Genomic DNA, 55,133 nt, shown 5'->3' on the forward strand with positions numbered 1-55,133 from the left:
ACGCACTTGTTCCACCGCTGGAGGCTGCTTGGCCAACCATTGTTGGTAGAGTTCAGCTTCCCACTTGAGTAGCGTCTTGTCTCGTGCGGCAGCGTATGCGAGTATCTGCCACTCCTTGTACTTTGCGGAATCTAGCCGCACGTAGCCTTCAGTCTTCGGCAACGACCCAATCGGAACCCAGACTATCACCGGGAAGTGTACCGGACAACTCGCCAGCCTATCCGTGGCGTTGGTAAGTCGAATCCTGACCGGACGTCCCTTGTAGAACCTGGTGACAGTCGGGATGAACGTCTCAGTTCGGCGGATCCACGGCACGTGAGTCGTCGGCTCGGGTTGTCGCCGCTGTAGTTTGTCCCATTCATGGCCCGGTATTTGCATTGGTTTCGTCGGACCGTACGCGACGTGGCTTCCTTCGGCCTCGTCCATCATGTTTTGAGTCTTGATCAGCGGGATCATTACCTCGTCGGGAAGCTTGGCCGTTGCGTTTAGGAGGTCCAGTCGGATACCGGCCGGGATCATAAAGTCGGTGCCAAGCACCACTTCTACCCCAGCGCAGTGATCCATTATCCAGACTTCAAAAACATAAACGCGCTCCCATTCAAGGGTGACTCTCACTTTCGCTCGGCGAGTCGTCATCATCTTGCCCTTGGTGATGCGTTGTACATCCATGCAACGTCCATGCCCCACTACTTCGCGGAGTTTCAGTCGCTTGGCAATTTTCTCCGAGATGACACTGACGTTTGCCCCAGTGTCCAGCAATATCCTCGTGCGCGAGTCGTTCACGGCTCCGTTCACCAGTGTCCGCATCCTTACGCGGTTGTCAAATTTCTGCGCCGACCACCATCCCATCCGTTCTCCAGCTAAGAGTCGCACTTCTGGAACGAGTCGTCGGCGCGAGTCTTCTTGTATTGCGCTTGTCAGCCAGTCTTCGGCGGTATCTCCCACCTCTTCGTTATCGTCTTCTTCACACCATACACCTCCACCGAGGCAATCGCCTCTCTCCTTTTCCAATTCCGTCGTTTTCATGTCGTTGTCTTGTTCAGTCTTCGTCCATTCGCACTCGCCCACAAATGCAAAGATGCACTCGGCTTCAATTGCGGGCTCGGCTAACTGTGGCAGCCCGATTGGGACCAACCCAGTCGTAGTTGGCGGACTGCCTAGTTTAAATGCTCCGAAAACAGGAGTTCTTGGAGCTCGGGTGTGAGGTCTTTCTTGTCCACCTTGGCCTTGATGATCTTGGTGATTTCTTGGAACACTTCACATTTTCCAGCGTCGTGCACTTGTTTGCACAGCTTGCACCGACGTCGGCAGTAGTGCGCCGAGTGATAAATGCCCCCGCAGGCTGCGCACGGCCCATACTGGCGAGGTTTCTCGTCGCGGTAACCGCGGTTCTGGAGCCGATTGTCCCGGCCTTGGCTGCGCCCCGCTGAGTCACCCCAGGGTTGTCGGTTGGCGGACCGGGCGTACGTGCCTTCGGCGGCAACTCGTCGTTCGTTGTCATTGGCTGCCGCAAGGTAGTGGTCGCTTCCGTCTGACGAATAGCTATCACCCCAGTCTTCGCCTCAACGTTGTGAGTCGTCGCTGCCGTGTTCACTTCCATCTTCGCTGTTGCTGTCGCCATCATATCTGTGGCGTTGTTGCTGCAGCTCGCTCCGTGTGTCCCGCGTGTCCCGTCCATGAAGTTCGGCGACGATGTCGGCGACAGATGCTTCAGCTAAGCTCACGCGAGGCATATTGCGTGAGTCGTCGCGACGACGCTCATAATCTCATTCGCGTCGGTCGCGACGGTTGTAAGCATCCCGCGAGTCGTCGCGGCGGCGGTCATCACGTCGGCGAGCGTCTTCCGAGCGCTCGTGGCGGCGCGAGTCATCGCGACGTCTGTCATCACGTCGTCGGGAGGCATCCCGAGCTCGAGAGTGAGGCAGCGACGACTCGCGGGACGAATTGCGCTCGTCAATCTTCAATATCTCTTGGATCATCTCTTCCAACTCATGTATGTCTGAGATGCGCAGGTGGCACAGGCGCCGTTCGAGTTCTCGGTCGCCGCAAGTCTCGAGGAACCGCTTGACGTGGTCGCGTGCTTTGCGGCCATTGCTCTCAAACCGAATCCCGGCGTTCCTGGCATAGCCATTGAGCCGGTTTAGGTAGTCGCAAACATGTTCCTTGTCTTCGCGCTTGGCTGAGTAGTAGCGAGTCTCTGCTGACTGGCTGAACTGGGAGCAATAGTATTTGATGAAAGCTTCGCTTAAGAGGCTCCACGTCCGCTTGGGCTTCTTGGGCAGTTGTCGGTACCAATGTAGAGCACCGTCTCGAAGACTCAGCTCGAAAGGCATGCACCATTCGTTGGGCGATGCTCGCGTCCCTTTCATCTCGTAGACAAAGGCGCGAAGCCATTGCATCGAGTTCTCGCTCTTGTTCCTGGTGCCCGAGAACGCCTTGATCTGCCCCAGTGGGCGATGCGCTGCCACCTCGATCCTCGGAGTTGCGTTAAGCAACTCGGATTCGGTCACCTCACGGATTTGGCGCAGGTATTCGCCCATCTGCGCTCCTCCATCGCCGGTAAAGTCCGCTTCTTCGTCCGACGAGTCGTCGGTGGGCCCGCTGCGGCGGATCCTGCTCCGCCCTGAGCTGCTTTTCGTGCCCCTGGCCGATTTTGACTCATCGGTGGTGCGCCCAGCGCGGTCTGAGTAGCCCGTAGTTGGTGGAGTCACCATGTGGGAGTCTTGAAAGTACGGGGATCGCTCTCCTGACGCGCTAAACACCCCTCCGGTGGGTTTTCGGCTGGCGTTTTCGCGGATTGCCCTCTTCGGAGTCGTCGGCAGCGGCACGCTAGCCGGGTCGACCACTTCGCGAGCCGCACGAGTCTTCCGCGAGTCGTCCAGAGTGAACGAGTTCACGCCGAAGGCTGTGCGGAGTCGTTTCTTCCATTTCCAGAGCTCCGCGCCCGCTTCGGCCGGCACCCAACACTCCAGAGTCGACGGCGAGGGGTGCTCCAGAGGCCGAAGCCCCAATGCTTTCAGAAATCGTTCGGTTTCCTTCACCACTTGTTCGATTGTTACGGAACTCACTGGGCGAGCCAACTCGTGACACAAATCTGCCCAAACCGCTTGGCGAGTCATCGTTGGCTCGAATAGCTCGCCCCAGTCGCTCTTCTTCATCTCTTCGTAAAGTCGACCGAGAACCTTGTTGGCCGCCGGCGTGTCACCGTTGAGTGGAGGCCGGTTACCGGAGGTTTGCTCGGTCACTTGAGTCGTCAGGACCGGTGACCTCGAGTCGTCGGCGGCGTCTTCAAAGTCTTCCAAGTCTTCCAAGTCGTCATACGCTGGCCCTGGGCCATCCACATCATCCAGTTCATCCGCGAGGTTGCGCGTCACGGAGCGCGTGTCATCGTCACGCTCAACCGCGAGGTTTCGCGACAACGAACGCGTGCCCGCGCTGCGTCCCACAAACAGCACTGCATCTTCCGGAGTTTCGGGTGTCACCACCGCTGGCGCAGGCGCCTTCTCCTCCAGGTAATCGTCGTAGTCTTCATCCTTGGCGTCGGATCCAGTCATCGAGTCGTCGAAGCTGACGGTCCGCTCAGCAATCGGGTCGAGGTGCGGAGTGATCAGGGCCGCAGTCGAGTCGTCGCCACGCGTTCCGCCAGTCTTCATTGGAGTTGCTGGTACCGCTGAACGTGATCCTTTCGCCATTTTCTTCTTTCTTCGTTTTTTTCTTCTTTCTTCGTTTTTTTTCTTCTTTTGCTTGTTCTTGTTCTTCTTCTTGGTTGCTCGTAAAGTCGATCGACCTGCAGTAGCACGAAACACAGAAGGTCACACCAATCCCGGGTCGCGGCACCAGTTGTCGTGTAGGAACACGCGCTAAATTATATATGGCACACTTTCCCCACCAACAACACCCACCGAGTCACCGAAGACTCAATGGGCTTGTTAGGGTTAGAACCTGAAGGCCCAGGAACTTTCCCTTGCACCGGGTTGATGTTTCCCCCGTGTACCGAGCTTCCGCTAGTCGACCGACGGAAGACTCAGCGTCACTAGCCACGAGCAAAGGCTAGCGCGCTCTCACACACAAAATATACCTCGCAGGCCCTCAGAAGGAAGGGTCCTGGCCTTTTACGGCGTGATACGAGGGTGCCGGAGCTATACTCCGGCGGGAAAAATAAATGGAGTGCGCTCTCGCTCCTCCAGTTCCTGGCGACGACTCGTCGCTACCAATACACCGGCCACTAACTCTTGGCCATGCCAGGGATGAACACACGCTACACTAGTAGATGTGCCCACCGACAGTCATAATCCTACCTACCAGGCTTACCTTGAGCTGCAGGTCGTTCACTGCAGGCACTGGTGTCGCCCTTGCGTGGTTGGGAGGAAAAGCTGTTCTGTTATTGTTGCCCGAAGGCTTATCTTGTCTTCTCTTAAGTTTCCTATCAATCAATACAAATATCAAGTATAAACGCGTCCGTTTTGGACCGCCAGTTGTAACTCACGACTCTTCGGCGCTTTCTCTGCGACGTGGCGGCATTACCGACGACTCAAACGGCCGCTGAAACGCCACCGACGACTCGGGACAGGCGCCGATGACTCATAAGTTCGGATCTTGCCAGTAGGTTCTCCCCGCACTTAGCGAGCTGCAACCGCCCGCTCTTGGCCTCGGTGGCGGGAATCCAAGCACCTTCATCGAAGACTTGGTGGAGTAGTCGAGTCCGGTACGGGCGAGTCGGGAGTGGCTGGTGTAGCCATGTCCAGCAGAGGCGAGCTTGGAGCGGCTGGTGTAGCCATGTCCAGCGGAGGCGAGTTCGGGGTGACGAGTGTAGCCATGCCCCCTCCCGGAGTGCATGGGGCACTTGGAGCAACTCCGCCTTGGCCGCTAGTGTCCACAACCTTGTGGTATCGGGAAATGAAGCCGAAGCCAAAACCCAAAGGCGGGACGAGGGACGAAGAAGACTCCCAAAGGCGGGATGAGGGACGAAGAAGACTCCCTCGTCCCGCCTTTGGGTTTTGGCTTCGGCTTCATTTCCCGATACCACAAGGTTGTGGACACTGGCGGCCAAGGCGGAGTTGCTCCAAGTGCCCCATGCACTCCGGGAGGGGGCATGGCTACACTCGCCATCCCGAACTCGCCTCCGCTGGACATGGCTACACCAGCCACTCCCGACTCGCCCGTACCGGACTCGACTACTCCACCAAGTCTTCGATGAAGTGCTTGGATTCCCGCCACCGAGGCCAAGAGCTTCCTGATTCAAGTCACAGGGGTCTACCTCTTCGTCTTCACGGATGAAACCGGTGTTGAACCCCCGATCGGACGCCATCACAAGCGCCATCTCGACAATGATGAAGCCAACCGCCACCGCAAGCATCCACGCGGCGACGAACAAAACAACACAAGCAACATGGCACCAGCACACGACTAAGTTTTGGCAAAAAGGATCAAGGCACTTCGATCAAGTGTCTTCACGTCAAGCCCGACTTATCATCGGAAGTACTTCGGCAACTCGACCATGAGTAATTAGTTTATAAATAGGTGGGCTAGCAGTGCACATTGCACACTCAAACTCCTAAGTGTAATGTAATTTGTTGATCTATTACAACCTCGACCTCTAGTGCTGACGAGAGCCAGAATCCCTCGTAGACGCTACCTCGCCCTGCCTGTGCCCCCCCCCCCCCCGCTTGCCGTTGTTGCCCGCATGCGGAGGCTGCTCGCGCGGCGGCGAGCAGTCGAACCGAAGTTCACAAGTGCTGACCAAAAATGTACTACCCAGAACGTAATTCACTACGCACAAAGTTGTATAAATGCCAAACAGTTTCTTCCGGATCCAGAAAGATCTATGCCGCGAGCCTGTTTGGAAAAAGACTCGTCGAGTTAATTTCGGGGATGGGTTATTCCCGGCCTAATTTCGGATTTCGGATTTTCGGGAATATAGATTTCGAGTTTCGAAACCGAGCAATTTGCTAATTCCTAATTTCGGTCACCTGATGCGGTTTGTCCGACTATCGATTTTCAAAGCCGAGCCATTTTCCCATAGAATAATTTCGGTGCTAATTTCTGAAGATTCGATTCGACGAGGTATCGATTCTTGCAGGGGTTGTTTCCGGCCTAATTTCGGGCGCCGGTATCGTGTACTGATTTATGGAGAATCCTCTCCTGGCAAACGTCAAAATGCTGGAGCCGCTGCGGCTGGCGCTGCACGTGGGCGCGGCGCTGCTGCTGAGCGCGCGCTGCTCGCAGCTGGGGGCGGCGCTGCACCCGTTCCAGCGCGCTGTCGCCAACGACTGGGTGCGCTTGCTGTTCTACGTGGATGCCAGCAGATCGGGCGGGGCGGCGGTGGTCACGCTGCCGCACTTCCTGCTCGAGGTGGAGGAGGAGATCGCGGCCAACGTGGACGACGAGTTCTTCAGCGGGGGCTTCGCGGCGCGGGCGTCGGCCATGCCCGTGGGGCGCTCTTCACCATCAACGAGACGCGCGAGCACCTGCACGGCGCGGCGGCCAACTACTTCCGACTGGCGGACGTGGCGCTGGACTCGTACCTGGTGTTCGGCAACGACTCGGAGCTGCTGCTGCCGCCCCGTTGCTCACAGTGCGGGCCGACGTGGGGGGAGGAGACGTGGGACAAGGAGTACAAAATCACGAACGCCTCAGCCAGCGAGCAGTGGCCGGTGCCGCTGCGGATGGGCGAATCGGCTGCGCGACAGCCGGAGACGCGCGAGTTCTTCGACAGGTTGGACGCCATGGAGCTCAAGCTGGTGGTAGGCATGAAGAGGAAGGAGCGGCAGGGCGGAACAGAGGTTGCTGGCTCCGAGAAGCTCTACGAGTGGACGGTGGTGATGCGCTACGACTTGCTGAACCAAGGCCACTTGGAAGTGACGATGAACTATGACCTCGTTCACGTGCCGCTGCTTGCGGGCAAGCGGGCGGCGAGTGAAGGGGAGAGGATATGCCGCCGGTGCTGGTGGACACGAGCGTGACGTTACACTGGGTCACGCTAATGGTGATTTGTATGTACCAGGTGAGAATACTGCGGCGTGCTCACTGCAGCCTCAGCGTAGCTAACACCTTGCTTCTGCATGTTCATCTACAGATAGTCGAGTTCTCTCTGAAATGGGCTGCTGTGAAGTCGATAGCCGCCCGGCAGGCGCTTGGTCATGCACCCTGCTTTGACAGACACCTCCTTGCACTCGTCTGGCGCAAGGGCGCTGCCAAAGACTTCTGGTTCTGGTTCGTTCTGGCTGTTAATTTCGTGACTGTGGTGTGCCTACTAGCGACGTGGCGCCACGCCTACAGACTTTCGCTGGACGACGCGCTATGCTTTACGTTCGCGTCTTGTTGTGCGCTGCAGTGGGGCAGCCTCGTGCGGTATCTGCAAGTGAATACGCGGTTCCACATCCTCGGCTTGACTCTGCGGCGCGGCTTACCGCGTGTGATGCAGTTCCTGGCTGGCGTTCTTCCTATCTTTGTGGGATTCGTGCTGTTCGGAACAGTGATGTTCGGCGCCAAAGTACCTCGATTCCAGAGCGCGAGTGCTACAGCCACCACGCTGTTTTCTGTCGCAAACGGTGACGAGATCCACGACACGTTCAACGACGTCGCGTACACGCCGTGGATCGGCCAAATCTACGTCTACAGTTACATGATCCTGTTCAGCTACGTCGTGCTGATGGTGTGCATCGGTATAATCGAGGACGCTTTTTTCTCGGCTGTGTTCCCAGCGTCGTGGCCCACGCTCGACAGGTCGCAGGACGAGGTGCAGCAGAATCCGGCAGCAGGGCGGCACCTCCACTAGGAGATGCACTAAATGGATGCACTGTGCGTGCCACAACTATTATAACCTTCTAGTGGATTGGAGCTTTCTTCAGAAACAGCACGTCTACTATAGCACGTGAAGCGAATTAAATGTGGCGATGCGCAACGTGTTGTGACGGCTAAGTACTTGAAAGTGCTCTTGCACTACTTGTGCCTAGTGTATCGGGGAATCGAAGACAGCCAGCACGAGCTTGCCGTAGTCGCCGCTAACCTCGCCCTGGATTCGGTCGCGCAGCTCCTTGCCGTACGCCTTCTTGTACGCGGGTCGGATGTCGTGCTGCACCAGGTGGTAGCGCACGAGCGCCGCGCTCAGCCCGTTCTCGTCCGTGCCGAAGCCCTTCATCGTGCTCTCGAAGAGCTCCGAGAGCAGCACGAGCGGATCCAGCACCATGCGCACCAGGAACAGCAGCGCGTCCTCGGCGTCCCCGCTGAACTCCTTCTTGACGGCGTGGGCGATGTCGTGCTTGTGCTTCTTGACGTAGGCGGCGTTGACGGCGCGCAGGTGCTGGGGCGGGCTGGTGACCAGGATGTTGATGAACTCGTGCTCCTTGGTGCCCATGCGGCCTTCCCCGGCCTTATAGAGCGCGTCGGCGTCGGCTTCGGCCTTCTGCGGGGTGTGGAAGTCCGGGCTGAACGGTTCCAGAGGCGCCTGCAGCGAGGCCAGCACGGCCTTCTTCAGGTCGCCGCTGAGCTCGCTGTCCATGACGGAGCCCAGGTCCTTGCCGTACTTGTCGTAGTACGTCTTCTTGAGGATGTTGATCTCCACGTTGGTGCGGCCCATGACGATGGGGTAGATGAGCTTCTCCTTGGTGCCCAGGCCCTTGGTGGCCCTGCGCAGGATGGCGGCCTCCGCCTCGGGCAGCGGCCGCGCGATGAGCTGCAGCAGGTGGCCGAAGTCGCCCGACGTCTCGGACTTGAGCAGCTTCTTGAGGTCCTTGCCGAAGAGCTCCTTGTAGCGCACCGAAATGAGGTAGCGCTGGTCCGCCGACTTGGTGCCCAGGGCGGCGATGAGGCCCTTCTCGTCCGTGCCGAGGCCCTTGCAGGCGTCGTGGATGGCCTGGCACGCGTGGTCGATCTCGGGCGCGAAGTTGAGGTTGGCGCCGTTGTACACAGCGTGGTTGGCGGGCGGGTACAGGTTCAGCATGGCGTGGGCTTAAGAGTTCGGGGGAGGTCTGCGCTCAATGGAGGGAGTTCGGGAGTGACCACCGGGCGGTCGACGAAAGTTGCCTTTTTGCCAGTCAAAGATACTTCTGGAGAAAAATGATATATACCGCGCGATAGCGATTGGCTGCTCGGATTCACCCACTTCTGCGACACTCCAACGCGAGATTTCGAATCCAGGCCTGGATAATACAAATCGCTCCGAGCAGTACAATATAAAGGAAATCGCAGTCAATTTCGCAGCTTTCTCGCCAGGTGTAATCGATGTACTCTTCCGTCCTACGAGCACGATTCTTTCACACCTGAGAACTGCGACCCCCCCCCGGGCCGCTCGGTCCGGGTGTGTTGGTCTTATTTAGCTAAGAAAGATGATCGATGCTCTACGAGCGGACACGGAATACTAGTACTCAGTCTATATTGGCTTAGACTTAATGACTGTGCTGTATCTCATCAACAACTAAAACTTGAGTCTAGTGCTGGTGATAAAGACATATTCAGGCTTATGCCGATAGCGAATCCGTTTGAAGATGCTTGACGTAGTTTCCCAGCACTGCTCTCTATGTCCTGCGAGTACTTCTTCCCCAACAGATGCCTGCATGAATTGATTTCCATTCGCGAAAACGCCGACCGTTTCGAGCTCTACCAATCTAGTTTGCTGGTCTGTGCCGTTCGCAGGTGCTATGGCTATATAGCAAAGATATAGGCAAATTTATCCTAAAGCAAACTAAGAAGTGGAACATGAGTTAAAGTAAAACGAAGCTATGATAAATGGTATTGCGCGCCAAAAAAATCGATGCAATTGAGAATTTGGAATTCTGTATTGATGTAGTCGGGCATTTCCGCCAGATCATTTTTATCAACCTCTGTTTGCAGTTGCGCTGATATGTTATTGCTGTAATGGGATGCTGCCCAGAGAACGCAACGCGCCTTCACTTCTGACTCCAGTGATGCAGTCATCAGTGTACAGTAAAGATTTTATGAAGGCATGTGTGTACTACAAAACTTGTTTTCTCATCAATCTACTAGGCTAGCAGCATCTCTTGGCTATACTGACGTTCACTCCCGGCAGATGAAGCTCTTGATAGTTTGCTTTGTTGACACTTGTAAACGCCGTAAAGAACGACCTAGGAGTTGGATCACTGGAGTGCTCTCGTCTCACATCACACTTAACGATGGTTCCATCCATTCCTACACGGCTAGAAGTCTGGACATTTCCACCATTTATCCACCTTTTTATTGGACCCCCCCCCCCCCCAACATACACACACGCACATGAATCTAGCCGCTGCTCAAGCCTGCACCTTGAGGTCGATGGCAGCACTGTCGCTGTCGCTGTCGCTGCCGCTGCCGCTGCCGCTGCCGCTGCCGCTCTCGCTCTCGCTCTGTTTCCTAGCCGCCTTTGTCTTCGACTTGGACGCCAGTGACGAGCTGCTGATGCTGGTAGTCGCAGGAACCATGAACAGCAGAAAGAGTGGCACAAGCTTGGCCACGCTACGGATGGTGACGGCCACAGCGAGGCCTGTGAAGTTGGTCTTGGAGATCTGCAGGTAGCTGCACAGCCACGAACCACCGTAGGAGGCCACCGACCAGGAGAAGTTGTAGATGGACATGAGCAGCGCGAACATGGTGCCTTCGATACCAGGCGGACAGATCTTGGCGCAGAGCACCAGCGACGGCATGTGCTTGAGGCGGGCAACAACGTCCGAGAGGATCTCGTCGCCGAAGATGAAGAACCGGTCGCCGATATTCAGTGATATTGTTCAGCTACGTCGTGCTGATGGTGTGCATCGGTAACCCGCCGGTGGCGTAAGCAATCTCTCGAAATGCTCGTCGCTGCACGCGAGACTCAATGAATCCAAACTTGCGCACAAAAAGACTCGGCGACTTCCTTATAGCCGACTGTGCTTGCATAACACTTAGTGCATACTTCTTAACAAGTCAATCAATCAAACTGTGTGCACTCCAAGAAATTGCTACTACTTTGACGAGCACGACTTACTCACAAACTGGTCCGAAGATCGAATGTTTTTTTTACCCTGATAATTACAGAGTCTACATAATGGCGAGTCCGTTTTAGATGAAGTCGTTCACGCAACCTTCCCGTTGTTGCGCGAATGTCGACCCAGTGGCTTTTATCTGAACCTAACTCATTATTCAGTGCTTGGCCTGATGGCGGACTTGGCGGACGTGGCGGGCGACGGCATCCGCGGACGCAGCAGCAAGAAGGCGGCGGCGGCGGACGTGGAGAGCGGCGTGGCCAGTCCCAGCGTGGCCAGCACCTGCGACGCCGACGCGGACGACGGCTGCTCCGTGTCCTCAACGGCCACGGGGGCGGAGGACGCGGAGGGGAAGAGGAAGTCGAGGCAGACGGCGCCCCCGAGCGCGCGGGCGGTGCTCCACTGGTGGCAGTCCATGCGCCTGCAGTTCGGCGACGGCCTGCTGCTGCAGATCTTCTTCGTGTACTTCACGCAGGGCATCCGCAGCACGCTCTGCTCGCTGGGCACGAGCTACTACCTGAACGAGACGCTGGCGCTGGCCCCAGCCCAGTCCGAGTCGCTGCGCGCCACGGCGGCCATCCCGTGGATCGTCAAGCCGCTGTATGGCATGCTGTCGGACAGTGTCCCCATCTGGGGCACGCGCCGCAAGTCCTACCTGCTCATCTTCAGCGCGATTTCGGCCGCCGCGTACTTCGCGCTTTCCGCGCCCGGACTCATCACGACCTACGAGGGCGCGCTCGTGGCCCTCGTGGTCGCCAGCCTCGGCATTGCCTTCTGCGACGTCGTCATCGACGGCAAGGTCGTGGAGGCCGCGCGCAGCGAGCGCGAGGACATGGCCGGCAACCTGCAGACGCTGTCGTGGATCTCGCTCTCGGTCGGCTCCGTGCTGGGCTCGATGGTCTCCGGCTACGCGCTCAACACGTTCGGCCCGCTGGGTGTGTTCTTCCTCTCGGCCGTGGGCCCCATGTGCGTGGTGCTGATTTCCATCAAGATCCCGGAGGAGCCGTACGTGCCGCAGGGAAACCTCGGGTTCTTGCGGACCGTGCAGGACCAGTGCCGAGCGTTGGCCTCCGTAGTGGTGGACCCCATTTGCTGGCGCCCCATGCTGTGGATCTTCCTGTCCAACGCGCTGCCCCCCAGTGTGGGGGAGGCCATGTTCAGCTTCAAGACCGCCGAGCTGGGCTTCTCTAAGTCCTTCCTGGGCTTCATCTCGACAGTCGGCAGCTTCACGCTGTTGGGCACCACCGCGCTCTACAACGCCTACTTCCGCGACATGCCCTTCCGCCGCATGTTCTTCCGAATCCAATTAGCGTCGGCCTGCGTGTCCTTCGCGGAATTCGTGCTGGTCTCGCGCCTGAATGTGGCATTCGGTATCGGCGACCGGTTCTTCATCTTCGGCGACGAGATCCTCTCGGACGTTGTTGCCCGCCTCAAGCACATGCCGTCGCTGGTGCTCTGCGCCAAGATCTGTCCGCCTGGTATCGAAGGCACCATGTTCGCGCTGCTCATGTCCATCTACAACTTCTCCTGGTCGGTGGCCTCCTACGGCGGTTCGTGGCTGTGCAGCTACCTGCAGATCTCCAAGACCAACTTCGCAGGCCTCGCTGTGGCCGTCACCATCCGTAGCGTGGCCAAGCTTGTGCCACTCTTTCTGCTGTTCATGGTTCCTGCGACTACCAGCATCAGCAGCTCGTCACTGGCGTCCAAGTCGAAGACAAAGGCGGCTAGGAAACAGAGCGAGAGCGGCAGCGGCAGCGGCAGCGACAGCGACAGTGCTGCCATCGACCTCAAGGTGCAGGCTTGAGCAGCGGCTAGATTCATGTGCGTGTGTGTATGTTGGGGGGGGGTCCAATAAAAAGGTGGATAAATGGTGGAAATGTCCAGACTTCTAGCCGTGTAGGAATGGATGGAACCATCGTTAAGTGTGATGTGAGACGAGAGCACTCCAGTGATCCAACTCCTAGGTCGTTCTTTACGGCGTTTACAAGTGTCAACAAAGCAAACTATCAAGAGCTTCATCTGCCGGGAGTGAACGTCAGTATAGCCAAGAGATGCTGCTAGCCTAGTAGATTGATGAGAAAACAAGTTTTGTAGTACACACATGCCTTCATAAAATCTTTACTGTACACTGATGACTGCATCACTGGAGTCAGAAGTGAAGGCGCGTTGCGTTCTCTGGGCAGCATCCCATTACAGCAATAACATATCAGCGCAACTGCAAACAGAGGTTGATAAAAATGATCTGGCGGAAATGCCCGACTACATCAATACAGAATTCCAAATTCTCAATTGCATCGATTTTTTTTGGCGCGCAATACCATTTATCATAGCTTCGTTTTACTTTAACTCATGTTCCACTTCTTAGTTTGCTTTAGGATAAATTTGCCTATATCTTTGCTATATAGCCATAGCACCTGCGAACGGCACAGACCAGCAAACTAGATTGGTAGAGCTCGAAACGGTCGGCGTTTTCGCGAATGGAAATCAATTCATGCAGGCATCTGTTGGGGAAGAAGTACTCGCAGGACATAGAGAGCAGTGCTGGGAAACTACGTCAAGCATCTTCAAACGGATTCGCTATCGGCATAAGCCTGAATATGTCTTTATCACCAGCACTAGACTCAAGTTTTAGTTGTTGATGAGATACAGCACAGTCATTAAGTCTAAGCCAATATAGACTGAGTACTAGTATTCCGTGTCCGCTCGTAGAGCATCGATCATCTTTCTTAGCTAAATAAGACCAACACACCCGGACCGAGCGGCCCGGGGGGGGGGGGGGTCGCAGTTCTCAGGTGTGAAAGAATCGTGCTCGTAGGACGGAAGAGTACATCGATTACACCTGGCGAGAAAGCTGCGAAATTGACTGCGATTTCCTTTATATTGTACTGCTCGGAGCGATTTGTATTATCCAGGCCTGGATTCGAAATCTCGCGTTGGAGTGTCGCAGAAGTGGGTGAATCCGAGCAGCCAATCGCTATCGCGCGGTATATATCATTTTCTCCAGAAGTATCTTTGACTGGCAAAAGGCAACTTTCGTCGACCGCCCGGTGGTCACTCCCGAACTCCCTCCATTGAGCGCAGACCTCCCCGAACTCTTAAGCCCACGCCATGCTGAACCTGTACCCGCCCGCCAACCACGCTGTGTACAACGGCGCCAACCTCAACTTCGCGCCCGAGATCGACCACGCGTGCCAGGCCATCCACGACGCCTGCAAGGGCCTCGGCACGGACGAGAAGGGCCTCATCGCCGCCCTGGGCACCAAGTCGGCGGACCAGCGCTACCTCATTTCGGTGCGCTACAAGGAGCTCTTCGGCAAGGACCTCAAGAAGCTGCTCAAGTCCGAGACGTCGGGCGACTTCGGCCACCTGCTGCAGCTCATCGCGCGGCCGCTGCCCGAGGCGGAGGCCGCCATCCTGCGCAGGGCCACCAAGGGCCTGGGCACCAAGGAGAAGCTCATCTACCCCATCGTCATGGGCCGCACCAACGTGGAGATCAACATCCTCAAGAAGACGTACTACGACAAGTACGGCAAGGACCTGGGCTCCGTCATGGACAGCGAGCTCAGCGGCGACCTGAAGAAGGCCGTGCTGGCCTCGCTGCAGGCGCCTCTGGAACCGTTCAGCCCGGACTTCCACACCCCGCAGAAGGCCGAAGCCGACGCCGACGCGCTCTATAAGGCCGGGGAAGGCCGCATGGGCACCAAGGAGCACGAGTTCATCAACATCCTGGTCACCAGCCCGCCCCAGCACCTGCGCGCCGTCAACGCCGCCTACGTCAAGAAGCACAAGCACGACATCGCCCACGCCGTCAAGAAGGAGTTCAGCGGGGACGCCGAGGACGCGCTGCTGTTCCTGGTGCGCATGGTGCTGGATCCGCTCGTGCTGCTCTCGGAGCTCTTCGAGAGCACGATGAAGGGCTTCGGCACGGACGAGAACGGGCTGAGCGCGGCGCTCGTGCGCTACCACCTGGTGCAGCACGACATCCGACCCGCGTACAAGAAGGCGTACGGCAAGGAGCTGCGCGACCGAATCCAGGGCGAGGTTAGCGGCGACTACGGCAAGCTCGTGCTGGCTGTCTTCGATTCCCCGATACACTAGGCACAAGTAGTGCAAGAGCACTTTCAAGTACTTAGCCGTCACAACACGTTGCGCATCGCCACATTTAATTCGCTTCACGTGCTATAGTAGACGTGCTGTTTCTGAAGAAAGCTCCAATCAACTAGAAGGTTATAATAGTTGTGGCACGCACAGTGCATCCATTTAGTGCATCTCCTAGTGGAGGTGCCGCCCTGCTGCCGGATTCTGCTGCACCTCGTCCTGCGACCTGTCGAGCGTGGGCCACGACGCTGGGAACACAGCCGAGAAAAAAGCGTCCTCGATTATACCGATGCACACCATCAGCACGACGTAGCTGAACAGGATCATGTAACTGTAGACGTAGATTTGGCCGATCCACGGCGTGTACGCGACGTCGTTGAACGTGTCGTGGATCTCGTCACCGTTTGCGACAGAAAACAGCGTGGTGGCTGTAGCACTCGCGCTCTGGAATCGAGGTACTTTGGCGCCGAACATCACTGTTCCGAACAGCACGAATCCCACAAAGATAGGAAGAACGCCAGCCAGGAACTGCATCACACGCGGTAAGCCGCGCCGCAGAGTCAAGCCGAGGATGTGGAACCGCGTATTCACTTGCAGATACCGCACGAGGCTGCCCCACTGCAGCGCACAACAAGACGCGAACGTAAAGCATAGCGCGTCGTCCAGCGAAAGTCTGTAGGCGTGGCGCCACGTCGCTAGTAGGCACACCACAGTCACGAAATTAACAGCCAGAACGAACCAGAACCAGAAGTCTTTGGCAGCGCCCTTGCGCCAGACGAGTGCAAGGAGGTGTCTGTCAAAGCAGGGTGCATGACCAAGCGCCTGCCGGGCGGCTATCGACTTCACAGCAGCCCATTTCAGAGAGAACTCGACTATCTGTAGATGAACATGCAGAAGCAAGGTGTTAGCTACGCTGAGGCTGCAGTGAGCACGCCGCAGTATTCTCACCTGGTACATACAAATCACCATTAGCGTGACCCAGTGTAACGTCACGCTCGTGTCCACCAGCACCGGCGGCATATCCTCCTCCCCTTCACTCGCCGCCCGCTTGCCCGCAAGCAGCGGCACGTGAACGAGGTCATAGTTCATCGTCACTTCCAAGTGGCCTTGGTTCAGCAAGTCGTAGCGCATCACCACCGTCCACTCGTAGAGCTTCTCGGAGCCAGCAACCTCTGTTCCGCCCTGCCGCTCCTTCCTCTTCATGCCTACCACCAGCTTGAGCTCCATGGCGTCCAACCTGTCGAAGAACTCGCGCGTCTCCGGCTGTCGCGCAGCCGATTCGCCCATCCGCAGCGGCACCGGCCACTGCTCGCTGGCTGAGGCGTTCGTGATGTTGTACTCCTTGTCCCACGTCTCCTCCCCCACGTCGGCCCGCACTGTGAGCAACGGGGGCGGCAGCAGCAGCTCCGAGTCGTTGCCGAACACCAGGTACGAGTCCAGCGCCACGTCCGCCAGTCGGAAGTAGTTGGCCGCCGCGCCGTGCAGGTGCTCGCGCGTCTCGTTGATGGTGAAGAGCGCCCCCACGGGCATGGCCGACGCCCGCGCCGCGAAGCCCCCGCTGAAGAACTCGTCGTCCACGTTGGCCGCGATCTCCTCCTCCACCTCGAGCAGGAAGTGCGGCAGCGTGACCACCGCCGCCCCGCCCGATCTGCTGGCATCCACGTAGAACAGCAAGCGCACCCAGTCGTTGGCGACAGCGCGCTGGAACGGGTGCAGCGCCGCCCCCAGCTGCGAGCAGCGCGCGCTCAGCAGCAGCGCCGCGCCCACGTGCAGCGCCAGCCGCAGCGGCTCCAGCATTTTGACGTTTGCCAGGAGAGGATTCTCCATAAATCAGTACACGATACCGGCGCCCGAAATTAGGCCGGAAACAACCCCTGCAAGAATCGATACCTCGTCGAATCGAATCTTCAGAAATTAGCACCGAAATTATTCTATGGGAAAATGGCTCGGCTTTGAAAATCGATAGTCGGACAAACCGCATCAGGTGACCGAAATTAGGAATTAGCAAATTGCTCGGTTTCGAAACTCGAAACCTATATTCCCGAAAATCAGAAATCCGAAATTAGGCCGGGAATAACCCATCCCCGAAATTAACTCGACGAGTCTTTTTCCAAACAGGCTCGCGGCATAGATCTTTCTGGATCCGGAAGAAACTGTTTGGCATTTATACAACTTTGTGCGTAGTGAATTACGTTCTGGGTAGTACATTTTTGGTCAGCACTTGTGAACTTCGGTTCGACTGCTCGCCGCCGCGCGAGCAGCCTCCGCATGCGGGCAACAACGGCAAGCGGGGGGGGGGGGGGGGGGGGCACAGGCAGGGCGACGTAGCGTCTACGAGGGATTCTGGCTCTCGTCAGCACTAGAGGTCGAGGTTGTAATAGAGCGTGGCGAGAACACTCGTGTGGGAGGATGAAAGTTCAAAGGTGAGCAGTGTTAGGACAAGGGCGGCACATGACCCATCCCGGAAAACTCCGCGGAGTATTTCCTGGGTCTGCCCTTCTCCCTCATAGTCACAACCACACACAACTTTCACTTCTTATTCTTATCGATTTCTTACTGGAATGACTAGCCTCAACGGCTTCACTTCAACTCTCTGTCCGTGTGCCACTTCACCGGTAGCGTCCACAGCAGTGCGACGCTTGCAGCATCGTCGAGCACGCCCATGTCCACGAACGAGCCAACAGTAACGTGTCAGCGGCAACTCGAGCTGGAATTATCGCTTGCAAGCGCTTCCATCGTGCCGCTTTGTGTCTGCACCAGTAGCTCGGAATCGAATGGAAGCTCGCACTGTTCGGGTAGTGCACACACACGATCAGTCGGACCAAGCGGTCCGCCTGATCGTGTTAGCTTGGCTGGACAAGCCGTGCAACGATATTGCATGAAGCATGACTTTTCAACGAAGAGCACTCTTCCTTAAAAAAAAAAGCATAACTTGACAAAGAGAGGTTCTCTTTTGTAAAACAAAGAGCCTCTATTTAGCGAGGATTGGAACAGTAAGCCGCGCCTGTGGTGCCGTGTAACATGGTCATCCAGACGCTGAAGCCCGTACTCTAATCGCAAACTCGTGTTTTGCGACGCTATCGGATATGCAAATTGCGTTGGTATGCGAGTGAAACACGAAGCTTCCAATGAAGCTTCAATGAAGCCCACGACATGCGCATACTTCGTGTTTCCTGTCTGCAAAAGCGCATTCCCAGTCTTCCGACCAAGCGGACACAAGAAGAGGGCCATAGCCCTCTTCTTGTAAATCTTTCTGGATCCGGAAGAAGCTGTTTGTCGAACTTCCGCCCTTATACAAGTTAGTGCGCAGCGCGTGAAGTTAGCGCGCAGAGCGTGAGAGCGCGGCTTTAGGAGAAAATTAGGTCAAGTTTCCGAATGTTCCCGTAAAGTTATCGAATTCGCCCTCCTAAAAAGCATGTCCTTTCCTAAAGCATGCTGTGGTGTAGTTCACACCAATATTCGGTGACAGGTATGTGATCCGACACCGACTTCCGGTGGCAGCAGCCTGGGCGAGCGAAGGCGTTGCAGATTGAGAGCGGTCATGTGTTTCACAGCAGAGAGTGTAGTGGGTCTAACTTGACTCACTACTTTTGCTTACACGTTGCGCTGCGTGTATGAGGAAGCGTAAGTACTTAATAATTACTTAGGTTAATTATATTTGAATACACAAATATAATTTAAATCAGATAAGACTCCAAGTGACTTAGATTAGGTAAAATGAGAACTGTATTGCTTGTAAATTGATCTTCCTCTAAAAATCTGCTAAAACTGTTTATCATCTATGAAAGGGGTTGGCAGCGGCTGGCTGTCAGAGCCCCGCCAATATGCACGTCTCTAATTGGTAGAAAGATGCCGCTTTCTACCAATAGGATCTTTGGGTAGGTGTGGACCACTAATTGTGGTGGCCCACTTCAATGTATCCATTGGTGTGACTTACACCAAGGTGAGGAAGTATCTAAAACTTTTAACAGATATTTTATCTGTTAAAATCACAAGTGGCTTGCAGCCACTTGTGCGTGTAATGTGGTGTTGTAGCACGCACAAAATCGTCAAATGTGGATACTAGCACAAACCACAACAATAGCCGAGCTAGTCGGCTCTTGTTGGCCTGCGCTTAGTTGCCCCAAGCGGTTCGGCCCTTCCAGGACAGAAGTGGCTCGCCTCCGCCGAGACCAAGAACCCCAAGCCAGTCAAATCACGGAGGTCAGCTGAGCTACCTGCCTCCGGGTTCAGAAATCCTGTGCCCTCCACCAAAGGATGGACGACGGCGCGCGAGCGCTTTTACAGGTCGCCGGGGCAGAAGCAACCCGACTTGAAGAGTAACGGCACCCGGGCTGTCCGGCGTACCGGCTCGCCGACCTGGCGAGACTTGTTCCTTTCGCGCTTGGCGAGATTTGCCCAACCCGGGCCGACTTATCTCTTGGCGCTGCCAGTCGAGTACCCTCCAAGCTATGCCTCTCGGGTACCGACGGCAGGCATAATCCGACCCCGTGCAGTGACTTACGGAGAAGTGTCCACGTGTGGTGGGCCTAGAAAATTCTGCTCTGTTTGTTCTTAAGTCTCCTGGGCGCCCTGAAAGGGCGCTTCCACTATCCCTAAGGTCCTATACAAATATCAAGTGAAATGGAGTGGTTTCGGATCTCGACCGACCCTTCACCCTCTTAGCGACGCTTCGAACTCGGCGGAGCCGGATAAGTTGTCCGGATAACCCGGCGAGCTCGACGGGGAGGTCTCGCCGACTCGGCTGAGTGCTGCTGGGCCCGCCGGGTTCACGCTTGGTCCTCTTGTGCGCCTTCTGGCTGTGCACCGCGTCGTCTGGGCGGTCGGCGGCTCTGTTTAGCCGAGCTCAAGGCCTGGAAACTGCCTTGAACTCGGCTGAGCGTCTCCTAGCGTTCCCGCACTCGGCCCGCCGTACGTGCGTCTTCTCCTTGTGTGGCGCCACCCGTCCTTGGTCTCCGGTGCTCTTGATTCCCATTCAGTCGGCCGCAGTGCGCTCGTGAAGCCTGCGAGCTCGGCGAGCTCGGCGAGCTCGGCGGACTGGCACAGTGTACCATCCAGCCGAGTAGTACCGTCCATTCCGCTATTAGGCGGATTTGGTACACTGTTCCACTTGGGTGCTCCACAAAACTGATGTTTCCTACACCACAGTAACCCCGTTACACCATCCCCCCTTAAGATTAGACGCGCGGGGTCTCCGCACGTCAATCTTTGGAATTGACCACTCGTCAATTCTCCGCGTTTGGAGAAGAAATCCGCGCTCATTCAACGATGAGCGCGCCTCAGAAGAAGTCCACAAAGTCGGTGGGGAGTCATCTCTCCATCGACGACTACTTCGAACGCCAGAAGGCGAAGTACGGCGACGTCGTCGACTTCGACGACGACGATGAAGACATGGAGGGCGAGGAGGGCTCGCCCTCAAAGCGCAAAGACTCAGTATCGAGCGAATCGCTCGACCCTCATGCTAAGAACATTCGCCCGCGTGAAGGGGACGAATCGGACGCTTCGAGTTCGAACCGTTCGCGAACTGAGAGTGATACCCCACTCGCTTCCGCTGGGGCTCTCAGTACTCCGCGCGCTGCGCCTGCAGCGCGCGATTCGTGGATGCCGTCTGCGTCCGAGATCGCGGACCGGTATGGGAACTCGGTACCTCCGAATGAGGTACCGCTGTACGTATGCAGCGCCATCAAAGATGACGCCGTGGCTGCCGAGCTGCACTTTGATGCGGAAAGGCATCAAAGGCGCGATTACTACATCGGACTCTTCCATCAGCTCCGATGGTTCCAAAGCAAGAAGACATCTTATCGCAGCAAAGTGCCCGAGTGGCAGGCACTGTGTCAAAGTTGGAACGCCTTTGTTGAGAACTTCAACAAGAAGCCGAATGCTTACCGTGATTGGATTAACGGATTAAGCAAGCGCGTGATCGCTTCGAGACGTACTCGAAGCGTGGAACGCTGGAGCAACTCCACGTTGCTGCGGAGGAGGCAAATGTGCCGTGCGCTGTGCCCGAGGGCTTTCAGTGCACGAAGTGCTTCCCAGGCGCGGTCCGCTTGAGCGACCGCGACCTGAACGGGTACACGTCGCTCCGTGTGCCCGAGAGTCTCAAAGAGCTCCGTGCTAAGTTCTTAGCACGTGAGGGTTCGGGCGCTAGCGATGGTCGCAGCGCTCGTGTTACTTCCGCTGCGCCAGCGCGTACTGCTCTTCGTACGCCATCACCATTTCCGGAACGTCCTCCAGCAGGACGTTCCGCGGCTCCCATGTATCTCGATGGGGAGGAAATCCTCTCCAACAAATACGAAAACGAGCCCCTTGAGGGTTCGTTTTCGGGATACTATGGTCAACAATCCGCTCAACTGTAACGGGGTTACGCGCACAAGTGGCTATAAACCACTTGTGATTTTAACAGATAAGATATCTGTTAAAAGTTTTAGATACTTCCTCACCTTGGTGTAAGTCACACCAATGGATACATTGAAGTGGGCCACCACAATTAGTGGTCCACACCTACCCAAAGATCCTAATGGTAGAAAGCAGCACCTTTCTACAAATCAGAGCCATGCATATTAGCGTGGCTCTAACAACCAGCCGCTGTCAACCCTTTCATAGATGATAAACAGATTTTAGCAGATTTTTAGAGGAAGATCAATTTACAAGCAATACAGTTCTCATTTTACCTTAAACTAGCTACTTGGAGTCTTGTCTAAGTTAACTTATATTTGTGTATTCAAATAAAATTAACCTAAGTAATTACTAAGTACTTACGCTTCCTCATACACGCAGCGCAACGTGTAAGCTAAAGTAGTGAGTCAAGTTAGACCCACTACACCTGGTAGCACTTTGTAGTCCGTCCAACGACCGACTGCTTGACGTTCGTACGCGGTGTACGAACGCGGAGCCGAGAACCATTTGACCACGGAGGTGCCCATGGAGAGCTCCAACACGCCTGCAACGCATGTTGCACGCGCTGACTGCCCCCACCTGTCTGACCCAGAGTGGGAGGCCCTCCAACGACTGTCAACAGTCATTGGAGAAGCGGCGATAGCTACGATGCTGCGTACGCTATCGCCGACAGAGAAACATGGTGTTGCTCTCGGGTTTCATCATGAAGGAGCAGCGTGATGCTACTTCCTCAGCGACGGCGTCGGCGGGGACGACAACGCGTGCTCAATCATTAAAATTGAGCGTAAGCAATTACGTGGGAAGAGAGGGCGAACCTCTCCTCCGATGGCTTGTCGAGCTCGACACAGCCATTGCGGCTCGACGTATCGTCGACCCGTTGTCAAAGGTCGCGTTTGCCATGTCATGTCTTGGCGGACGAGCGAGGAGTTGGGCGTATGGACGCCGACGCTCAGATCCTACGTGCTTTAGCACGTACGAAACATTCAAAGAGGAGCTCAGACAAGCGTTTGAGCTCCCGCAAAACGAGTTCCGGTCGAGGGCGGAATTCCTCGACCTGCAGCAGGGTAAGCATGACGTCCATGCTTACGCGCAGCGTGCACGGTACTTGGTCTCGAACATCGTGACCAACCCGATAGACGAGGCGGCTAAAGTCGTCACGTTCATGAAGGGGCTTAGAGATGGGCCTGTGAAGACCTATCTCTTCCGAGAGTACCCGAGTACTCTCGAAGCTGCGATTACTCTTGCCATGCAAGAAGAGTTTAGCCTGCGGCAGGCTAAACTGCACGTGAACGTGCCGAGGCCGCAACCACGCCCGGTAGCGAGGACGGGAGGTCCGGAACCAATGGACCTCTCGAACGCAACAACTGCTGGTTACCAGCAGCAGGGAGGTAACGTGCGATGCTTCCGTTGCGGAAGGATCGGTCACTTTGCACGAGAGTGTACAGCTCCCATGCCCCCTGGAGGTGGCCGTCGTGGCGATGCTAGGCATCGCCGCGGACCAACAAAAAACGCGAACATCCAGTAGGCGCGGGGCGCCCTACTGGTAATGCAGTCGCGCGTGCCGACATCGGGCACGCGACACTGAGGACTGCAGCCCCCAGTGAGACTTGCTCTCGCTGCAAGAAACAAGATGACAGGCCGAACCTAGTCATCTTGAAGGTTTACTCGAAGAGAGCGAGTGACTCTCTTCGAGCTTTGGTAGATTCAGGCGCGTCGAACAACTTTGCTCGACTGCGGAGTTTACCGAGCCTTGACTTCGAGGAGGTAAATGTACCTCGAAGTCTTCTGGAGGTACGACTGGCAACAGGTGCCATCGTAAAGACCGAGAAGCGCGTCGTGAACGTGCGCTTCTCGTACAAACAACGAGTGTTTGTCGAACACTTTATCGTCCTGGACCTGGACGATAAGCTCGACGTGGTAATGGGCATGCCGTGCAAGCCACGGCATGATCCAGTAATTGACTGGAAGAAGCGCACGCTCGTGCGCTTCGGTCGCGACTGCGGAACATAGAGCGATGGCCCTGTTACCGCAGCGCACGCACCAGCAGGTGCGCACGACTCGCCAGTCGAGACGGCACTCAATGTTGCTGTCCCGGAGTGCCCAAGGGGTGCGCGAGGATGCGCACAAGAAGAATCCATGTCGGCAAGGCTGCCGACGTCAGAAGAAAAAGATGTACTGGTTCCGGGAACCAATACCCACGTTCAAGCGTGTAAGGGACAGTCCCTGACCCGAAGAGGTCAGGTCGACAACGACACGTCGGCTCCGGGAGCCGACGCACCCTCGATCATGAGGGGCTCCGCCAATGAATGGCGTCGAGGTGACGAAGGCGTGTCAACTCCGGGTATTGACGCTGCAAACAGTGCGGACGATTGCAAACGTACCGCACTGACGCAATTTGCATGCTGTCGTGCAGCCGGGCTGCACGACGAAGCGCCATGCGATCAAGCCGGGCTTGATATCGCGCGCCCGCAGACAGGGTCTGCCGGCGAAGGGACACATTACCGTGCAGCCGGGCTGCACGAAGGAAAATGCGGTCAAGCCGGGCTTGATACCGCGCGCCCGCGGACAGGGTCCGCCGGCGAATACCCGTCCATGGCCGGGCCTGGACCAGAAGAACCACCGTGCGGAGCCGGGATCCGCACAACAAGAAGACGGCGCAAGCGGAAAACGCTGCGCAAGTCTCGGTCCGGGACCGAGACGCCACGAGAACAGTCTGCTGAGCAGACTGAGGCGGTGACGCCGGACGTTGAGACGCTAAGCGTCTTCACGCGCACCGATACTGGATTCCAGTATCGTGAAATGGAACTCGCTAATCCTCCGACGACGGCGTCGGAGTTGACTTCGCTTCCAGTCATGAGCTGGAAGCGCTTCACGCGCGACTTGCACGATGGACGCATCGAGCAGGTCTGCGTTCTTTCGGACAGCGAAAGAACGGAGAGCGAGAGCGAAGAGCTGAGGCAGCTCTTCATGGGAAGTACCACTGAGAGTGAAGACACTCTCAGTGCGAAGACGAAGCGAGAGCGCTTCGAGGAACAAGGCTGGGACTCGCTGAAGTCGAGTCCCTATTACGAATTGTTGAGGGAGTACGAAGACGTACTCCCGGAAGAGATTCCTGCGGAGCTTCCGCAGGATAAGGGCATTCAGCACGAGATTGATCTCGTGCCGGGCACGAAGTACTGTGTCACGCGGCAGTGGCCACTGCCGCGAGAGCAAGTGAAAGCGATCGACGACTTCTTTGAAAGTCGTCGCAAAGCAGGACAAGTGCGGGAATCAAAGTCCCCGCACAGTGCTCCGACGTTCTGTGTCAAAACGCCACAGGGCGGATGGCGCATCGTTCATGCCTACAACAAGCTGAACGATGCGACGGTACCGGCACAGACGCCTATACCGCGAAAAGATGTTATCATCGATTCGATGGCCGGGAGCATCGTTTACAGTGCTCTGGACTTGCGAGATGGATTTTATCAAATCCTAATGCGTGAGAGCGATATCCCTCTCACGGCAGTGAGCACGCCAAGCGGCATGCTTTGGGAATGGCTAGTAATGCCACAGGGGCTTAAGAACGCCCCAGCGACTTTCAACAGGTGCGTGACGCACTTGTTGCGCTCGGTGCGCGACTTCGCACCGAGCTACTTCGATGATGTGTTCATCCACAGCCGGGCTGTGGACGGGAAGACCGACGTAGAGATGCACAGGGTGCATCTCCGGAAGCTACTTGAGCTTATGCGAAAGCATAAGCTCTACGCGAACCTGAAGAAGTGTATCTTCGGGGCGAGCGAGATACCCGTCCTCGGGTGTCTCGTAGGGAAGAATGGTGTTCGCCCTGACCCGGAAAAGGTCAGAGTGATCAATGAATGGCCAACGCCTTCAAGTGTCAAGGAACTGAGGCAGTTCCTTGGCTTGGCCACGTACTTGTGCAAGTACGTGGAGGATTATGCGGGCAAGATCCGCCCGCTGTCACAGCTTCTTAAGAAAGAAGCTGTGTGGAATTGGACACCCGATTGCCAAAAGGCATTTGATGCAGTCAAGCGGGGCTTGACTGAGGCGCCGATCTTGGCAGTGGCTGACCAAGATCGCCCATTTCACGTAGTGTGTGACGCATCCGATTTCGCGATCGGATGCGCGTTGATGCAGCACGATCACGAGGGCCGTGATCGTGTCGTCTACCACCAATCGCGTCAGCTGAAGCCAGCTGAGCGCAACTATCCGGTGCATGACAAGGAACTCCTTGCCATGAAATATGCACTCGCAAAGTTCCGAGTGTATTTGCTTGGAAGTAGACCGTTTGTGGTCTACACCGACCATGCATCACTACGCACTGCAGTGAAGTCACCACCCATTTCACAGAGAATGGCGAGATGGCTCTCATTGTAACGGGGTACACGTACAAGTGGCTGCAAGCCACTTGTGAATTTAACAGATAGGTTATCTGTTAAACGTTTTGGATACTTCCTCACATTGGTGTAAGACACACCGATGGGTACATTGAAGTGGACCACCACAATTAGTGGTCCACACATACCCAAAGATCCTATTGGTAGAAAGCAGCATCTTTCTACCAATCAGAGTCATGCATATTAGCGGGGCTCTGACAGCCAGCCGCTGTCAACCCTTTCATAGATGATAAACCGTTTTAGCAGACTTTAGAGGAAAATCAATTTACAAACAATACAGTTCTCATTTTACCTTAAACTAGCTACTTGGAGTCTTGTCTAAGTTAACTTATATTTGTGTATTCAAATAAAATTAACCTAAGTAATTACTAAGTACTTACGCTTCCTCATACACGCAGCGCAACGTGTAAGCTAAAGTAGTGAGTCAAGTTAGACCCACTACACCGAGGGCTTTCAGTGTACGCAACGTGTAAGCTAAAGTAGTGAGTCAAGTTAGACCCACTACACCGAGGGCTTTCAGTGTACGCAATGCTTCCCAGGCGCGGTCCGCTTGAGCGACCGCGACCTGAACGGGTACAAGTCGTTCCGTGTGCCCGAGAGTCTCAAAGAGCTCCGTGCCAAGTTCTTAGCACATGAGGGTTCGGGCGCTGGCGATGATCGCAGCCCTCGTGTTACTTCCGCTGCGCCAGCGCGTACTGCTCCTCATACGCCCTCACCATTTCCGGAACGTCCTCCAGCAAGACGTTCCGCGGCTCCCATGTATCTCGATGGGGAGGAAATCCTCTCCAACGAATACGAAAACGAGCCCCTTGAGGGTTCGTTTTCGGGATACTATGGTCAACAATCCGCTCAACAATCCAGCGGGTTGAGCCGCGGGCGTCACGGATCGGCGGTGGCGGGGGTGGGAACACGCCCCGGGTATGATCAGCCCCGGGCTGATCAATATGCGCCTCTACACGACCGGGTGACCGCCGTGGTGCGTCTTCAGGGAGCTGAGTTTGCCGCCCTGAAACAGGAGCTGGCGAACCAGAAGGCCCAAGTCGCGGCGGTCTCGCAGACCGCCTCGAATATCCAGGTCGAGCTGGGGACCCAGATGAAGGGGTTGCTCCAGCGCGTCCGCGCGCTGGAGGAGAGGCTGCTCGTCGCCGAGGCCAAGTCCTCCGCTTCTGCCTCGGCTCCTGCCGAGGCTTCGGGTCAGCCGAGCTAGATGGCTCGTGCTGCAGGTATGGCTTCAGCCGTCCGACGTAAAAGGTCGGATGGAGGCGCATGCTAGACGGTATGTCTAGCGTGTAAGCGTTGCCGTGCCGTGCCAACACAGTGAACGGCCCGATGAAGCGCGGAGCAAGCTTGCTTGCTCCGAAATCCGAAACTGCATGTTTAGGAAGGTTTTGAGTAGTTACAAAACTAATGAACCAACTTTAAATTCATTTGTGTTGCCTCTGCCCGCATTGGACAAACCGAATCACGGCTTGTCTTTTGGTGATGAAACTGATTGCATCCGAGCTGAAGTCATTCAGCTCGTTCTCCGCTAGAGGCCCTGCCTCTGCGTGGTTCTTTGCGGTGTCTGCGCCCTGCGCAGACCCGTGGTCGTTGCCCTTGGCGTTGGAGGAGTCTGCACCCTGCGCAGACTCATGTGGTTTGTCCATTGTTGCAGCAGACACTGTGCAAGTGTCAGCGGTATTCTGCGGCTGCTGTATTGCAGTCGTAGATCCTCCCCCACTTAAAGTGGGAGCCATCACTCCGAGTAAACTCGGTAGACGTGGATGCCGCATGGCATTCACGTAGAACGGTGTATGCCCGGTCGAGGCATGCACCGAGTTATTGATGGCAAACTCTGCCATCGATAAGCACTCGCTCCAGTATTGGAACGAGTGAGCGTAGCTCTTCAACATATCGACGAGCACGCGATTCACGCGCTCGGTTTGGCCGTCCGTCTGCGGATGATCCGCAGTCGACATGGAAAGCTGGCTCCCAAGAAGTGTAAACACTTCTTGCCACAGGTGCGCTGTGAAGCGCGGGTCTCTGCCCGACACGATGTCGGACAGCATGCCATGGTGTTTGAACACCATGTCAACGAACAGACGGGCCGTCTGCTTCGCGGTCACCTCTGCTGGCACCGCAGCAAGATGTACCATCTTGCTGAGGCGGTCGACGAAGACCACAACACCGGTGTTCCCTCCGCTATCCGGGGGAATACCAAAGATGAAGTCCAAAGACATGGACTTCCAACACTCCGACGGAGTCGGTAGTGATTGTAACGGAGCCTGCGCGAATGGCGCAGGCTTTACGCGTTGGCATACCTCGCAAGCACGGATGTACTTGCGCACCCATTTATACTGGTGGTGCCAGTAGAAGTCGCGCGTGAGAAGGACGTATGTCTTCTCACGTCCGAGATGTCCCGCAGTCGGGGCATCGTGAAACTCGTACATGATCCTGAGTCGCAGGTCATGGCCATTTGGCACGACAACGCGATCCGCGTTGTCGTCGACTGCATTATAAAGAAGCAGTCCGTCGTGCACCCGATATCGGTGTGCACGCGCACGAAGTTGTTTGGGCAACTTCTGACGATCCTTGTCAGAAGGTGTTGTGCCATAGGCCAGCAAGAGTTTCGTGTCCGCGTCGTGCGCGTACGCGGCCTTCACATCGTCCAACAGAGACGATGTGGGTTTACTCGATCGCATGACGTCAATGGCATTGATGTCAGCAGCTTCTGCGTAGTCCGGCCGACGTGATAACGCGTCGGCCACCACGTTCAATCTTCCGGGTTTGTATTCGACCCGGAAGTTATTCTCCGCAAAGAATGAGTGTAGTGGGTCTAACTTGACTCACTACTTTAGCTTACACGTTGCGCTGCGTGTATGAGGAAGCGTAAGTACTTAGTAATTACTTAGGTTAATTGTATTTGAATACACAAATATAAGTTAACTTAGACAAGACTCCAAGTAGCTAGTTTAAGGTAAAATGAGAACTGTATTGTTTGTAAATTGATTTTCCTCTAAAGTCTGCTAAAACGGTTTATCATCTATGAAAGGGTTGACAGCGGCTGGCTGTCAGAGCCCCGCTAATATGCATGACTCTGATTGGTAGAAAGATGCTGCTTTCTACCAATAGGATCTTTGGGTATGTGTGGACCACTAATTGTGGTGGTCCACTTCAATGTACCCATCGGTGTGTCTTACACCAATGTGAGGAAGTATCCAAAACGTTTAACAGATAACCTATCTGTTAAATTCACAAGTGGCTTGCAGCCACTTGTACGTGTAACCCCGTTACAATGAGAGCCATCTCGCCATTCTCTGTGAAATGGGTGGTGACTTCACTGCAGTGCGTAGTGATGCATGGTCGGTGTAGACCACAAACGGTCTACTTCCAAGCAAATACACTCGGAACTTTGCGAGTGCATATTTCATGGCAAGGAGTTCCTTGTCATGCACCGGATAGTTGCGCTCAGCTGGCTTCAGCTGACGCGATTGGTGGTAGACGACACGATCACGGCCCTCGTGATCGTGCTGCATCAACGCGCATCCGATCGCGAAATCGGATGCGTCACACACTACGTGAAATGGGCGATCTTGGTCAGCCACTGCCAAGATCGGCGCCTCAGTCAAGCCCCGCTTGACTGCATCAAATGCCTTTGGCAATCGGGTGTCCAATTCCACACAGCTTCTTTCTTAAGAAGCTGTGACAGCGGGCGGATCTTGCCCGCATAATCCTCCACGTACTTGCACAAGTACGTGGCCAAGGAACTGCCTCAGTTCCTTGACACTTGAAGGCGTTGGCCATTCATTGATCACTCTGACCTTTTCCGGGTCAGGGCGAACACCATTCTTCCCTACGAGACACCCGAGGACGGGTATCTCGCTCGCCCCGAAGATACACTTCTTCAGGTTCGCGTAGAGCTTATGCTTTCGCATAAGCTCAAGTAGCCTCCGGAGATGCACCCTGTGCATCTCTACGTCGAGTCTTCCCGTCCACAGCCCGGCTGTGGATGAACACATCATCGAAGTAGCTCGGTGCGAAGTCGCGCACCGAGCGCAACAAGTGCGTCACGCACCTGTTGAAAGTCGCTGGGGCGTTCTTAAGCCCCTGTGGCATTACTAGCCATTCCCAAAGCATGCCGCTTGGCGTGCTCACTGCCGTGAGAGGGATATCGCTCTCACGCATTAGGATTTGATAAAATCCATCTCGCAAGTCCAGAGCACTGTAAACGATGCTCCCGGCCATCGAATCGATGATAACATCTTTTCGCGGTATAGGCGTCTGTGCCGGTACCGTCGCATCGTTCAGCTTGTTGTAGGCATGAACGATGCGCCATCCGCCCTGTGGCGTTTTGACACAGAACGTCGGAGCACTGTGCGGGGACTTTGATTCCCGCACTCGTCCTGCTTTGCGACGACTTTCAAAGAAGTCGTCGATTGCTTTTACTTGCTGTCGCGGCAGTGGCCACTGCCGCGTAACGCAATACGTCGTGCCCGGCACGAGATCAATCTCGTGTTGTATGCCCTGATCCTGCGGAAGCTCCGCAGGAATCTCTTCCGGGAGTACGTCTTTGTACTCCCTCAACAGTTCGTAATAGGGACTCGACTTCAGCGAGTCCCAGCCTTGTTCCTCGAAGCGCTCTCGCTTCGTCTTCGCACTGAGAGTGTCTTCACTCTCAGTGGTACTTCCCATGAAGAGCTGCCTCAGCTCTTCGCTCTCGCTCTCCGTTCTTTCGCTGTCCGAAAGAACGCAGACCTGCTCGATGCGTCCATCGTGCAAGTCGCGCGTGAAGCGCTTCCAGCTCATGACTGGAAGCGAAGTCAACTCCGACGCCGTCGTCGGAGGATTAGCGAGTTCCATTTCACGATACTGGAATCCAGTATCGGTGCGCGTGAAGACGCTTAGCGTCTCAACGTCCGGCGTCACCGCCTCAGTCTGCTAAGCAGACTGTTCTCGTGGCGTCTCGGTCCCGGACCGAGACTTGCGCAGCGTTTTCCGCTTGCGCCGTCTTCTTGTTGTGCGGAGCCCGGCTCCGCACAGTTGTTCTTCTGGTCCAGGCCCGGCCGTGGACATTTGTTCGCTGGCGGACCCTGTCCGCGGGCGCGCGGTATCAAGCCCGGCTTGACCGCATTTTCCTTCGTGCAGCCCGGCTGCACGGTAATGTGTCCCTTCGCCGGCAGACCCTGTCTGCGGGCGCGCGATATCAAGCCCGGCTTGATCGCATGGCGCTTCGTCGTGCAGCCCGGCTGCACGACAGCATGCAAATTGCGTCAGTGCTGTACGTTTGCAATCGTCCGCACTGTTTGCAGCGTCAACTCCCGGAGTTGACACGCCTTCGTCACCTCGACGCCATTCATTGGCGGAGCCCCTCATGATCGAGGGTGCGTCGGCTCCCGGAGCCGACGTGTCGTTGTCGACCTGACCTCTTCGGGTCAGGGACTGTCCCTTACACGCTTGAACGTGGGTGTTGGTTCCCGGAACCAACACATCTTTTTCTTCTGACGTCGGCAGCCTTGCCGACATGGATTCTTCTTGTGCGCATCCTCGCGCACCCCTTGGGCACTCCGGGACAGCAACATTGAGTGCCGTCTCGACTGGTGAGCCGCGCGCACCTGCTGGTGCGTGCGCTGCGGTAACAGGGCCATCGCTCTCTGTTCCGCTGTCGCGACCGAAGCGCACGAGCGTGCGCTTCTTCCAGTTTATTACCGGATCATGCCGTGGCTTGCACGGCATGCCCATTACCACGTCGAGCTTATCGTCCAGGTCCAGGACGATAAAGTGTTCGACAAACACTCGTTGTTTGTACGAGAAGCGCACGTTCACGACGCGCTTCTCGGTCTTTACGATGGCACCTGTTGCCAGTCGTACCTCCAGAAGACTTCGAGGTACATTTACCTCCTCGAAGTCAAGGCTCGGTAAACTCCGCAGTCGAGCAAAGTTGTTCGACGCGCCTGAATCTACCAAAGCTCGAAGAGAGTCACTCGCTCTCTTCGAGTAAACCTTCAAGATGACTAGGTTCGGCCTGTCATCTTGTTTCTTGCAGCGAGAGCAAGTCTCACTGGGGGCTGCAGTCCTCAGTGTCGCGTGCCCGATGTCGGCACGCGCGACTGCATTACCAGTAGGGCGCCCCGCGCCTACTGGATGTTCGCGTTTTTTGTTGGTCCGCGGCGATGCCTAGCATCGCCACGACGGCCACCTCCAGGGGGCATGGGAGCTGTACACTCCCGTGCAAAGTGACCGATCCTTCCGCAACGGAAGCATCGCACGTTACCTCCCTGCTGCTGGTAACCAGCAGTTGTTGCGTTCGAGAGGTCCATTGGTTCTGGACCTCCCGGCCTCGCTACCGGGCGCGGTTGCGGCCTCGGCACGTTCACATGCAGTTTAGCCTGCCGCAGGCTAAACTCTTCTTGCATGGCAAAAGTAATCGCAGCTTCGAGAGTACTCGGGTACTCTCGGAAGAGATAGGTCTTCACAGGCCCATCTCTAAGCCCCTTCATGAACGTGACGACTTTAGCCGCCTCGTCTATCGGGTTGGTCACGATGTTCGAGACCAAGTACCGTGCACGCTGCGCGTAAGCATGGACGTCATGCTTACCCTGCTGCAGGTCGAGGAATTCCGCCCTCGACCGGAACTCGTTTTGCGGGAGCTCAAACGCTTGTCTGAGCTCCTCTTTGAATGTTTCGTACGTGCTAAAGCACGTAGGATCTGAGCGTCGGCGTCCATACGCCCAACTCCTCGCTCGTCCGCCAAGACATGACATGGCAAACGCGACCTTTGACAACGGGTCGACGATACGTCGAGCCGCAATGGCTGTGTCGAGCTCGACAAGCCATCGGAGGAGAGGTTCGCCCTCTCTTCCCACGTAATTGCTTACGCTCAATTTTAATGATTGAGCACGCGTTGTCGTCCCCGCCGACGCCGTCGCTGAGGAAGTAGCATCACGCTGCTCCTTCATGATGAAACCCGAGAGCAACACCATGTTTCTCTGTCGGCGATAGCGTACGCAGCATCGTAGCTATCGCCGCTTCTCCAATGACTGTTGACAGTCGTTGGAGGGCCTCCCACTCTGGGTCAGACAGGTGGGGGCAGTCAGCGCCTGCAACATGCGTTGCAGGCGTATTGGAGCTCTCCATGGGCACCTCCGTGCTCATGTGGTTATCGGCTCCGCGTTCGTACACCGCGTACGAACGTCAAGCAGTCGGTCGTTGGACGGACTACAAAGTGCTACCAGGTGTAGTGGGTCTAACTTGACTCACTACTTTAGCTTACACGTTGCGCTGCGTGTATGAGGAAGCGTAAGTACTTAGTAATTACTTAGGTTAATTTTATTTGAATACACAAATATAAGTTAACTTAGACAAGACTCCAAGTAGCTAGTTTAAGGTAAAATGAGAACTGTATTACTTGTAAATTGATCTTCCTCTAAAAATCTGTTAAAATCTGTTTATCATCTATGAAAGTGTTGACAGCGGCTGGTTGTCAGAGCCCCGCTAATATGCATGACTCTGATTGGTAGAAAGATGCTGCTTTCTACCAATAGGATCTTTGGGTATGTGTGGACCACTCATTGTGGTGGTCCACTTCAATGTATCCATTGGTGTGTCTTACACCAATGTGAGGAAGCATCCAAAACTTTTAACAGATAACCTATCTGTTAAATTCACAAGTGGCTTGAAGCCACTTGTGCGTGTAACCCCGTTACACCATTTGTGGTCTACACCGATCATGCATCACTGCGCGCCGCAGTGAAGTCGCTACACATATCACAAAGAATGGCGAGATGGCTCTCATTCTTTGCGGAGTATAACTTCCGGGTCGAATACAAACCCGGAAGATTGAACGTGGTGGCCGACGCGTTATCACGTCGGCCGGACTATGCAGAAGCTGTTGACGTCAATGCCATTGACGCCATGCGATCGAGCAAACCCACATCATCTCTCTTGGATGATGTGAAGGCCGCGTACGCGCACGACGCGGACACGAAACTCTTGCTGGCCTATGGCACAACACCTTCTGACAAGGATCGTCAGAAGTTGCCCAAACAACTTCGTGCGCGTGCACACCGATATCGGGTGCACGACGGACTGCTTCTTTATAATGCAGTCGACGACAACGCGGACCGCGTTGTCGTGCCAAATGACCATGACCTGCGACTCAGGATCATGTACGAGTATCATGATGCCCCGACTGCGGGACATCTCGGACGTGAGAAGACATACGTCCTTCTCACGCGCGACTTCTACTGGCACCACCAGTATAAATGGGTGCGCAAGTACATCCGTGCTTGCGAGGTGTGCCAACGCGTAAAGCCTGCGCCATTCGCGCAGGCTCCGTTACAATCACTACCGACTCCGTCGGAGTGTTGGAAGTCCATGTCTTCGGACTTCATCTTTGGTCTTCCCCCGGACAGCGGAGGGAATACCGGTGTTGTGACCTTCGTCGACCGCTTCAGCAAGATGGTACATCTTGCTGCGGTGCCGGCAGAAGTGACCGCGAAACAGACGGCCCGTCTGTTCGTTGACATGGTGTTCAAACACCATGACATGCTGTCCGACATCGTGTCGGACAGAGACCCGCGCTTCACAGCGCAACTGTGGCAAGAAGTGTTTACACTTCTTGGGAGCCAGCTTTCCATGTCGACTGCGGATCATCCGCAGACGGACGGCCAAACCGAGCGCGTGAATCGCGTGCTCGTCGATATGTTGAAGAGCTACGCTCACTCGTTCCAATACTGGAGCGAGTGCTTATCGATGGCAGAGTTTGCCATCAATAACTCGGTGCATGCCTCGACCGGGCATACACCGTTCTACGTGAATGCCATGCGGCATCCACGTCTACCGAGTTTACTCGGAGTGATGGCTCCCACTTTAAATGGGGGAGGATCTACGACTGCAATACAGCAGCCGCAGAAAACCGCTGACACTTGCACAGTGTCTGCTGCAACAATGGACAAACCACATGAGTCTGCGCAGGGTGCAGACTCCTCCAACGCCAAGGGCAACGACCACGGGTCTGCGCAGGGCGCAGACACCGCAAAGAACCACGCAGAGGCAGGGCCTCTAGTGGAGAACGAGCTGAATGACTTCAGCTCGGATGCAATCAGTTTCATCACCAAAAGACAAGCCGTGATTCGGTTTGTCCAATGCGGGCAGAGGCAACACAAATGAATTTAAAGTTGGTTCATTAGTTTTGTAACTACTCAAAACCTTCCTAAACATGCAGTTTCGGATTTCGGAGCAAGCAAGCTTGCTCCGCGCTTCATCGGGCCGTTCACTGTGTTGGCACGGCACGGCAACGCTTACACGCTAGACATACCGTCTAGCATGCGCCTCCATCCGACCTTTTACGTCGGACGGCTGAAGCCATACCTGCAGCACGAGCCATCTAGCTCGGCTGACCCGAAGCCTCGGCAGGAGCCGAGGCAGAAGCGGAGGACTTGGCCTCGGCGACGAGCAGCCTCTCCTCCAGCGCGCGGACGCGCTGGAGCAACCCCTTCATCTGGGTCCCCAGCTCGACCTGGATATTCGAGGCGGTCTGCGAGACCGCCGCGACTTGGGCCTTCTGGTTCGCCAGCTTCTGTTTCAGGGCGGCGAACTCAGCTCCCTGAAGACGCACCACGGCGGTCACCCGGTCGTGTAGAGGCGCATACTGATCAGCCCGGGGCTGATCATACCCGGGGCGTGTTCCCACCCCCGCCACCGCCGATCCGTGACGCCCGCGGCTCAACCCGCTGGATTGTTGAGCGGATTGTTGACCATAGTATCCCGAAAACGAACCCTCAAGGGGCTCGTTTTCGTATTCGTTGGAGAGGATTTCCTCCCCATCGAGATACATAGAGCCGCGGAACGTCTTGCTGGAGGACGTTCCGGAAATGGTGAGGGCGTATGAGGAGCAGTACGCGCTGGCGCAGCGGAAGTAACACGAGCGCTGCGATCATCGCCAGCGCCCGAACCCTCATGTGCTAAGAACTTGGCACGGAGCTCTTTGAGACTCTCGGGCACACGGAACGACTTGTACCCGTTCAGGTCGCGGTCGCTCAAGCGGACCGCGCCTGGGAAGCATTGCGTACACTGAAAGCCCTCGGTGTAGTGGGTCTAACTTGACTCACTACTTTAGCTTACACGTTGCGTACACTGAAAGCCCTCGGTGTAGTGGGTCTAACTTGACTCACTACTTTAGCTTACACGTTGCGCTGCGTGTATGAGGAAGCGTAAGTACTTAGTAATTACTTAGGTTAATTTTATTTGAATACACAAATATAAGTTAACTTAGACAAGACTCCAAGTAGCTAGTTTAAGGTAAAATGAGAACTGTATTGTTTGTAAATTGATCTTCCTCTAAAGTCTGCTAAAACGGTTTATCATCTATGAAAGGGTTGACAGCGGCTGGCTGTCAGAGCCCCGCTAATATGCATGACTCTGATTGGTAGAAAGGTGCTGCTTTCTACCAATAGGATCTTTGGGTAGGTGTGGACCACTAATTGTGGTGGTCCACTTCAATGTATCCATTGGTGTGTCTTACACCAAGGTGAGGAAGTATCTAAAACTTTTAACAGATATCGTATCTGTTAAATTCACAAGTGGCTTGAAGCCACTTGTGCGTGTAACCCCGTTACACCATCCCCCCTTAAGGTTAGACGCGCGGGGTCTCCGCACGTCAATCTTTGGAATTGACCATTCGTCAATTCTCCGCGTTTGGAGAAGAATTCCGCGCTCATTCAACGATGAGCGCGCCTCAAGAAAAGAAGAATCCGAAGTCGGTGGAGAGTCATCTCTCCATCGACGACTACTTCGAGCGTCAGAAGGCGAAGTACGGCGACGTCGTCGACTTCGACGACGACGATGAAGACATGGAGGGCGAGGAGGACTCACCCTCAAAGCGTAAAGACTCAGTGTCGAGCGAATCGCTCGACCCTCACGCCAAGAACGTTCGCCCGCGTGAAGGGAACGAATCGGACGCTTCGAGTTCGAACCGTTCGCGTACTGAGAGCGATACCCCACTCGCTTCCGCTGGGGCTCTCAGTACTCCGCGCGCTGCGCCTGCAGCGCGCAATCCATGGATGCCGTCCGCGTCCGAGATCGCGGACCGGTATGGGAACTCGGTACCTCCGAATGAGGTACCGCTGTACGTATGCAGCGCCATCAAAGATGACGCTGTGTCTGTTGGGCTGCACTTTGATGCGGAAACGCATCAAAGGCGCGATTACTACATCGGACGCTTCCATGAGCTCCGATGGTTCCAAAGCAAGAAGACATCTTATCGCAGCAAAGTGCCCGAGTGGCAGGCACTGTGTCAAAGTTGGAACGCCTTTGTTGAGAACTTCAACAAGAAGCCGAATGCTTACCTTGATTGGATTAACGGGTTAAGCAAGCACGTGATCGCTTCGAGACGTACGCGAAGCGTGGAAAGCTGGAGCAACTCCACGTTGCTGCGGAGGAGGAGGCAAATGTGCCGTGCGCTGTGCCCGAGGGCTTTCAGTGCACGAAGTGCTTCCCAGGCGTGGTCCGCTTGAGCGACCGCGACCTGAACGGGTACACGTCGCTCCGTGTGCCCGAGAGTCTCAAAGAGCTCCGTGCTAAGTTCTTAGCACGTGAGGGTTCGGGCGCTAGCGATGATCGCAGCGCTCGTGTTACTTCCGCTGCGCCAGCGCGTACTGCTCCTCGTACGCCCTCACCATTTCCGGAACGTCCTCCAGCAAGACGTTCCGCGGCTCCCATGTATCTCGATGGGGAGGAAATCCTCTCCAACGAATACGAAAACGAGCCCCTTGAGGGTTCGTTTTCGGGATACTATGGTCAACAATCCGCTCAACAATCCAGCGGGTTGAGCCGCGGGCGTCACGGATCGGCGGTGGTGGGGGTGGGAACACGCCCCGGGTATGATCAGCCCCGGGCTGATCAGTATGCGCCTCTCCACGACCGGGTGACCGCCGTGGTGCGTCTTCAGGGCGCTGAGTTCGCCGCCCTGAAACAGGAGCTGGCGAACCAGAAGGCCCAAGTCGCGGCGGTCTCGCAGACCGCCTCGAATATCCAGGTCGAGCTGGGGACCCAGATGAAGGGGTTGCTCCAGCGCGTCCGCGCGCTGGAGGAGAGGCTGCTCGTCGCCGAGGCCAAATCCGCTTCTGCCTCGGCTCCTGCCGAGGCTTCGGGTCAGCCGAGCTAGATGGCTCGTGCTGCAGGTATGGCTTCAGCCGTCCGACGTAAAAGGTCGGATGGAGGCGCATGCTAGACGGTATGTCTAGCGTGTAAGCGTTGCCGTGCCGTGCCAACACAGTGAACGGCCCGATGAAGCGCGGAGCAAGCTTGCTTGCTCCGAAATCCGAAACTGCATGTTTAGGAAGGTTTTGAGTAGTTACAAAACTAATGAACCAACTTTAAATTCATTTGTGTTGCCTCTGCCCGCATTGGACAAACCGAATCACGGCTTGTCTTTTGGTGATGAAACTGATTGCATCCGAGCTGAAGTCATTCAGCTCGTTCTCCGCTAGAGGCCCTGCCTCTGCGTGGTTCTTTGCGGTGTCTGCGCCCTGCGCAGACCCGTGGTCGTTGCCCTTGGCGTTGGAGGAGTCTGCACCCTGCGCAGACTCATGTGGTTTGTCCATTGTTGCAGCAGACACTGTGCAAGTGTCAGCGGTATTCTGCGGCTGCTGTATTGCAGTCGTAGATCCTCCCCCACTTAAAGTGGGAGCCATCACTCCGAGTAAACTCGGTAGACGTGGATGCCGCATGGCATTCACGTAGAACGGTGTATGCCCGGTCGAGGCATGCACCGAGTTATTGATGGCAAACTCTGCCATCGATAAGCACTCGCTCCAGTATTGGAACGAGTGAGCGTAGCTCTTCAACATATCGACGAGCACGCGATTCACGCGCTCGGTTTGTCCGTCTGCGGATGATCCGCAGTCGACATGGAAAGCTGGCTCCCAAGAAGTGTAAACACTTCTTGCCACAGGTGCGCTGTGAAGCGCGGGTCTCTGCCCGACACGATGTCGGACAGCATGCCATGGTGTTTGAACACCATGTCAACGAACAGACGGGCCGTCTGCTTCGCGGTCACCTCTGCTGGCACCGCAGCAAGATGTACCATCTTGCTGAGGCGGTCGACGAAGACCACAACACCGGTGTTCCCTCCGCTATCCGGGGAATACCAAAGATGAAGTCCAAAGACATGGACTTCAACACTCCGACGGAGTCGGTAGTGATTGTAACGGAGCCTGCGCGAATGGCGCAGGCTTTACGCGTTGGCATACCTCGCAAGCACGGATGTACTTGCGCACCCATTTATACTGGTGGTGCCAGTAGAAGTCGCGCGTGAGAAGGACGTATGTCTTCTCACGTCCGAGATGTCCCGCAGTCGGGGCATCGTGAAACTCGTACATGATCCTGAGTCGCAGGTCATGGCCATTTGGCACGACAACGCGGTCCGCGTTGTCGTCGACTGCATTATAAAGAAGCAGTCCGTCGTGCACCCGATATCGGTGTGCACGCGCACGAAGTTGTTTGGGCAACTTCTGACGAGCCTTGTCAGAAGGTGTTGTGCCATAGGCCAGCAAGAGTTTCGTGTCCGCGTCGTGCGCGTACGCGGCCTTCACATCATCCAAGAGAGATGATGTGGGTTTGCTCGATCGCATGGCGTCAATGGCATTGACGTCAACAGCTTCTGCATAGTCCGGCCGACGTGATAACGCGTCGGCCACCACGTTCAATCTTCCGGGTTTGTATTCGACCCGGAAGTTATACTCCGCAAAGAATGAGAGCCATCTCGCCATTCTCTGTGAAATGTATGGTGACTTCACTGCAGTGCGTAGTGAAGCATGGTCGGTGTAGACCACAAATGGTCTACTCCCAAGCAAATACACTCGGAACTTTGCGAGTGCATACTTCATGGCAAGGAGTTCCTTGTCATGCACCGGATAGTTGCGCTCAGCTGGCTTCAGCTGACGCGATTGGTGGTAGACGACACGATCACGGCCCTCGTGATCGTGCTGCATCAACGCGCATCCGATCGCGAAATCGGATGCGTCACACACTACGTGAAATGGGCGATCTTGGTCAGCCACTGCCAAGATCGGCGCCTCAGTCAAGCCCCGCTTGACTGCATCAAATGCCTTTTGGCAATCGGGTGTCCAATTCCACACAGCTTCTTTCTTAAGAAGCTGTGACAGCGGGCGGATCTTGCCCGCATAATCCTCCGCGTACTTGCACAAGAACGTGGCTGCCAAGGAACTGCCTCAGTTCCTTGACACTTGAAGGCGTTGGCCATTCATTGATCACTCTGACCTTTCCGGGTCAGGGCGAACACCATTCTTCCCTACGAGACACCCGAGGACGGGTATCTCGCTCGTCCCGAAGATACACTTCTTCAGGTTCGCGTAGAGCTTATGCTTTCGCATAAGCTCAGAAGCTCGGAGATGCACCCTGTGCATCTCTACGTCGAGTCTTCCCGTCCACAGCCCGGCTGTGGATGAACACATCATCGAAGTAGCTCGGTGCGAAGTCGCGCACCGAGCGCAACAAGTGCGTCACGCACCTGTTGAAAGTCGCTAGCGTTCTTAAGCCCCTGTGGCATTACTAGCCATTCCCAGAGCATGCCGCTTGGCGTGCTCACTGCCGTGAGAGGGATATCGCTCTCACGCATTAGGATTTGATAAAATCCGTCTCGCAAGTCGAGAGCACTGTAAACGGTGCTCCTGGTCATCAAATCGATGATAACATCTTTTTGCGGTATCGGCGTCTGCGCCGGTACCGTCGCATCGTTCAGCTTGTTGTAGGCATGAACGATGCGCCATCCGCCCTGTGGCGTTTTGACACAGAACGTCGGAGCACTGTGCGGCGACTTTGATTCCCGCACTTGTCCTGCTTTGCGACGACTTTCAAAGAAGTCGTCGATTGCTTTTACTTTGCTCTCGCGGCAGTGGCCACTGCCGCGTGACACAGTACTTTCGTGCCCGGCACGAGATCAATCTCGTGCTGAATGCCCTTATCCTGCGGAAGCTCCGCAGGAATTCTTCCGGGAGTACGTCTTCGTACTCCCTCAACACTCGTAATAGGGACTCGACTTCAGCGAGTCCCAACCTTGTTCCTCGAAGCGCTCTCGCTTGTCTTCGCACTGAGAGTGTCTTCACTCTCAGTGGTACTTCCCAGGAAGAGCTGCCTCAGCTCTTCGCTCGCTCTCCGTTCTTTCGCTGTCCGAAGAACACAGACTTGCTCGATGCGTCCATCGCGCAAGTCGCGTGAAGCGCTTCCAGCTCATGACTGGAAGCGAAGTCAACTCCGACGCCGTCGTCGGAGGATTAGCGAGTTCCATTTCACGATACTGGAATCCAGTATCGGTGCGCGTCAAGACGCTTAGCGTCTCAACGTCCGGCGTCACCGCCTCAGTCTGCTAAGCAGACTGTTCTCGTGGCGTCTCGGTCCCGGACCGAGACTTGCGCAGCGTTTTCCGCTTGCGCCGTCTTCTTGTTGTGCGGAGCCCGGCTCCGCACAGTTGTTCTTCTGGTCCAGGCCCGGCCGTGGACAGTTGTTCGCCGGCGGACCCTGTCCGCGGGCGCGCGGTATCAAGCCCGGCGTGACCGTATTTTCCTTCATGCAGCCCGGCTGCACGGTAATGTGTCCCTTCGCCGGCAGACCCTGTCTGCGGGCGCGCGATATCAAGCCCGGCTTGATCGCATGGCGCTTCGTCGTGCAGCCCGGCTGCACGACAGCATGCAAATTGCGTCAGTGCGGTACGTTTGCAATCGTCCGCACTGTTTGCAGCGTCAATACCCGGAGTTGACACGCCTTCGTCACCTCGACGCCATTCATTGGCGGAGCCCCTCATGATCGAGGGTGCGTCGGCTCCCGGAGCCGACGTGTCGTTGTCGACCTGACCTCTTCGGGTCAGGGACTGTCCCTTACACGCTTGAACGTGGGTGTTGGTTCCCGGAACCAACACATCTTTTTCTTCCGACGTCGGCAGCATTGCCGACGTGGGTCTCACTTGTGCGCGCCCTCGCGCACTTCTTGGGCACTCCGGGACAGCAACATTGAGTGCCGTCTCGACTGGTGAGCCGCGCGCACCTGCTGGTGCGTGCGCTGCGGTAACAGGGCCATCGCTCTCTGTTCCGCTGTCGCGACCGAAGCGCACGAGCGTGCGCTTCTTCCAGTCTATCACCGGATCATGCCGTGCAAGCCACGGCATGTCCATTACTACGTCGAACTTATCGTCCAGGTCCAGGACGATAAAGTGTTCGACAAACACTTGTTGTTTGTACGAGAAGCGCACGTTCACGACGCGCTTCTCGGTTCTTACGATGGCACCTGTTGCCAATCGTACCTCCAGAAGACTTCGAGGTGTATCTACCTCCTCGAAGTCAAGTCTCGGCAGGCTTCGTAGTCGAGCGAAGTTGTTCGACGCGCCTGAATCTACCAAAGCTCGAAGAGAGTCACTCGCTCTCTTCGAGTAAACCTTCAAGATGACTAGGTTCGGCCTGTCATCTTGTTTCTTGCAGCGAGAGCAAGTCTCACTGGGGGCTGCAGTCCTCAGTGTCGCGTGCCCAATGTCGGCACGCGCGACTGCATTACCAGTAGGGCGCCCCGCGCCTACTGGATGTTGGCGTTTTTTGTTGGTCCGCGGCGATGCCTAGCATCGCCACGACGGCCACCTCCAGGGGGCATGGGAGCTGTACACTCCCGTGCAAAGTGACCGATCCTTCCGCAACGGAAGCATCGCACGTTACCTCCCTGCTGCTGGTAACCAGCAGTTGTTGCGTTCGAGAGGTCCATTGGTTCTGGACCTCCCGGCCTCGCTACCGGGCGCGGTTGCGGCCTCGGCACGTTCACATGCAGTTTAGCCTGCCGCAGGCTAAACTCTTCTTGCATGGCAAGGGTGATTGCAGCTTCGAGAGTACTCGGGTACTCTCGGAAGAGATAGGTCTTCACAGGCCCATCTCTAAGCCCCTTCATGAACGTGACGACTTTAGCCGCCTCGTCTATCGGGTTGGTCACGATGTTCGAGACCAAGTACCGTGCACGCTGCGCGTAAGCATGGACGTCATGCTTACCCTGCTGCAGGTCGAGGAATTCCGCCCTCGACCGGAACACGTTTTGCGGGGACTCAAACGCTTGTTTGAGCTCCTCTTTGAATGTTTCGTACGTGCTAAAGCACGTAGGATCTGAGAGTCGGCGTCCATACGCCCAACTCCTTGCGCGTCCGCCAAGGCAGGACATGGCGAACGCGACCTTCGACAGCGGGTCGACGATGCGTCGAGCCGCTATGGCTGTGTCGAGTTCGACAAACCATCGGAGGAGAGGCTCGCCCTCTCTTCCCACGTAATTGCTTACGCTCAATTTTAATGGTTGAGCACGCGGTGTCGTCCCTGACGACGCTGTTACTGAGGAAGCAGCGTCACGATGCTCCTTCATGATGAACCCCAGAGCAACACGATGTTTCTCCGTCGGCGATAGCGTACTCAGCATTGTAGCTATCGCCGCTTCTCCAATGACTGTTGACAGTCGTTGGAGGGCCTCCCACTCTGGGTCAGACAGGTGGGGGCAGTCAGCGCGTGCAACATGCGTTGCAGGCGTGTTGGAGCTCTCCATGGGCACCTCCGTGGTCAAATGGTTCTCGGCTCCGCGTTCGTACACCGCGTACGAACGTGAAGCAGTCGGTCGTTGGACGGACTACAAAGTGCTACCAGGTGTAGTGGGTCTAACTTGACTCACTACTTTAGCTTACACGTTGCGCAACGTGTATGAGGAAGCGTAAGTACTTAGTAATTACTTAGGTTAATTATATTTGAATACACAAATATAAGTTAACTTAGACAAGACTCCAAGTAGCTAGTTTAAGGTAAAATGAGAACTGTATTGCTTGTAAATTGATCTTCCTCTAAAAATCTGCTAAAATCTGTTTATCATCTATGAAAGGGTTGACAGCGGCTGGCTGTCAGAGCCCCGCTAATATGCATGACTCTGATTGGTAGAAAGGTGCTGCTTTCTACCAATAGGATCTTTGGGTATGTGTGGACCACTCACGGTGGTGGTCCACTTCAATGTATCCATCGGTGTGTCTTACACCAATGTGAGGAAGTATCCAAAACGTTTAACAGATAACCTATCTGTTAAATTCACAAGTGGCTTGCAGCCACTTGTACGTGTAACCCCGTTACATCAGTGATGACGTAATCAGGGGAGATGTCACACGGACCTCGACGAACCTCGACGAATTCCTGGCGGCCCAGCTTCGGGCGACTCTCAGCGCCGCCACCAAGGCCGACGCCGCGCGTCAAGACCGAGAACGCCCCCGATGCCCCCGCACGTGGACACTCCGACGCGCGCCCTGAACGAAAGGCGCAGGCGGAAGGCGTGCCGCAGCGCACGGCGCAAGCTGGCTCGGCAAAGCGGGCGAAGTCTGCGAGTGGCAAGTCGACAGTGCGAGGGGGAAGGGACGCCTTGTCCCGTGGAGAGAAATCGAAGAAACCCCCAAGCACCGTGGTGATCCGGATAGTTCCGATTTTGGCTCAAGCTCCGACGGGAGTTCATCGGACTCCGACAGCTCCAATAGCTCGTCGTTTGAAGATGTCGCCCAGGGCGCACCGACTGTTGCAGAGCTGGAGGGACGCTATTCACGTTCCGGCCATATGTGAATGCGAACAGCCTGGAGGATTTCGATGAGAAGGCGTCGCTGGCGGTCCGGACAAGGTGGCTGGAGAGATTCCAAAGCATTGCGGCTCAGGGCGGATAGACGGACAAGGTTAAGATATACGAGATGAAGCTCAAGTTGTCCGCCGCCGTCCGGAACTGGCGCGCGAACCTCCGCCCGAAGGTGAGACGAGACTGGAAGAAGTTCCTGAAGGAGTTCCGTGGGATGTATTGCAAAGCAAAGACCTCAGACTCCGAACGCTACTACACGATGGTTCAGAGGAAATCCGAAAGCCCACTAGAGTTTTACTACCGCCTGAACAAGGTGGCAGATAAGGCGGGTATTGACTTTGACTCGTCGTCCAAGCAGCGGGAACGTCATCAGAAGGTATTCACGAAGAAGCTCTTGGACTCACGCCTTCGATCGACGTTGCAGGGCCAACGTATCCGGAGACTACGTGACTTGGAGTACGTCCTAAAGCAGCACGAAGAGATGACCCAATGCGACGACTACGATGCTCCTCAGGCCAAGCGGGACTTCCGGGCGGACAATGTTCCGCAGGGACGGTTCCAGTCGAAGCGTGCCGGCCGCGCGTATGTGGTTCAGGTCGAAGATGTGTCGGCCGAAGGTGAAGATGATCGGGAAGTGCGGTTCCAAGATGCGGTGGAAGAAGTTCCTACCACCCCGTCGACGGCAAGCTCGTCTGTTGGAAGTGCGCCAACCAGAGGTGATTCCTGGCGAGACGAAGATCGCGTGCCAGATATTTCAAGCACTGTCTTCCGTATTATGGAGAACTCAGGTTGGAGACCTCCTTCGGGCGGAGATTTCCGAACACCACCTCGGTCTCCTCGTTTCGACACTGCGAACCGTACCAAGTTCTGTGAGCGCTGCAATGATTTTGGACATTCTACGGAGAGCTGCTGGACCGACCTCAAGTGTGATCGCTGCGGCCGGAAAGGGCGCCCCGCCCGCCTGTGCAGAGTTCGACCCCGCCTATTCTGCAAGAAGTTTCATGAAGACCAATGTGAAGAGTGGAAGAAGTTCCAAGCTGTGAAGACTCTCGCTCGTCAAGGTACACTGGACCTTCCGTCCGCTATCCGGAATCAACTACTGGATGGGGACGTCGATTCTGGGGAACAACAGTTAAACTAACAAGCCCGCTGGATGGGGATCGAGAACGCGTCGGGCTCAAGACTACCCCGGAATTGTGTGTCCTAGTGTATATTGGACCAGAGTTGAGGAGCAAGCACCAAGATAACCATCAATGCATGACTGTGATTTCAGAGGAAAACGACAAGTACCTATCCGATCAACAGCGTTTGGAGCGGTCTCGGTTGGAAGAAGGTCGTCTGGGGGATAATAATTCAGACGACCCTCCCGAATTCCGACTGGGGCCCGGCCAAAGGTACGGATGGTGGAAAGAGCACAACCCTGAGGACACCAAGAAAGTGGCGATGGTGCATGGTGCTGTGAACAATTATCGAACGGATATCCTCCTGGACTCCGGAGCATCTGTTAGCATGGTGAGTTTGGACCTTGCGCGTAGGCTCAAACTCCGGCTTAAGTTTTGCAAACAGCTCCGGGTGTCTGGACTGGGTGGTGTCCCGACAATTATCACGGCTACTACCGAGGTGAAGATTACCTTGGGACCGCGCGTGATCTACATTATGGAACTATGGGTGGCGAACATTGGCGAAGGTGTGGATGTGCTTCTCGGTATGAACTTCATGTACTCGGCTGGGGTTCGATTGTGCGCTCAGGAAGATTGGTCAAGCTGCCGGACGAAGAGACGGTACTGCTAGCTGGTCGGACTGCGGACCACATAGGACGTGGCCTGGACCTGGCCGTCACTCCGAAAGAGAGTCTGTACTTGGCCCCAGGTGAGGCGGCCGTCGTCCGAATTGACTACGGCCAGAGCAATCCGCAACGCGAAGTCGTTTGGGCTGGTCGAGGTGACGCAGATTATCTATGCTGCGAAGTCCTGGCCAGTTGCTGTGAAGGTGGTCAACATTTCGATCAAGACAGTCTGGATTGACCCTCGAACGGCGGTGGCCCGGGTTGTGGAGTTTGGATTTTTCCCGACAGCTGGAAGGTTTGTCCGTCCAGGATTACGGAGGTATCGAGAATGGCAAGTGATGATTTATGAAAGTACCAACTCGAGGGAGCTCAGAGAGCGTGAGGAGCGACTCGCTCGAGTGCATCAGAGTTCTGAACCACCGTGTGTCCAGACTCCCGATTACCCGTGGCCCACGAAGTTACTCACTCGGTCACCAGTTGATTCGGCGCAGGTACACATGGTGCGCCTGCAGCCTAAACCTGGCGTGAAGGCGGAAGGGCGTTGCCCGGATCAGACTCCTCGACCTTCGGGAACCGAGAGTTCCGGAGTGTCCGAAAGAGAATGCACGGTTCCTGAGGCTGCCCCAGGTGAGGTACCCGTACCAGGCGAGAATGTTGAGAATGCGAGCTCGGTGTCTGAAGTTGCAAAGATTCAGCCGGAGACAATCGAAGATCCTGAAAGGAGCCCGGATGAGGACTCTGGGTCGGACTTGGACGAGTTTTATGACGCGATCAGTTTTGACGATGAGTGTCTGACCAAGTGCGTCCCGGAAATCCCCGTCGGAGTCGAGTCGAATGTTGAACGGAGTCCTGAACGATTGTCTATTCCGGTCCGAAGGCTCGAAGTGGAGTGCGAACGATGCATGCAGATGAGTGCGGAAGAGCTGAACCTGGAACCAGCCGTGTACATCCACGAAGGTAGTGAGTTACTGGCTCAGCTGCGCGACGAACTGGCCATGCTTCCGGAACTCCAAGAGCTGAGTCCAAGGTGTGATATCGAGAAGGCCGACGTTGGATGTAACGGGGTTACACGCACAAGTGGCTGCAAGTCACTTGTGAATTTAACAGATAGGTTATCTGTTAAACGTTTTGGATACTTCCTCACATTGGTGTAAGACACACCGATGGATACATTGAAGTGGGCCACCACCGTGAGTGGTCCACACATACCCAAAGATCCTATTGGTAGAAAGCAGCACCTTTCTACCAATCAGAGTCATGCATATTAGCGGGGCTCTGACAGCCAGCCGCTGTCAACCCTTTCATAGATGATAAACAGTTTTTAGCAGATTTTAGAGGAAGATCAATTTACAAGCAATACAGTTCTCATTTTACCTTAAACTAGCTACTTGGAGTCTTGTCTAAGTTAACTTATATTTGTGTATTCAAATACAATTAACCTAAGTAATTACTAAGTACTTACGCTTCCTCATACACGTTGCGCAACGTGTAAGCTAAAGTAGTGAGTCAAGTTAGACCCACTACACCTGGTAGCACTTTGTAGTCCGTCCAACGACCGACTGCTTCACGTTCGTACGCGGTGTACGAACGCGGAGCCGAGAACCATTTGACCACGGAGGTGCCCATGGAGAGCTCCAACACGCCTGCAACGCATGTTGCACGCGCTGACTGCCCCCACCTGTCTGACCCAGAGTGGAGGCCCTCCAACGACTGTCAACAGTCATTGGAGAAGCGGCGATAGCTACAATGCTGAGTACGCTATCGCCGACGGAGAAACATCGTGTTGCTCTGGGGTTCATCATGAAGGAGCATCGTGACGCTGCTTCCTCAGTAACAGCGTCGTCAGGGACGACACCGCGTGCTCAACCATTAAAATTGAGCGTAAGCAATTACGTGGGAAGAGAGGGCGAGCCTCTCCGATGGTTTGTCGAACTCGACACAGCCATAGCGGCTCGACGCATCGTCGACCCGCTGTCGAAGGTCGCGTTCGCCATGTCCTGCCTTGGCGGACGCGCAAGGAGTTGGGCGTATGGACGCCGACTCTCAGATCCTACGTGCTTTAGCACGTACGAAACATTCAAAGAGGAGCTCAAACAAGCGTTTGAGTCCCCGCAAAACGTGTTCCGGTCGAGGGCGGAATTCCTCGACCTGCAGCAGGGTAAGCATGACGTCCATGCTTACGCGCAGCGTGCACGGTACTTGGTCTCGAACATCGTGACCAACCCGATAGACGAGGCGGCTAAAGTCGTCACGTTCATGAAGGGGCTTAGAGATGGGCCTGTGAAGACCTATCTCGTCCGAGAGTACCCGAGTACTCTCGAAGCTGCAATCACCCCTTGCCATGCAAGAAGAGTTTAGCCTGCGGCAGGCTAAACTGCATGTGAACGTGCCGAGGCCGCAACCGCGCCCGGTAGCGAGGCCGGGAGGTCCAGAACCAATGGACCTCTCGAACGCAACAACTGCTGGTTACCAGCAGCAGGGAGGTAACGTGCGATGCTTCCGTTGCGGAAGGATCGGTCACTTGCACGGAGTGTACAGCCCCATGCCCCTGGAGGTGGCCGTCGTGGCGATGCTAGGCATCGCCGCGGACCAACAAAAACGCGAACATCCAGTAGGCGCGGGGCGCCCTACTGGTATTGCAGTCGCGCGTGCCGACATTGGGCACGCGACACTGAGGACTGCAGCCCCAGTGAGACTTGCTCTCGCTGTAAGAAACAAGATGACAGGCCGAACCTAGTCATCTTGAGGTTTACTCGAAGAGAGCGAGTGACTCTCTTCGAGCTTTGGTAGATTCAGGCGCGTCGAACAACTTTGTTCGACTACCAAGCTCAGCCGAGACTTGACTTCGAGGAGGTAGATACACCTCGAAGTCTTTCTGAGGTACGATTGGCAACAGGTGCCATCAAGAACCGAGAAGCGCGTCGTGAACGTGCGCTTCTCGTACAAACAATAAGTGTTTGTCGAACACTTTATCGTCCTGGACCTGGACGATAAGTTCGACGTAGTAATGGGCATGCCGTGGCTTGCACGGCATGATCCGGTGATAGACTGGAAGAAGCGCACGCTCGTGCGCTTCGGTCGCGACAGCGGAACAGAGAGCGATGGCCCTGTTACCGCAGCGCACGCACCAGCAGGTGCGCGCGGCTCACCAGTCGAGACGGCACTCAATGTTGCTGTCCCGGAGTGCTCAAGAAGTGCGCGAGGGCGCGCACAGTGACCCACGTCGGCAATGCTGCCGACGTCGGAAGAATAGATGTGTTGGTTCCGGAAACCAACACCCACGTTCAAGCGTGTAAGGGACAGTCCCTGACCCGAAGAGGTCAGGTCGACAACGGCGCGTCGGCTCCGGGAGCCGACGCACCCTCGGTCATGAGGGGCTCCGCCAATGAATGGCGTCGAGGTGACGAAGGCGTGTCAACTCCGGGAGTTGACGCTGCAAACAGTGCGGACGGTTGCAAACGTACCGCACTGACGCACTTTGCATGCTGTCGTGCAGCCGGGCTGCACGACGAAGCGCCGTGCGATCAAGCCGGGCTTGATATCGCGCGCCCGCAGACAGGGTCTGCCGGCGAAGGGACACATTACCGTGCAGCCGGGCTGCACGAAGGAAAATGCGGTCAAGCCGGGCTTGATACCGCGCGCCCGCGGACAGGGTCCGCCGGCGAACAACTGTCCACGGCCGGGCCTGGACCAGAAGAACAACTGTGCGGAGCCCGGCTCCGCACAACAAGAAGACGGCGCAAGCGGAAAACGCTGCGCAAGTCTCGGTCCGGGACCGAGACGCTACAAGAGCAGTCTGCTGAGCAGACTGAGGCGGTGACGCCGGACGTTGAGACGCTAAGCGTCTTGACGCGCACCGATACTGGATTCCAGTATCGTGAAATGGAACTCGCTAGTCCTCCGACGACGGCGTCGGAGTTGACTTCGCTTCCAGTCATGAGCTGGAAGCGCTTCACGCGCGACTTGCACGATGGACGCATCGAGCAAGTCTGTGTTCTTTCGGACAGCGAAAGAACGGAGAGCGAGAGCGAAGAGCTGAGGCAGCTCTTCCTGGGAAGTACCACTGAGAGTGAAGACACTCTCAGTGCGAAGACGAAGCGAGAGCGCTTCGAGGAACAAGGTTGGGACTCGCTGAAGTCGAGTCCCTATTACGAATTGTTGAGGGAGTACGAAGACGTACTCCCGGAAGAGATTCCTGCGGAGCTTCCGCAGGATAAGGGCATTCAGCACGAGATTGATCTCGTGCCGGGCACGAAGTACTGTGTCACGCGGCAGTGGCCACTGCCGCGAGAGCAAGTGAAATCAATCGACGACTTCTTTGAAAGTCGTCGTAAAGCAGGACAAGTGCGGGAATCAAAGTCCCCGCACAGTTCCCCGACGTTCTGTGTCAAAACGCCACAGGGCGGATGGCGCATCGTTCATGCCTACAACAAGCTGAACGATGCGACGGTACCGGCACAGACGCCTATACCGCGAAAAGATGTTATCATCGATTCGATGGCCGGGAGCACCGTTTACAGTACTTTCGACTTGCGAGATGGATTTTATCAAATCCTAATGCGTGAGAGCGATATCCCTCTCACGGCAGTGAGCACGCCAAGCGGCATGCTCTGGGAATGGCTAGTAGTGCCACAGGGGTTTAAGAATGCCCCTGCGACTTTCAACAGGTGCGTGACGCACTTGTTGCGCTCGGTGCGCGACTTCGCACCGAGTTACTTCGATGATGTGTTCATCCACAGCCGGGCTGTGGACGGGAAGACCGACGTAGAGATGCACAGGGTGCATCTCCGGAAGCTACTTGAGCTTATGCGAAAGCATAAGCTCTACGCGAACCTGAAGAAGTGTATCTTCGGGGCGAGCGAGATACCCGTCCTCGGGTGTCTCGTAGGGAAGAATGGTGTTCGCCCTGACCCGGAAAAGGTCAGAGTGATCAATGAATGGCCAACGCCTTCAAGTGTCAAGGAACTGAGGCAGTTCCTTGGCTTGGCCACGTACTTGTGCAAGTACGTGGAGGATTATGCGGGCAAGATCCGCCCGCTGTCACAACTTCTTAAGAAAGAAGCTGTGTGGAATTGGACACCCGATTGCCAAAAGGCATTCGATGCAGTCAAGCGGGGCTTGACTGAGGCGCCGATCTTGGCAGTGGCTGACCAAGATCGGTCATTTCACGTCGTATGTGACGCATCCGACTTTGCAATCGGATGCGCGTTGATGCAGCACGATCACGAGGGCCGTGATCGTGTCGTCTACTACCAATCGCGTCAGCTGAAGCCAGCTGAGCGCAACTATCCGGTGCATGACAAGGAACTCCTCGCCATGAAGTATGTACTCGCAAAGTTCCGAGTGTATTTGCTTGGGAGTAGACCATTTGTGGTCTACACCGACCATGCTTCACTGCGTACCGCAGTGAAGTCGCCACACATTTCACAAAGAATGGCGAGATGGCTCTCATTCTTTGAGGAGTATAAGTTCCGGGTCGAATACAAACCCGGAAGATTGAACGTGGTGGCCGACGCGTTATCACGTCGGTCGGACTATGCAGAAGCTGTTGACGTCAATGCCATTGACGCCATGCGATCGAGCAAACCCACATCATCTCTCTTGGATGATGTGAAGGCCGCGTACGCGCACGACGCGGACGCGAAGCTCTTGCTGGCCTATGGCACAGCGCCTTCTGACAGGTCCCGTCAGAAGCTGCCCAAGCACCTTCGTGCGCGTGCACACCGATATCGGGTGCACGACGGACTGCTTCTTTATAATGCAGTCGACGACAACGCGGTCCGCGTTGTCGTGCCAAATGACCATGACCTGCGACTCAGGATCATGTACGAGTATCACGATGCCCCGACTGCGGGACATCTCGGACGTGAGAAGACATACGTCCTTCTCACGCGCGACTTCTACTGGCACCACCAGTATAAGTGGGTGCGCAAGTACATCCGTGCTTGCGAAGTATGCCAACGCGTAAAGCCTGCGCCATTCGCGCAGGCTCCGTTACAATCACTACCGACTCCGTCGGAGTGTTGGAAGTCCATGTCTTCGGACTTCATCTTTGGTCTTCCCCCGGACAGCGGAGGGAATACCGGTGTTGTGACCTTCGTCGACCGCCTCAGCAAGATGGTACATCTTGCTGCGGTGCCGGCAGAAGTGACCGCGAAACAGACGGCCCGTCTGTTCGTTGACATGGTGTTCAAACACCATGGCATGCCGTCCGACATCGTGTCGGACAGAGACCCGCTCTTCACAGCGCAACTGTGACAAGAAGTGTTTACACTTCTTGGGAGCCAGCTTTCCATGTCGACTGCGGATCATCCGCAGACGGACGGTCAAACCGAGCGCGTGAATCGCGTGCCCGTCGATATGTTGAAGAGCTACGCTCACTCGTTCCAATACTGGAGCGAGTGCTTATCGATGTCAGAGTTTGCCATCAACAACTCAGTGCATGCCTCGACCGGGCATACACCGTTCTACGTGAATGCCATGCGGCATCCACGTCTACCGAGTTTACTCGGAGTGATGGCTCCCACTTTAAGTGGGGGAGGATCTACGACTGCAATACAGCAGCCGCAGAAAACCGCTGACACTTGCACAGTGTCAGCAGCAACAATGGGCAAACCACATGAGTCTGCGCAGGGCGCAGACTCCCCCAACAACAATGCCAACGACCACGGGTCTGCGCAGGGCGCAGACACCGCACAGAACCACGCAGAGGCTGGGCCTCTAGCGGAGAGCGAGCTGAATGACTTCAGCTCGGATGCAATCAGTTTCATCTCCAAAAGACAAGCCGTAATTCAGTTTGTCCAAGACACAATAGCAGCTTTTGTTGATCAACAGAAGCTGAACGCAGACAATGCGGGCAGAAGCAACACAAATGAATTTAAAGTTGGTTCATTAGTTTTGTTAGCTACACAAAACCTGCCTAGACATGCAGTGTCGGATTTCGGAGCAAGCAAGCTTGCTCCGCGCTTCATCGGGCTGTTCACTGTGTTGGCACGGCACGGCAACGCTTACACGCTAGACATACCGTCTAGCATCCGCCTCCATCCGACCTTTTACGTCGGACGGCTGAAGCCATACCGGCAGCACGAGCCATCTAGCTCGGCTGACCCGAAGCCTCGGCAGGAGCCGAGGCAGAAGCGGAGGACTTGGCCTCGGCGACGAGCAGCCTCTCCTCCAGCGCGCGGACGCGCTGGAGCAACCCCTTCATCTGGGTCCCCAGCTCGACCTGGATATTCGAGGCGGTCTGCGAGACCGCCGCGACTTGGGCCTTCTGGTTCGCCAGCTCCTGTTTCAGGGCGGCGAACTCAGCGCCCTGAAGACGCACCACGGCGGTCACCCGGTCGTGGAGAGGCGCATACTGATCAGCCCGGGGCTGATCATACCCGGGCGTGTTCCCACCCACCACCGCCGATCCGTGACGCCCGCGGCTCAACCCGCTGGATTGTTGAGCGGATTGTTGACCATAGTATCCCGAAAACGAACCCTCAAGGGGCTCGTTTTCGTATTCGTTGGAGAGGATTTCCTCCCATCGAGATACATAGAGCCGCGGAACGTCTTGCTGGAGGACGTTCCGGAAATGGTGAGGGCGTACGAGGAGCAGTACGCGCTGGCGCAGCGGAAGTAACACGAGCGCTGCGATCATCGCTAGCGCCCGAACCCCTCACGTGCTAAGAACTTAGCACGGAGCTCTTTGAGACTCTCGGGCACACGGAGCGACGTGTACCTGTTCAGGTCGCGGTCGCTCAAGCGGACCACGCCTGGAAGCACTTCGTGCACTGAAAGCCCTCGGGCACAGCGCACGGCACATTTGCCTCTCCTCCGCAGCAACGTGGAGTTGCTCCAGCTTTCCACGCTTCGCGTACGTCTCGAAGCGATCACGTGCTTGCTTAACCCGTTAATCCAATCAAGGTAAGCATTCGGCTTCTTGTTGAAGTTCTCAACAAAGGCGTTCCAACTTTGACACAGTGCCTGCCACTCGGGCACTTTGCTGCGATAAGATGTTCTTGTTGAAACCATCGGAGCTCGCGGAAGCGTCCGATGTAGTATCGCGCCTTTGATGCGTTTCCGCATCAAAGTGCAGCCTGGCGACACAGCGTCATCTTTGATGGCGCTGCATACGTACAGCGGTACCTCATTCGGAGGTACCGAGTTCTGCTACCGGTCCGCGATCTCGGACGCGGACGGCATCCGGATTGCGCGCTGCAGGCGCAGCGCGCGGAGTACTGAGAGCCCCAGCGGAAGCGAGTGGGGTATCGCTCTCAGTACGCGAACGGTTCGAACTCGAAGCGTCCGATTCGTTCCCTTCACGCGGGCGAACGTTCTTGGCGTGAGGGTCGAGCGATTCGCTCGACACTGAGTCTTTACGCTTTGAGGGCGAGTCCTCCTCGCCTCCATGTCTTCATCGTCGTCGTCGAAGTCGACGACGTCACCGTACTTCGCCTTCTGCCGTTCGGTAGTCGTCGATGGAGAGATGACTCCATCGACTTTGCGGACTTTCGAGGCGCGCTCATCGTTGAATGAGCGCGGATATCTCTCCAAACGCGGAGAATTGACGAATGGTCAATTACAAAGATTGACGTGCGGGGACCCCGCGCGTCTAACCGTAAGGTAACGGGTTACACGTACAAGTGGCTGCAAGCCACTTGTGAATTCTAACAGATAGGTTATCTGTTAAACGTTTGGATACTTCCTCACATTGGTGTAAGACACACCGATGGATACATTTAGCACACCACAATTAGTGGTCCACACATACCCAAAGATCCTATTGGTAGAAAGCAGCATCTTTCTACCAATCAGAGTCATGCATATTAAGGGGCTCTGACAGCCAGCCGCCGTCAACCCCTTTCATAGATGATAAACAGTTTTAGCAGATTTCAGGAGGAAGATCAA

General features: G+C 55.8%; 7 protein-coding genes across 7 annotated transcripts; 4 read left to right on the plus strand and 3 right to left on the minus strand.

Annotated features, from left to right (window-relative positions):
- Positions 1 to 6,156: 6,156 nt before the first annotated feature.
- On the plus strand, positions 6,157 to 6,962 carry IUM83_19663 (Mucolipidin; the record flags this gene model as incomplete). The annotated part of the gene is made up of 2 exons (XM_067944725.1): positions 6,157 to 6,375; positions 6,456 to 6,962. 2 exons carry the CDS (start codon positions 6,157 to 6,159, stop codon positions 6,960 to 6,962), a joined length of 726 nt encoding a protein of 241 aa, XP_067784568.1.
- A 32-nt stretch (positions 6,963 to 6,994) lies between these two features.
- On the plus strand, positions 6,995 to 7,777 carry IUM83_19664 (Mucolipidin; the record flags this gene model as incomplete). The annotated part of the gene is made up of 2 exons (XM_067944726.1): positions 6,995 to 7,003; positions 7,076 to 7,777. 2 exons carry the CDS (start codon positions 6,995 to 6,997, stop codon positions 7,775 to 7,777), a joined length of 711 nt encoding a protein of 236 aa, XP_067784562.1.
- A 174-nt stretch (positions 7,778 to 7,951) lies between these two features.
- IUM83_19665 (Annexin protein) lies at positions 7,952 to 8,941 on the minus strand (the record flags this gene model as incomplete). The annotated part of the gene is made up of 1 exon (XM_067944727.1): positions 7,952 to 8,941. The coding sequence occupies one exon, from the start codon at positions 8,939 to 8,941 to the stop codon at positions 7,952 to 7,954; it is 990 nt and encodes a 329-aa protein (XP_067784569.1).
- A 1,306-nt stretch (positions 8,942 to 10,247) lies between these two features.
- IUM83_19666 (Folate-Biopterin transporter (FBT) Family) lies at positions 10,248 to 10,709 on the minus strand (the record flags this gene model as incomplete). Its single annotated transcript, XM_067944728.1, has 1 exon — positions 10,248 to 10,709. The coding sequence occupies one exon, from the start codon at positions 10,707 to 10,709 to the stop codon at positions 10,248 to 10,250; it is 462 nt and encodes a 153-aa protein (XP_067784582.1).
- A 418-nt stretch (positions 10,710 to 11,127) lies between these two features.
- On the plus strand, positions 11,128 to 12,759 carry IUM83_19667 (Folate-Biopterin Transporter (FBT) Family; the record flags this gene model as incomplete). The annotated part of the gene is made up of 1 exon (XM_067944729.1): positions 11,128 to 12,759. The coding sequence occupies one exon, from the start codon at positions 11,128 to 11,130 to the stop codon at positions 12,757 to 12,759; it is 1,632 nt and encodes a 543-aa protein (XP_067784570.1).
- A 1,304-nt stretch (positions 12,760 to 14,063) lies between these two features.
- Positions 14,064 to 15,053, plus strand: IUM83_19668 (Annexin protein; the record flags this gene model as incomplete). Its single annotated transcript, XM_067944730.1, has 1 exon — positions 14,064 to 15,053. The coding sequence occupies one exon, from the start codon at positions 14,064 to 14,066 to the stop codon at positions 15,051 to 15,053; it is 990 nt and encodes a 329-aa protein (XP_067784571.1).
- A 174-nt stretch (positions 15,054 to 15,227) lies between these two features.
- On the minus strand, positions 15,228 to 16,850 carry IUM83_19669 (Mucolipidin; the record flags this gene model as incomplete). Its single annotated transcript, XM_067944731.1, has 2 exons — positions 15,228 to 15,929; positions 16,002 to 16,850. 2 exons carry the CDS (start codon positions 16,848 to 16,850, stop codon positions 15,228 to 15,230), a joined length of 1,551 nt encoding a protein of 516 aa, XP_067784572.1.
- Positions 16,851 to 55,133: the final 38,283 nt, after the last annotated feature.

The sequence above is a fragment of the Phytophthora cinnamomi genome (assembly GCF_018691715.1).
Source record: "Phytophthora cinnamomi strain GKB4 chromosome Unknown Contig89, whole genome shotgun sequence".
NCBI lineage: Eukaryota > Oomycota > Peronosporomycetes > Peronosporales > Peronosporaceae > Phytophthora > Phytophthora cinnamomi.